The 70,753-nt window shown below is 53.6% G+C and overlaps 2 protein-coding genes and 1 pseudogene across 2 annotated transcripts in view; 2 read left to right on the forward strand and 1 right to left on the reverse strand.

The window, feature by feature from the left end:
- The first annotated feature begins 5,381 nt into the window (after positions 1-5,381).
- Positions 5,382-45,813, forward strand: LOC118679286 (annotated as a pseudogene).
- A 14,739-nt stretch (positions 45,814-60,552) lies between these two features.
- On the reverse strand, positions 60,553-68,775 carry MRPL46 (mitochondrial ribosomal protein L46). Its single transcript, XM_036355678.1, has 4 exons — positions 68,535-68,775; positions 66,398-66,584; positions 64,844-65,017; positions 60,553-60,937 (listed from the first exon to the last, which is right to left on the reverse strand). The coding sequence occupies exons 1-4, from the start codon at positions 68,754-68,756 to the stop codon at positions 60,687-60,689; spliced, it is 834 nt and encodes a 277-aa protein (XP_036211571.1). The 5' UTR covers positions 68,757-68,775; the 3' UTR covers positions 60,553-60,686.
- Positions 68,776-68,845: 70 nt separating this feature from the next.
- MRPS11 (mitochondrial ribosomal protein S11) overlaps positions 68,846-70,753 on the forward strand; it is an 8,770-nt gene continuing 6,862 nt past the window's right edge. The window contains exons 1-2 of the mRNA XM_036355679.1: positions 68,846-69,153; positions 69,276-69,395. Coding sequence (XP_036211572.1) covers positions 69,089-69,153; positions 69,276-69,395 — 185 coding nt within the window. The 5' untranslated portion in view covers positions 68,846-69,088. The remainder of the gene's footprint in view (positions 69,154-69,275; positions 69,396-70,753) is intronic.

Here is a 70,753-nt window from a genome sequence, read left to right on the forward strand (position 1 = left end):
GGGGGGGGGCGCTGGGCAGCCCATCAGCATCCGCACGGCTGCGGGGACCGGGCGGCACAGTGGCCTGGAGGGTCGGCGCTCTTGGATGGCAGGCCTGCCGGCTTGGCCTCCCTGGCCGGGCCCCAAACCCGAGCTCGGCCGCTTGTCCCCGCCCGGGGTTCACTCCGCCTCAGTGACTCAGGAGCCCCGGCCGGCCGAGCTGACTTCTGTTTTTCCAGGAGGGAAAACACTCGTCATTTTCCAGCTTGGAGAGCTGGGCGGTGCTGATGATTCAGGATCCCTGCCTCTTGTCCATCCGTGGTGCTGGAGGTCTGGGGAGCAGTCCCCCGGATCACTACTGCATTCATTCATTCATTCATTCATTCACACATTCGGAAAACGTTCAGTGAGCAGCTTCTATGTGCCAGGAGCCACGACGGAGCCACGTGGGCGCCTGGAGGAAGAGCCCTGTGGGCCGAGGAAGAGCAGGTGAAAGACCGAGGCAGGAGCGTGGCTGGCAGTGTCCGGAAATGGCAGAGACCAGTTGTCTGCAGCGAGGCCAAGGGGGGAGGAGGAGGAGGTGAACTAAGTGCAATAAACTGAATGTTTGTGCGCCCAACATTCGTATGTGGAAACCTACCCCCCAATGTGGGGGTATCAGGAGGTGCAGCCTTTGGGGGTGACTAGGCCATGAGCCCAGAGCGCTCGGGAAGGGGTTAGTGCCCTTATGATAGCGCCCCAGAGAGCTCCTCGTCCCTCCCACCGTGGGGGACACAGTGAGAAGATGGCAGTCTCAGGACGGGGACATGGGCGGCCACCAGGCCCGACTCTGCCGGCGCTGTGACCCTGGACTCCAGCCGCAGATGTGAGAAGTGAATTTCGGTTCACACGCCACACGGCCCGAGCGGACTGAGATGGGAGAGGCAGCGAGGGCCCCTGCAGGGCTGGGGGCTTTGGTAAGGCTCTTGGGTTTCACCTTGAGGGGGACGAGGAGCCACCGAAGGGATCAGAGCAAAGGACGGACATCTGACGCTGCACCTGGGTGTGGAATGGGCTTCAGGGGACAAGAGCGGGAGCGGCAGAGCAGTCGGGAAGCCACTGAAGCAAACCGGTGGTGGCTCGGAGCAGGTCCTCCCAGCAGACGCGGGAGACGTGCCTGGGTCTATGCTGAGGGAGGAGCGCACGGGAACGCCTCGTGGATGGCGAGTGAAGGGAAGGGTAGAGTGAAGATGCCACCAAGATGTCTGGCTGAGCGTGGAAGGAGGGGCTGCCTGTGGCTGGGACGGGAGGCGGCTGTGTGAGGAGCAGAGTCTGGGGGGCGAGCGTGACCCTGGACACAGTAGGTCTGAGGAGCCTATCACACGCCCGGGGGCGGCACCGAGACCCAGGTTCCAGGAGCGCCCTGTTGTGCATTCAGCCCTTCACGCTCACGGCTCTTTATTGAGCGCCGACTCCAGTTCAGCGAGTTGCAAAGACATCAAGATGTTTCTGGAGAAAAAATAAACTTGGGCTTGTATTTAGATCAATACCAAGTGGCACGTCCTACTGTCTTAGACTATTAACAGCCATGGCTTCTCCTCTGGCGGCGGCGGCACGCCCTCCACACACACACACACACACACACACACACAGGCCCTGGGAGCACAGACCACAGAAGGCGGGGCCTGTGAGGAGGAAATCTGGGAAGAAGAGAAAGGGAGAAGATGAGGCAGGTGCGCCTTGAGCAGAGGCGAGTGCTCCCAGAGCTCGCTGCTCCTGCCTCCTGTGCCTGAACCCTGGCCCCTGCCACACCCACTCAATCTGCCTCCTCTAAGAGGACTCGCCCAGCAGACACCGCTGTCCAAGGAGGGTGCGTGGCCTCCTTCAAGGACTGCAGGGAGGGGAGATCCATATCGTCTTCGACAACACCCCCCACCCCCTGCCTTTTTCCCCTTTTCCGGCTTAATGACGGCTCTGGCACGAGGGCTCAGCTGGGGCAGGAATCCGCACTCCGAACTCGCAGGCACTGAGGTTCCTGCCAGACAGACCTGGGGAGGCTCTGCTCTTGGACTTGGGCTGGGAGACGAAGCCTTTTTAATTAGAAGTGGTTATTAATGGGAAACGCTGCAAATTAAAACGAGGCCTCCTCCCCCTCCCTCCTTCCTTCCCCACTATATTTATCTCTGATCTCAATTAGAAAGTTCAGCGACTCGCTGCTGCCTCATAGAATTTGTGGAGATGGAAGCTGCCGGGACCCGGGGAGGAGGTGAAGGCAGAGCGGAGGGCGGGCGGAGGCTGCAGGGGAAGCAGGGGGCGCCCAGGGCCCAGGGACGGAGAGTCCACAGCCCCGGGCTCCAAAACAGGTCCCGGAAGTGGCCCAGAAAAGCCGTCCTCAGCCTTTTCCGTTTCCAACGCTGGTGACAAGTGTCTCCGCTCCTCTACAAGGGAACGCCTCGTCACCACACACGGAGGAGACACACTCGGAAAGCGACGGTGTCTGGGGGGAGTCAGCGACCCCTTCAGTCCGGTTTGGCGTATCCATTTTCACGTGAAAAATAACCTTATCTTTCCCAACTGCGAAGATAATGTGCTTGGTCCTTTAAAAACTCACATATTGCAGATGAGGTTACAGCAGAAAAGAATAAAGCACGGATGATCTGGACCCTCGCTGCCTGAAGAGATCGACAGTGTTCCCAGTTTGGGTGAACACCCTGCTTCCTATCCATCTCTGTCGCCCTTCCCCAGTTTTATATCTTGGGGATAATGCTATATATACTCCAATGTCCTGAGGCATGCTTTCCCTCAGCAAAATAGATGGCGCGCTATCTTTCTATAGCAATCCCCATAAATCCCTGTCATAATTCTAATGGCTACACGGCACTCCCTGCTGTGGGGGCGTTACAACCGGTTTCACCGGGCCCAGCGCGGGAGTCATCTCCTGTTTCCAGGGTCCGTTCTTAGAAGCAGCTCTGTGCCTTTTTTTGTTTTGTTTGTTTTGTTTTGTTTTGTTTTGTTTTTACAGAGCTGAGCTGGGGCTGGCCCCCATTGCTCCCTCCGTCCACCTGCGACGGGGGGCTTCCCAGAGTCCAACAGCGCCACCTATGCGCTGGAAGACCCAGAGCAGCAGCCTCCCCTCAGCCGGGCCTTCGGCCTGGTGGCCCGGAGCTGTGGACAGCTGCGTGAGCGGAGAATGTAGGACAACAAGCAGACCTCCCCCCTGGGTTCCCACAGAGGTGGGCCTTCGGGCGGACCATCCCCCGCGCTCAGCATCCTCAGTCTGGTTTGCTTTTCGTATGCTCTCCAGCCATGAGGGGCATTTGGAGGCGTGACCATGATCATTCCATTCCACACCAAAGAAAAAGAGGAAGAATCAGGAGGAGGAGGAGGAGGAGGAGGAGGAGGAGGAGGAGGAGGAGGAGGAGGAGGAGGAGGAGGAGGAGAAGGAGGAGGAGGAAGAAGAGGAGGAGGAGGAGGAGGAGGAGGAGGAGGAGGAGGAGGAGGAGAAGGAGGAGGAGGAGAAGAAGGAGGAGGAGTAGAGGGAGAAGGAGGAGAAGAAGAAGGAGGAGGAGGAGGGAGGAAGAGCAGGAAGAGGAGGAGGAGGAGTAGAGGGAGAAGGAGGAGAAGGAGGAGGAGGAGGAGAAGAAGAAGGAGGAGGAGGAGGGAGGAAGAGCAGGAGGAGGAGGAGGAGGAAGGGGTGGGGAGAAGAGAGAGCTTCCGGAACTGGCCGGCAGGAGTAACTCCTGGGAGGTCCCTCCTGACTGCAGGACAGAGGGCAGGTGCACAGCCTCCCTGAGCTTCCTGCTCCTCATTTGGAAATGACAGTGAGGGTCCCTCCCTGGAGGTTCACCTGAGAACTAGAGGTTCTCCCCACGTGGTCAGTGCAGCGGAAGTGCTCACCATCACTGGCGTGATTAAAGGGCTGATAACACGGTGCTCTCATTCAGGCCTCCTGGGGTCTTCCAGGGACAACGTACCAGACGAGGCCCTGCCCTCCAGCAGCACAGACCTGGCTGTAGCAGCTCTCCCGGGAAGCGGGTCCTGCGAGGCACCGGTGGCCGTGGAGCAGGAAGTCTCCGGGAGGAGGCGGCACAGAGGGCAGCACGGAAGGCTGTGCGCACAGCGGGAGGACTTAGGACGCAGGGGTCAGGACGGGACCCGCCCCGTTCCCACACTGGAATCTCAGCACAAGCTCTGTCTGCCCCACAAGCTCTGTCTGTCTGCCCGGCTCCGGGATGCGTGGGAGCCCCACCCAGGAGGCAGCGTAGATCAGAAACCCTCCGCTTTCTGAACTGTCAGGATGATGAAGTGCGGGCCCCGGAGGGGAAGAGAGATTGTGGGGCTGCAAACAGGGGCTTGACCACAGTGGTGGGTGGCTTTGCTTGTCATCTGTAAAGGCAAGGACTGCCCTGGCTGGTGTGGCTCAGTGGATGGAGCGTCAGCCTGCGGACTGGAGGGTCCCAGGTTCGATTCCGGTCAAGGGCACATGCCCGGGTTGCGGGCCTGACCCCCAGTAGGGGGAGTGCATGAAGCAGCCAATCAATGATTCTCTCTCATCATGGATGTTTCTCTCTCTCTCTCCCTCTCTCTTTCTCTCTGAAATCAATAAAAATAAATTAATTTAAAAAAAAGCAAGGGCTAGTCCAGATGGCCAGATGACCTCCTGGCCACGCCAGCCTCGTGCCCCACACTGTACAGACACGCCGTCCACAGCCTGTGTCTCTGACCCGGGTGAGGCTGACGTACCTCGAGAACCTCAGAGCACAGCCACGGCGGCCCGCGGGGGGCTGAGGACAGAGCAGGGGATGGGGACAGGGCGTCCCCTTCTCTCCATCCGTCCGTGCCACTGAGCCACTGAACCGATCAGACTCTTGCTGCCTCTTCTACAGGCTACCCTAGTGACAGTCTCTCTCTCTCTCTCTCTCTCTCTCTCTCTCCAACAGGCATGCCCTTTCTACCCCCAGCCCCTCCCCCTCCCCACTGCCAGGTTAACCTACTGCAGCTGCTCCCCAGCTCAAAAAACACCCATAGCTCCCCACTGCCGGCAGATGAGGTCTCAATGATAACCCAGAGTGCAAAACTCCCCATTACTGACCCCAACTGTCGCCCTAGCTCTCCCCCCACCCCCACAGACACAGAAATGCCTGAGGTCTCCACGCTAACCCAGCTTTCCCACTCCTGTCTTTGCTCAGATAACGCCCTCTGGCAGCAGCCTGTCTCCTCCAGATCGCCACATGTCCCAATCCCTCCCGTCCTCCAAGGTGACACCTTTGCTGGCCACCCATTCAGAGGGGACTCCTCTCTCCTCTAGCTTCACTGTATCTTTCATGTGGACGTTAGCATTTGAAACCTTTCATAACCATTACTGGTTCCAGAGGAGGAGCCTGTAGATGGCATTCACATTGGTCTGTGCCCCCACCGTAACCATGACTACTAGGTGAGCAATGTTCAGGACACACCCCTGGGTCTTAGGTCACCCTCTGACACTCATCAACTACGTGTCCTCAACTAAGTCAGGATGGGAAGCCTTGGTTTTCTCATCTGTAGAATGGGGCTATGAACACCTTCCCAGGGTTACTTGTCGATCCCCAAGCAAACGAGCAGGATCTTATACTATAGTGATGGCGAACCTCTGACACGCGAACTCATTTTTTTGGTTGATTTTTCTTTGTTAAATGGCATTTAAATATATAAAATAAATATCAAATATATAAATCTTTGTTTTACTATGGTTGCAAATATCAAAAATTTTCTATATGTGACACGGCACCAGAGTTAAGTTAGGGTTTTTCAAAATGCTGACACGCCAAGCTCAAAAGGTTCGCCATCACTGTTCTACTACAAGACAAAATGGGTGACTGAGGGTGCAGAGGCCTCTGGGTAAACTGGGTGGAGAAGGAACAGAAAGAACCAAAGCGGCTGTTCACTGGGCAAAGTTCACTGCCTTCCCCAAGCTGCCTTCCTCACCGGGAACCACGGGAGGCAGGAGGCTTCACTTGGTCTCCCTCTGGGGACCCGTGCCCCTGCCTGCACAGCTGGAAGCCCCGCCCTGGTCCCAGGCCTCTCCCGCTTCCCCTCTGCACCCAGGCCCCGGGCCTCGACTGCCCCCTGCTGGGGGCCGTGGGCTCCCAGACATCCCAGCCCAGGTGCCTGCTCTCCCCACCAAACAGCCCCGACTCTGCAATTACCCCTCGCCTGCTAATTGCTCGCTGCTGCCTCTCCCTCTGTAGGAATATCACTGCCAGCAATTAGCACAAAGATCCTTCCCCACTCTAGTTAAGATCCCAAGCTGCAGTTAAATGCTCCCAGATCCCATTTAAATGATTTCAAATGCAATTCATTCTGGCTCATTAAATAATTCCAGGGCTGGCTTTCGTTGCTTCTACCACCTTAGAAATCTCTCTTTCCAGAAAAGCGGGGGGGGGGGGGGGGGGGGGGATGAGGGAGAGTTGATAAAGGAGGACCCTGCTGGCCTAGGAGAGGGAGGAGGAGGGTGTCTGCTCCGGACTCCAGCGACCCGCCTGGTTTTGCATTTCCCTCCCTCCCTCTGGCTCCCACCCCAGCTCCCCTCAGCTCTCTCCCTCCATCCTTTCCTCTCGGAAATGACTTCACCTGACAGCTATGGATTTAGAGCTTTTTTGCCAATTACTTATGCCCAGTGAGAAAATAGGTTTTTAATGTCTGTCCTTGTTCCGCCCAGCCTGGCTACCTCCCCATGAAGTGAGGCCACAGCCTCTCCCCGGGCAGTCTGTGCGCACTGCCCCAGCTGCCCGGCTGGAGGGCACAGGGTGCGGACAGTTGGAAGGGGCGGGGATGTGGGAGGGAGAGGGAGGCTCAGTTCCCAGGGGCAGCACCTAGCGACAGGCCCCTGGGGGTGGACCAGCCTATGGACTCCACACCTCCCCACTGCCCAGTTCAACCCTCATTCATTCATTCTTCATTAATCACTAAGATTTACTGAGCACTTACTATATGCCAGGCACCAGGTAAGCATTTTACGAGTATTAATTTCCTAAATCCTTGAAACAACCCTGTAAGATAGATGCTGTTCTTAAGGCAGTTTTACAGAGAGGGAAATTAAACCTCCAGAGAAGAGTCATAAATCACCCAAAATCACACGATTAGAAAATGCCTAACTTGGGACTTGAACTCCCTGGACACCCATCCCCAGGCCAGTGCACAGCCTGTGCTTGGTGATCCCCGACCTGTGCAGGGCCTGGCTCCTGGGGAGCCCTGGGCAGACTGGGGCCCTGTCCGTGACAACTCCCATTCCACGTGGGGGACAATACTGACACTGTTTTCCTGTAACACAGTGCGTGGTCCGGTGAGGGCTGTGGAGAGGTTTGGGCAAAGTGCTGGGCGACCTTGGGAGGCAGAGCCATCCATTCTGCCTGGGGAAGAGGAGGCAGCTGCCAGCCAGGTTCTGGAGGCTGAGGAGGGAATCTGATGAAGGAATGAGGGGAAGGGCATTCCTGGGAGAGGAAACAGCACAAACCAAAGCTCAGAGGCTTGAAAGGGCCTGGCATGAATAGGGAGCATCATCCCTGGCAAGTCACAGCTGAGGGTGGCAGGGGACCTGTTGTGTAAATATTGCTCTAGAACCCGGGGCCACTTGCTCTACCCTGAGCACTGCCTGGAGACGTTTATGTCACAGCCGGGTAGGGAGGTGCTACTGGCAGCCAGGGGGAAAGCCAGGGATATTGCCCAACATTCTGTGTTGGGAGGGACACCCCACAACAAGGAATGATTCGGGCAGCAGACTCCTGGTCCAGGGGAGTGATGGTGTCACTCAGAGCAAAGCAAAATCCATCTGGCTGCTGAAATCCGAAAAGAAGTGGCCTTGAGGGGATGGGATCAGACATTCCCCACCGAGAAGGGAGAGTGGGCCGGGCGCAGAGGGTGGGGAGTGCGGGCGTTCTCAAGGAACTGGCCAGTGCGCTGTGGGTCCCTGAGGCGCAGGCAAGGGAAAGGGGCTGAAAAACTAGCTTCAGGTCAGGTCTCCACGAGCCTTAGGCAACCGGGGGTGGTTCAGTGAGGCCCTGGGGAATCCTCAAGGGGCTCTCAGGTCAGGAGACGGGACCGAGATCATTTCTTCTCATCGTGACTCAGGAAGTGCAGGCAGCGCTGGAGGAAGGGGCCCAGGGCGGGGTTCCTGGCAGGAGTTTCTGCAGAGCTGACCTTGACTGTGGCAGCCACAGGAGAGGAGAGGACGGTCCGTGAGACTGCGAGGGCGAGGAGGCCTGGGAATGACGAGGCTCTGGGTACTGACCACATGCATGAGAGGACGGGGTAGCGGAAGAGAGGAGGGTTTGGGAGGAGTCTCCATCTCCGGGGAGCAGGGAGTGATGCAGGCCATGAAAGGGCGGGAGTGGAGGGAGTGCGGAGGACCGCTCCCCACTGACCACGACCCCGGCCTCCGGGGGCAAGATGGCACGTGAGCAGCCCCAGGCCCCTCGCGCAGCTGCAGTCACAGGCGGTGCAAGGGGGGACCCAGGAGGATGCGGCAGGAAGACGCGCTGGAAAGGGCCCGCCCGCATCACCTGGCAGAGGAAAGCAAGGCCCGGGCATCCGGTTGTGCCCGGAGGATACTGACGAATCAGGGGCTGACCCTGTGCCAGGCCCGGTGCTGAGCACCTAACACGAGACGGAGCCACAGCTGAGCCTTGGGTTACCCCCGACAGTTGCCTGGGAGATGCAGAAACCAGGCTCTGTCAGCAGATTTACAATTTAAATGTAACCTGACATTTGAGTTTGTTAAAACAGGCCTGCATGACTTTTGCGAGTAAAGATATAGGAAATGTTTTAAACCGACACTAAGAGTTAGGCGGGATACGTTCGCTATGGTACAGCCACATGTTTGCCGTCGGCGGCTCACCAATGACACGCCAGCAGTGCACTGTGCTTCCCATGGAAGAAACAACTACTGTGTCTTTAAAAAGCAGGGTTTGCTTTTAACGAACCGGCATATAGTAGCAGCTTAGTAAAATGTCCTGAAAGACTCGTTTACTTGATCCCAGCTGGAAGGAAGGGCGCCGACTGGGCCTGGGCCTCGGGTGTGAGGAGGAAACAGCAGGCGTGAGTCTGATGCTGCAGCGTGTGCGCTCAGCTCCAAAATGAATGGATGCGCGGCAGGGAGCGGCCAGAGCCGCCTCAGCCCTGCTGCCCGGGCAGGTCCCCGGCTCTGACAGGGGCCGAGGCCATCCCGGAGTCAGGAAGAGGGACAGCGAGTGGGGACCAAGGAGGGCAGAGCAGGAGAAAGCTACTGTGGCCCCAGAGGGTTGCACTGAGGGACTGCAGGCCTCACTGACTGCCCCAAAGAGCCTGCAGTCTCCGTGCACAGGGACGGCACGTCCTGTCACTCCCGAGGCGGAGGCTGGCTGGGTGACGTATCCCCCCCTCCCCCCCGCCACTCCTGGGAGCATCGCGCCAGCAGGGGTGGGCAAACTTTTTGACTCGAGGGCCACAATGGGTTCTTAAACTGGACCGGAGGGCCGGAACAAAAGCATGGATGGCGTGTTTGTGTGAACTAATATAAATTCAAAGTAAACATCATTACATAAAAGGGTATGGTCTGTTTTTTTTTTTTTTAGTTTTATTCATTTCAAACGGACCGGATCTGGCCCGCAGGATGTAGTTTGCCCACAGCTGTTCTAGTCCATGCAGAAGCCCCAAAGGGCAAGAGGAACTGCACAGGCGCTCCACGCCCCTCCCACCTTCCCAGCCCACGCAAGGCCTGTGCTGAGGGCCAAGTCAAGAGGCAGGGACCTCACCCGCCCTTTCATGGAAGGAACTCAAGGCCTCGGGGCAAAGGGCCTGGAGACACGCAGGAGGGACTATTTGCAATTCCTGCCCTCACACACCAAGCGGGCCCCCCATAAACGAAGGGGGCTCCTTGTGATGGATGGACGCTCTCTCTGAGACTCCAAATGGGGCGCAGGGGGGACCCTGACCCATGAGCTGGAAGCCCTGGGTCTCTTTAATGTTCTTGGTGCTCAACCTGTTGAGCTTCAGCTTCACGGGCACTGACCTCACCCTAACCTTGACCTTAACCCTCTGACACTAGCAATCACCCTTTTCTTCATAAAACTCCTTTTCGAATTTCCAGAACATCATTCTCTGCTTTCTCCTGCCCCCACCCCACTGGGCATAGCTCCAATGAGGCTGTTCTGTTCATCGATTTATAAATGTCACATGAGCAGGGATACCGTTTTTACCTCCCAAAAGCCTTAGGGCAGGGGTCCTCAAACTATGGCCCGCGGGCCACATGCAAATACAAATATTGCATTTGTTCCCGTTTTGTTTTTTTACTTCAAAATAAGATATGTGCAGTGTGCATAGGAATGTGTTCATAGTTTTTTTTAAAAAACTATAGTCCGGCCCTCCAACGGTCTGAGCGACAGTGAACTGGCCCCCTGTTTAAAAAGTTTGAGGACCCCTGCCTTAGAGCATACGATACAATAGCAGGTGCTCAGTAAACGTTTGGTGAATGAATCAATGAATAACTGATGAATGGATGAACTGCTGGTTGTCTTTCTTACCTGTCTGGTGACACTGAGTAAGTCTTGCATCTCCTGTGGGCCTCAGCTTCCTCATCTGCAAAATAAAAATAAGAGCCTAATGTTAATACTGAACGGTGAATGGTGGCCCATTCACATAACTGAAAATAACACAATCAAAAAGTGTTATCGAGACTATGTAATAACACAGAAGACGCATATGATGTTAAAGTGAACGAAGCAGGACAGAAAAATGATACAGGGTGTGTGACTACAACTACATTCTTTTAAAAACACCAATAACTGCACACGCAAACACATTCACACACAGAAGATTGAAAAGACATGTTCCAACATCGGTCCTTGGGTCTTGTGCCCACCGGTGATTTCTCCTTCACTTTATCTCCTGTTTTCCACATTTTCTTTAGAGAATATACATGACTTGTTTTTGTTTTGTTAATCCTCTTCAAGGATATTTTTCCCATTGCTTTTCAGAGAGAGTAGAAGGGAGGGAAGGGGATGGAAAGAGAAACATAGATGTGAGAGAGACACATCGACTGGTTGCCTCCGCACATGCCCGGACTGAGGCGGAAACGAACCTACAGCCCAGGTACGGTGCCTTGACCAGAACTGAACCCTAGGCCCTTTGGTGTGGGGGCCAATGCTATACCACTGAGCTGCACCGGCGAGGGCATTACTTTTTTGATGGAAAATTAAACTTTCTTACAAAAAAGAAAAGAAAAGAGGTTTCTAAGAAAGAAAGGAACCTGCATCCTCCTCACCTGGCCGTGGGCCGAATCCCTGCCAGCCCTCTCAGAGGTGTCATCACGCCCTCCCAGGTGGTCTTATTCCTGCAGAAGCTCGCCCCCTCCCCTGCGTCCAGGCCCTGCTGAGCACGGGGCCTGCCGGGAGGACGCCTGTGCGCAGTGCCTAGTGAACACCCGTGGGAGGAAAGGCAACACCGGCTTGGTCACTCGCCCGGCCACTGAGCTCGGCCCGGGGGAGACGACCCCTTTCTGGAACCTTGTGTGAGAAGGTGCTTCTGGGGCCGGCTCTTCAGCCGCCCATTTCCAAGGCGTCAGCCTGCGCCCCTCCATCCCAGAAAGGGCGTCCCATCCCATCTGGCTTCGCGCTGAGGAGCTGCTAAACCCCAAACCGTTCTAACCCTGGCTGGAGGGGCTCCCAGGAAACCCACACGCTCACCCCCTGCTGGTGGCAACGGGAAGTGGCGCGATCTTCCTGCCCAGCCATTTGGCAAGTCGCAGGTCACCCCGACTTCCACTTGTAAGCATTCATTCGGGAACGTGGCGAGGAAGGAAACTCCAAGAATGTTCCTCAGACACTATTTGTTATATTTAAGGCGTGAAAACCATGTAAATTCTAAACTGGGGTTGATTCAATAAATCACGATAGAATCATCGAATGGGTTGCCATGCAACCATTGAAATAAGAAGGTAGGGGAACAGCTAATTACATGGGAAATGTTTGTGAAACATGGTTAGGTTAAAAAGCAGATTACAAGACAGTCTACACAGAGGGGCCTGTTTCGCAGGGTGTGTAAATGTATCCGAAATGTATCTATAAGCAGAGCAAAGGCACTGAAAGGATAAACAGAAAACTGTGAGTGGTTATTTCTGAGTCCTGAAGTTTCAAAAAGCCTTTCCTGCTTTTGGCTCGAATCTAGGGTGTTTTCTATATTTACCCGCAATTAGTTTGGACTGCTTGTGTAACGTGGGGGATAAATATTTTGAAGAGTTATATTTTGACGATCTTCCCCTTCTCTTGAGCCATCTTATTTCCTAATCTTGTGCCATGATTTACTCGGGCCCAGCTTCTTAAGAAGTTGGACTATGACTGTGCCCAGCTTCGCCCACTCTGAGAGAGCCGGGGAGATTCCCAAAGATCCAGGCATTTCTTCTTCACCGAACATTTTTTTAAAAAAATATTTATTGATTTCTGAGAGGAAGGAAGAGGGAGAGAGAGATAGAAACATCAATGATGAGAGTGAATCATGGACCGGCTACCTCCTGCACATCCCATTGGGAACAGAGCCCAAAACCCGGGCATGGGCCCTGACCCGGAATTGAACCATGACCTCCTGGTTCATAGGTTGACGCTCAACCGCTGAGCCACACTGGCCGGGCCACCTCTAGACTTGTGAGCTTCATGAGCCCGCGGAGTCTGGCTGTGCTACGCCAGCTGGGATTGCAGTGGGAACAATGGCCACTAAGAGTCTTGACGCATCTTTACAAATGTAAGGAGGGCAACGATGCTCATGCTGATGATTGTAACAGCAGCACAAACGCCTCTTGAGAAGTAACTGGATCACACCCTGGGAATCCACGTCTGGGATATTTATGACAGTGGGACAGCCAAGGACAGGAGGTCATCAAAAGGATTCTCCACGGAATTCCACACACACGAGGGTCCCTCCTCTGGATGCATCGCTGCATCCGTTCACCTGAAGGCAGAGATCGAACCTTAAAGAAGGTGTTTACAAAGTTGGAGATGTTGCCCGGATGGTGTGGCTCAGTGACTGAGCATCGACCTATGAACCAGAAGGTCACGTTTTGATTCCCAGGTCAGGGCACATGCCCAGGTTGTGGGCTCGATCCCCAGTAGGGGGCGTGCAGGAGGCAGCTGATCCATGATTCTCTCTCCTCACTGATGTTTCTCTCTCACTCTCACCCTCTCCCTTCCTCTCTGAAATCAATAAAAATAAGTAAACAAATAAATAATGGTAACCCAGATCGTGAATACCCAAGAGGGAGGTAGGCCAGCGTTCCCATGTGTATTCTATCACAGCAGTGTAACAGGTGGGAGCACCGCTGAGCACCCGCACAGCACGGGCTGGGGCCGCTGAACTGGAACAATACTCGGTAAAAGCCTCTATTCCCCAGACACTGGGGATCCAGCAGGAAGGAGGGATTGAGAACGCTGGAACTCACACGCTATGGAGAGCTATTAAGAGAGATTATACTCTGGATTTAACTTAAGTATAATTGAGTCCAACAAACGACAGATTAAAAAAAAATTCTCTAAGTATGAATATCCAAGTTACACACTTAAGTAGATGCAAACAAAGCTACAAAACAAAATCACATCAGCTCAGCCTCCCGCCGACAGAGGGCGACAGATATGGGACAAGGCCCTTCCACTCTCACCATAGAGTCCTTGGTTAAAAGTGGCCATCTTGCGGGGTCCTCCCTCTGGGAAACCGCCGCCTTCTCCCATCACTCAGCATCCCATCTGCCGACTGCTGTCCCTCTTCTTGACTTAAGCTGTGGGCTCCCTGAGGGCAGGCTGCACACGGCGGACACTGAGCACGTGTTTGGCAGGTGGGGCGGGAGTGACTTCCCCCTGAAAGTCCTGAACAAGGTAAACATTTCCCTCTGGACCAAAGTGGGCAGGAATGCGGGGGCCAAAGGCTGCCGCCCTGTAAACTCCCAGGACCCTGGCCTCCCAGCCTCCTCCCTCCCTTAGGGACACTGGGCTCCACGCCCCAATCCTGGAACTGAGTCCTGGCTGGCAAAGGGGGCAGGTGCCACCTGGAGGGAGTGAGAGAGGAGTCCCTCTCACTGGCAAGGAGGGGCTCTGGCCAGCACGGGGCTGGGAGGCTGGGAGGCGGGTGAGGCAGAGCTTGCGAGGGAGGCTGCCACTTCCCCCAGCCCTTCACCGCCTCCCCTCTGCCTCCCTGCGCCCTCCCCACCTCCCACTCAGAACCAGTGACTAACCGCTCGCGTTTCTCTGACTTGCGTCACCCAGCAGAGCGGGCGGTGGCTTTTACAGCTAATTCTTTCAGGGGCTGTAAGTGACATTCTTAAGTGACATTCCCTGTCTCGGAGCCGCACACCCTCTGACTCTCCCCCTCAATCTTTCCTCCTCTCGCCCTCGCTCAGGTCCCACTTCCGGGGCCTGCTGGGGAGACCAGGAGAGGCTTTCCTGCCCGCTGACCCCCGGGAGACCCAACAGGGGCAGCCCCTCGAAGGTGCCCCTCCCCCTGCAAGAGGATGCCCAGGCCGCACGGAAGTCTGGAAGCCACTCCTGGGCCCCTTCCCCCTTCCCACCCTCCCTCCCTCTCATCCTCCCTCCCTCCCCTCTGTGAACATTTTCTAAACATCAGCCAAGCGCCAGCCCCAAGTACAAAGTAGCAAGCAACACAAACATAGTTTCTGCCCTGGAAGTGACGGGTAGAGAGGGAGGTCCACTGTGATCCATTGTGAACTGGCTACTGTAACACCATCGCATCTGCTACAGCCTGAAAGCTACAGGACCTATTACAGGCCTTCAGTAGGCACCGCAGCTCACCTGGGGGAGGAGAGATGATCACCGGGGGCTTCTAGGAGCTGGTGTTGACCAAGTGAGGATGAGATGTGGTAAGAAGGGGGTAGGGAAGGGGCACCAATAAAACCAAAAAAACAATCATGATGGTTAGAATATAACAGAAAAAGGGAAGGAGTGAGACAGCTCAAGCTGAGCCACGGCAACCATCTGGGGGGGGGGACCCCAGTTCCCTCCTCCATAAATAAGGGAGTCGGGCCAGATCACCTCTAAAATCCCCTCTAGCTATCGACCCAAGATGGACATGAAAGTGAATAAGAAATAAATCTTTGCTGTGCTAAGCAACTGAGATTTGGGTGTTGTTTGTTACTGCAGCGTGGACTTACGCTGACTGATACATGTATGCCACAGATAAGGAAACCGGGGCTGCGATGAGTGAACTGACTTGCCTCACAAACAGCAAGAGAGTGGCCGACCGGAGTTGGTTTGGGGGGTGCTCTCTGACCCTAAGGTCAATGATGCAAAACTGTTCTGAATCTTGAGCTCTGCCTGTTTGGTCTTGTCCCCAGTCCCTAGGACCCCGGCTTCTGCCAGGAAAGAACGTATTGAACAGTCAGGACCTGACTCTCTCCACTGAGTTGAAACTTTCGGGAGGCTTGGGACATGCCATCACAGTCAAAGCTCATGCCATCGTACTCTGCCTCAGTTTCCCTACTAGTGGCAGAACAGAGAAGACTGCTGAGGTCACCATCCCTTGCGACTCTTCTATGTAGGGCTGTGAGCGGAGACAGCCCGGGAATCCCAGAAGAACCAAATGGCGTCTTGAGCAGGAGAGGCCCGAGGTCCAGCCCTCAGGGAATCACACCTCCCTTGGCCTCACTCCTGACGACCAGGTAGCTCTAGCGAAGCCCCGAAGGGCTGGGAAGGCTGGGAATGATGACCAAAGGAGCTCAGTGACAGGAAGTAGGCTGGGCCTTAGAGAGAGGGCCGTGTGCAGCGTAGATGTGCCCCTTAGGAGAGGAACAGATCCAGCTCCATCGCTTGGAGGGAGGTAAAAATAGCCCAGAATCACTGCTCTTGGCTTGGGCTGCTGGGCCGAGACCTAATGGAGGGCTTGGGTGCACCGCACAGCAGCCTCGCCCTGGCCCGAGCCTGCATAATGGTCTCCTGGGCAGCCTGTCAGACCTGTGGTCACTGAGAAATGTTCTCTGTAGGTGCCGCTGGGTTCACTCAGCCGTCCCCAGCAATCCCAGCGAGCCAGAGCGGCGAGATGGCTGTGAGCTCCGGCCTCGGGGTACCCCGGCTCCCCAAAGGAGCACGGGCAGGCCAGGCGGGAGCTGGTGTAAACCCAGCATCCACCAGGTGCCAGGCCCGCCCTGGACGCCTCATCCACTTCAATCACTGAGGTGTCACAGCCTCCCTGCTGGATGGATGCTGTTTTCATTCTGCAGATGAGGAAACTGAGGCTCAGGAGACAAGGAGCCTAGCACAGGGCCTGCCAAGCATGATGACTCACAAAAAGAGCAGATCTCACTATTGTCACTGCCATCCTCATCGTCATCATTTGGAAAACCCAGACCTCACAGGCTCCCCCGGTAATCGCCACATCCCTCCTCGGAGACATCAGCAGCCTCTAGATCAGGTGGGGACCTTGGTTCTGCCAAGGGCCATCTGGATATTGATAACATCATTCGTGGGCCGTACAAAATGATCACCTTGAACATGAGCCTGACATACTGGGTCCAACGTTTAATTAACTCCCCCTAATGCCGTGACAGGGCCAGACCCAAGGGTTCCATGGAACCTCCAGAAGGGATGCGACCTTGCCATCATCTTGGCTTTGACTCAGGCACCTATGTCTGACCTCTGGCCTCTGCGCTGTAAGACGATGATGTGTGTTTCCAGCCCCCGGGCTGTGGTCGTCTGTTACAGCAGCCACAGGAAACGCCTGATGCCAGCGTGAGGAGGCAGCACGGGGAGGACTTCTCCCTGCACCAACGCATTCATGCTGGCCTTCCTGCAGGGAGCGAGGCTGTGCGAGGACGGTTACTGGGATGAAGCTATGGGGCTCATGGGAATAAGGAGAAGCCAGATGGGGAAGCTCCGTTTCCTGGCCCGACAGCACTCGCCAGACATCCTTTAGCTGTCCCGCGGAAGCTCGCCACGGACCAACCCTCCCTGAGAGGGTGGGGCTGATTCGGGATCGTGTCCAGGCCACGTGAGGTCAGATTCAGGGACCAGCCAGGCAGACAGCTGCCCGCACCATTCTCTACGAGCTTTCCTAGGGGCATCACACACTCCCATCTCCTTCCCATCACTCGGCTTCCAGAAGATGAGGTGGGTCGAGAGGAATGGGCCGGGATCGGGGGCCTCCTAGACCTCAGGGCCACGGAGATGTCCACGGCCGGATCCGACTTGTCTCCACTGGAACACTCCCACCCCGCACCGCCCACAGGTCTCCCTCACGGGAATGCTATTCTATTAAGATTTCTCACTTTCCTTATCTGATCTAATTTTGTCCCCACCCAATCAATGAAACAAAGGCTCGGGAAGTTAACTGACTGCAAAGCCAAGGCTAGCATCCAGCTTTCCTCATCCCAGCCCCACAGGCTGCACACACACCACACTGCCGCCCACGTCCAGCAAAAGAACGCGAATCCAAACCTAATGGCGAGGCTCTGAGACAGACAGGAGCCCAAGCCCGGCTCGTGGCAGAACCGCGGTCACGTCCTCGTGCCTCGGTGTCCCCATCACAAAAGGAAACCTCACGAGGAAGCAGAGGACAGAGCCCCCGCTAGTGGCAGCGGCCAGAGTCAGGAGCCACCCCGCTGCGTTCCAGCCTGGAAACCGGCGGAGGAAAACAGACATTCCCAGAGTTGTTTCGCACCGAACGCCTCAGAGCGGGATGTGGTGTGAGCACCGCTCTCAGGCTCGTGAGCGGCTCTGGATCGCCTGTCAGGGAGCTGGGAGCCGAGCCGGTTTTAATTGCCCTGCCTCTCACTTTCCTGTGCAGAAGCATGATCCATTAGCGTTTCGAAAGGCGGGACGGCGGTGTGTGTAACACGGAGCCCTTCCCTGTACTGCATTAGGTCCTACTAATTATAGGGGAACGTTTGGAGCGAGAGTGTCAGCTTGTCATCGGGCGGCTTGTAATTCAGGATTTGAATTCACAGACGGGAAGGGGACTCTGACAGAAACTGCGCGGAGCTGGGCTCGGCGGGCCTCCGCCTCCCTGGCTCCAGCAGCATGCAGAGCGCTGATCATTGCTCCGCCCGCTCCTGTGGGCATCCCTCCTCTCCCTTCCCCACAAGGGCAAGACTGGAGGAAGGGCCATGGGGCAGGGGAGGGGAGGGGACAGCAAACCACAGCGGCTGCAAAACTGGAAGCGCAAAACCCCCCTTGCGGACCCATCCGCCCTCCTGTTTCATTCCCTCCCCAGTTACTGAGATTCTGGACGTGGTGTTTAAAGAGAGTCGGGTTCCAAAGGATTGATGTTCTTGGGACTTCTTGGAAATTGCAATCTGCTTTGATTCAAGACGATGGATATTTCAGGGGCGCCCTACTGTGTGCTCTGCTTTGATTCAAGGCGACAGATATTTCAGGGGCGCCTACTGTGTGCAGCGGGACGGGGATCTGGCGTGGAGACTGGCTAATAGTGTGGGCTCTGGAACTTACCAGACGTGGGCTCTAGTCAACAAGCCTGGGCCTCTGACTCCTCATCTGTAAAATGGGAGCAGAGGGGGCATCACAAGGTGGAGAGAGAGAGTATTTGTGAAGGAGCTGAGAAGGAGCCTAGCACTGGTAACGCAGCCAACGACGCTTAGCGGTCATGACGGCCACGAAGCAGACAGCCTGGCGGGCAAACAGGCATTGGAGGGAGGGCCCCTCGCCTGGCAGGGCAATCACCCGGCTACTCCAATTTCTCATAACTATTTGCTTCAGAGCAATGCACTTCACCTCTCACTTTATCCCCCAAAACTCATGACCATTCCCCGCTTTCAAGATAACCCCTCTCTCTGCCAAGGGGAAGCAGGAAACAGCCCATCTGGACAGAAGAGGATCCACATTCAACGTCTCCTTCCCTTGGCCGAGTCCTCCCCTCGCCAGCCCAGCTGCCCAAAGCAAAGGATTTCCTGAGGGTCTGGCCACCGGCAGTGGGCTGGCCGGGAAGGCACGCCGGTTGCTTCAGCCACATTCCACTTTAGCCCCCGGAGAAACCTGGGGTGGCCACAGTCCTGCGTCCCTAACCTGACTGTCTTCAGTCACTGTTAGGTCTGAATGTTTGTGTCAGCCCCAAATTCATGTTTTGAAATCCTGACCCAACATGATGGTGTTAGGAGGGGGGTCCTCAGGAGGCGATTGGGCTGTGAGGGTGGTGCCCTCATGAATGGGGTTAGCGCCCTTACACGAGGGACGCCAGCGGCTCCCTCGCCCTCCCACTGTGTTGGGGCCACAGCAAGAAGACAGCGGTTTATGAACCAGGAAGCAGACCTCACCAGACACAGAGCCCGCCGCGCTGGCCCCTGACCGCCAGCCGCCAGCCTGCCGAGCACTGAGAGAGAGACGTCTGGTGCTTCTAAGCTGCCCGTCTGTGGTGTTTCATTACAGCAGCCTGAACAGACGAAGGCAGCCCCCCAGGTGTCAATGGTCCCTGCATCCCAGTGAGTGCCACTCGCCCCTCCAGCCCAGCCTTCCTCCTGAGTCCAACCTCAGAGCCAACTGCGTCCCGATGGCTCCTTCTCCCACCCAACTGTGCGAAGCATGTTCCCCTCGGACGGCTCCCCGCCCACCCACCCCCTCCCAGCACTGTTTACTCCCTCTCCCGGATGGCGCCCCCATGGCACCCCTGACTCACACTCTCGCTCACACTGTCATTCATCAAGGCCTCTGTGTGGGGTTGGAAATGTCTTCCACGTCATTTCTCTCCTCGCATCCTAGCCCACCACTGTCGCATCTGCGCCCTGCGGCACTCAACGCCTTCCGAGCCAGCCCCACTGCAGACTCGCTGTGTCCCAGGCCCGGTCCCGGCCCCTGTCACCGATGCCCCTCCCAATGGCAAGGTGCCCACCGTTGGTCCTGTGCTCCACCTGACAACCCAGGGCTCACAGAAGCCACGCATTTCCCGTTTCTACGAATAAGTAACAGAGCACCCGAACACGCAGCGCCTTGGAACAATGATGACTGTGACCCCTTACGGTCCGGGTTGGGACCCAGGGGGTCCTTCTGTGGGTCGTACCTGGGGCCACTCGTGGGCCGCAGCCAGCTGACAGGTCACCTGCAGCTGGAAGGTCACCTCGCTCGCCCGTCTGGCGGTTGGCGCTGGCCATGAGGGGGCACCTTGGCCCCTCACAGGGGTGCTCGCCCTCCAGCAGGCTACACTAGCTTCCGTTCACGGTGGTCTCAGGGCAGCATTCCAAGAGAGTGAAAAGCAAGAGCTACAAGGTCCCTGAGGCACAGACTCCAGACGCCCCGAGTGACACTGCCACCATGTTCTGTTGGTCGAACAGGCCCACAGTATAAAAGGGATGGAGAGGCGCAGTCCGTCCCTTAACGGGAGGAGCGGCAACATCCGGTTGCAAAAGGGGCCCAGGGAGGCCTGGCTCACGAGGGCCTCTGTGACATGAGCTCCCACGCCATGGGCCGGCCCATGGTCACGCCTTTGGAACCCCAGGCAGGATGTGAGCGAGGTCTTCTGATGCCAGTTTCCTCTCCTTCCACACCTGCTCCAGTCTTGCTTCCCGCCAAGAGGAAGCCACCGTGGGTGGGTCACCAGGAGCAGTCAGGGTGACACTTCCGCCTGAGCTGTGCCGCCCTCGGTGACAGGGGCTGGTGACTGGCCAGCACCCCTCCTCCCAGCTCTGGCTGGGACAGCAGCCGCCAGCCCCCCTTCCCACCGGCAGCGTCCAGCTTGGCTTCGGCAGCAGCGTAATGCAGGGCCCAGCGCTCCCCCAGGCCCCCGGCTCCATTAAGGAGCTGATTAAAGTTTGATGCTCCCATTTAACACCTATTAGCAAACGCAGGGCCCTCCTGCCAGGAGCGAGGACTTGGAAGAGGGGCCTCCCCAGCTCCCAGCAGCGGCCTTCCTGCCAAGGTGGCAAACCATTAGACGGAAGGAATGTGGAGCAGAGGTGAGCAGGGGAGGGAGGGCCAGCCAGCTTCCCGGAGCCCCAAAGTGGGCCTGAGAGCTCGAGTCCTCAAGTTCCAGTGCCCCTCCCTGGGCCGCGGGTCTGGGCCGGGGATGAGAGAGCACAGCCAGGAACCCGCAGCCCTGAGAAAGGTGAGGGGCCCCGCCTCCCCCCTGCCTGCCACCAGGCAGAGATCTCCATTGTCCAAGACCAGGAGAAGATGGGAGAGACTGTAACCAGGATATGACACTCCAGTGGAAAGACCTGGCTCCCTGTGCCCGAGGTCAGCCATGGAACGCCCCTCCCAGACCCCCAAGGGGAAGGGGACCGGGAGAAAGGGAAAGCCCTCAGTTCAGCGAACACAGCAGAATGAAACCTGCACCGGAGCCCCGGCCCTCAGGACGTGCCCAACTCCCTTTCATGGCTCATACGGGCTTCCCGTCCACCGCACCCTCTCTCCGCCTCACTTCCCACCTGCCCCCACAAGCCAGTCCCTCCACACGTCCCACCTCCCACCTCCCACCATCCTGCTGTCACCTGGGCTCCACCTCCCTCCGCCTAGACGGCCCGCCTCCCCTACCCCAGCTTGTGGTCCCAGTGAAAATACCATAGATACAGCCACCGGGTCCAGCGAAGCCTTCCCTGGTACCCCTTCCTCTGTGCCGGGGTCTGCGAACTACGGCCCAAATGCAGCCGGCCACCGGCTTTTCTAGGGACACCCAGCTGAGAATGGTTGTTACATTTTTTAAAAAATATATATTTTTATTGATTTCAGAGCGGAAGGGAGAGGGAGAGAGAGAAACATCAATGATGAGAGAGAATCATTGATAGGCTGCCTCCTGCATGTCCCCTACTGGGGATTGAGCCCACAACCTGGGCATGTGCCCTTGACCGGAATCGAACCCGTGACCCCTCACTCCACAGGCCGGCGCTCTATCCACTGAGCCAAATTGGCTAGGGCGGTTGTTACATTTTAAAGGGTTTGTAAAGAATCAAAAGAAGAAGAATACATTAGGGAACGTGAAAATGAGGAGGAATTTTATTCAGCTCTGTCCCTTGGGCCTGGCCTGTTCCAGTGCCGAGCAATAGTACACACTCAATGTTCCGTTCCCACCAGAAACACCTCCTCGCCTATCAGCAGTGGAAGTATCTGCTGGAGACATTTCCCAAAGCAGAGAGCAAACTCCCACCTACAGACAGATAAACCGCACGCTAAGGGGGTGAGCTGACTGCCTCAGCTCATTGGGGTAGAGGGGGCAGAGCAGAGACTCAAATCCAGACCCTCCCCTGCACACGTGGCACTACCTTCACCTCGTGCAAAGACACCCCACCCCGCAGAGGGGCCGGGAGCCCGCTGGCGAGGGGAGCTGGGACTCCTTCGCATCAGAGTCCCGGGACCAGGAGCAGCTCCGCGAGCATGTTTGTTGCGTGGGGTTTATAAGCAGCATTTGTCTAATAAAGTAATTTCTGAACATCTCACAGCCCCTAATTACTTGTCACAATAATGTGAGGCATCTCCGTGCGCGTGTTTTTCCCATCACTGGCACGCAGCGGGAGCTCCTGGGCCTGGGAGGCGGAGACAAATATAGCCACTCGCTTACTCACCCGTTGGGTTGCCTGAACGCACAACAGTACACGTCGCCACGCCAACACACGCCAAGCCCACACACATGCGCACGGGGAGCGACGCTGTTGGCACCACATGGCGTCACTGATGCTTCCTGGACCAGCCCTAACTTGGAAAGAAGCTTGGGTTGGTCCCGCACGGAGCCAACTGGCCACAACTGGGACCCTCCATGGAAAGGCAGATTTGGGGGTGACAAGGACAGGCATCGAATGACCCCACTCCAGGACACTTCCCCAGGTGAGGACGCATTCGCTCCTGAGGTCGCCATAGGTTCCACGTGCAAGGCGTTCTGTACCTAGGAATGCCCCACCCATCCCTTGGGGGCCTCCAGGGGCATGGCGGGAGGCACAGCTCTCACGCGGCATTTCCAGGGCTGCCCTCACACTCAACCCCTGCCTTTCCTGAGGGGCTGATGCCGGGTTCCGTCACCATCTCCGCCTCCTGGGAGAACCAGTAGCAGGACCACGAGGGGGGTGACATATGTGGTCTCAATTCTTTCCTTTCCGGTGTGCCCCATGTCCCCCGGTCTCCCTAACTCCCAGCACCAGAGCCCTGACCAGAACCTTCCCACATCACAGTCTGGAGGCCCCGATATAAAGTGCTCTAGAGAGAACATGTGTGTGTGTGTGTGTGTGTGTGTGTGTGTGTGTGTGTGTGTGGCCCCAAATTTTCTAGAAACCAGCCCCACCCTAGACCAGCAGGAAAATGCTTGCTCCAGGCAAACGCCCTTACCTCTCCTGGTCTTGCTCAAAGGGCCCCTTTCGCCTGCAAGGTTCCAGGCGGACACAGAACTAGAATATCTGGCTGGGTGCTATCTGTCCAGCTCATCCCAGTAGGGGTGCATTCATTCGTTCACTCACTCACTCACAGGACCCGTGCCTTCTGAGGTCATTCTGTGAAACGCGGGGCTCGTGTGTGGTCACAGCGACGCCCGGAGCCCAGCTGTGTTGCTCACATACAACGGCGCTTGCCGAGCATGGAGACGGATGGGACGAGGCTTTGGAGACTAGGGCAGTGAGGCCAGGTCTCTCCAGCACAGATGTCTCCCTTACGGACCCTGATTCCCAGCCCTCTGCCCGGCCACCGAGGTCCCCTGGCCAGTGGCTTTCTTCCCTGGTTATTCCAGAAGACCACCTTTTTCTTTTCTTCATTCCCTCCCGCTCCCTCTACCCCCTGACCAAGCTCGTTTCCCTCGGGCCCTTGGCAAGCCTGGGAATCAAAGCAGACTATGGAGTGAGCCCAACCTGGGCTGAACTCGCATCTCTCTGAGTCCGAGCTGTGGAACCTCTCTCTCCTCAGTGTCTCCGTCTGTACGATGGGACTATGGGGTCTGTAAATCTCTCTCAAAGGGACACCTGTCATTTCGGCCAGCCCATAATCCATCCTCCTATCTTCTGCTGTCAACACCATGATTTTCCTTTGAGGAAACCCCATCACTCTCACTCCTAGTCCATGCGGTTTACATGGGCAGCGGCTGCCTCGCCACAAGTGTACAAGGAGCCCCGGGCCTGGCCACGGTGCTTGGTTCAGGAAGGGCCATGTGACCCAGGCCAAGCCGACGACAGTCAGCCCCGGGCTTCTGCTGAAGGGCGCTTCCCTGGGAACTGCTGCAAAGGTAGGATACACGTCGAGAGCTGCTGGTGGCCACCTTTGCCTGAGCGTGAACCAAAGCAGCAGAAACCAGAACCAAGAACTGGAGAGAAACTGCCGTCGGACATTATGCAAGAACGTGCATGTGGCCCTGCCTGAATTCACCCTTGAACTTCCCAATGACACGAGCCAATCCATGGCCTCCCAGCTCGTCTGAGTTGGGTTCTTTCCCCGGCAACGGAAAGTCCTGACTAATCCCATTACCTCGGGGCCTTCGTCAGAATCCAATGAAACAGCATACACAATCACCTCGCTGGCTGCTGGCACGGAAGAGGAACTCATTAAATATTAGTCACCTTCCCAACAAGAGGAGGGAGGGAAAGTGCCAGTGGACACAGACTGAGAGCAAGAGAGCTGGATCATCAGCAGGGCCCGAGCCGGGGGGCGCCTAGAAGGGATGAGATCAAAGCCGGGGCGCAAGGCGTAGCTGTAGCCTCGCTGTGGAGGAGCCGGCTTCCTGGGAAGCTCAGAAAGGTTGAGGGGGAGGAGGAAGGGCGAGGGACTTGCAGCAGGCAGCTCAGTCTCCTCGAGCTTGAGGCTGGGGTCCTCTCTGAGGGGGCACATGGGTGGCTCGGGGTCTGGAGGACAGCAGAGAAGGGTCGGGTCATGCTGTCACGGCCGGGAGAAAGGGGGAGGTGCTGCCTAGCAGAGGGCCTGTTCCACGCGGACTCAGGCCTTTTTCCTGGAACATTTCTTTCGCTCTCATTCTGTCTCTCCAAGGGTCTTGGAAAGAAGGCACTGCAGCTCGCTTCCCTGGAGAAGGGCTCAGGGACCCGAGCCCGGGAACCACCGCCTCCAAACACGCAGCCCTGTCTGCAGAGAATTCCTGTTGCCCCTTCCCCACCCCCACCTCCGTCCTGCCTCTGCAGGAAGAAGAGAAATCGCTCCTCAATAAAGCCACTCTTCCCTTAAGCTCTGTCTCTGCTCATGGGGTTCACCCGTCTGCAGTAGCACCCCCCAATCCAACGGCCTCCTTCCCCCCAACTGCTCACCTGAAGTCACCCGGGAAATCCTACTTGGCACTCAAGGCCAGACCCAAGGCAAGTCTTTCCGGAGGCCCGGCTCAGCCTCCCCCTCCGTCCTCTGAGCCGGAAACAGGCACGGTTTTTGTAGAGGTCCACGCAGTACGCAGTTTACGCTGGTTGCCCTCACCAGCCACCGCTCAGCTCTGCAGGTGAGGAGCGAAGCAGCCACAGACAACACGTGAACAAGCAAGCGTGGCCGTGGCTAATAAACCTTTGTTTATGGACAACGAAATGTGCACTTTATTTAATGTTCACGTGTCATGAAATCTTCTTTTGATTTTCTCCAACAATTTGGAAACGTGACATCATTCTTAGCTGCCGGGCTGTACAGAGACCGCGGCAGGCCCGTGGGCGGTGATCTGCCAACCGCGGCTCATCGGAGTGACCAGCAAGGACGGCCGCTCACCAATCCCTGCTCCACCTGAGAGCGGCTGCTTCCTCCTCCAGTCACTGTTCCCGCCTTATCCGCGCGCAGGGTTGTCCTTGTTTTATAATTCACAAAACAGGAGTTTCAGAGAGGTTTTGTGACTTGCCTTAGCGCATCCAGCTCACTGGATTCCAACCCAGCTCAGTCTTCCCCGCTCCTTCTACTTCAGCCAGCTCTCCCCGAGCCCCTCAGCCTCCTGAGCCTCCTGCCTGCACGCCTCACACCCTCTGATTGCTTGTCTGTAACCTGGACTTATTCCCTGCAGAGTGTAAGCTGCCTGCGGGCAGCACTGTGTCTGGTTTATACCCTTATGCCTGCGGAGCCCTAAGCCAGCCCATGTTAGCCGGGGCCAGCCCATGTTAGCCACTCAACAAGGCAGGTACTCCTTTAAATGCAAGACCACAAACCACAAACCACCCGCAGCACGGCCCAGGAATCCTAGCATGCCTTTCTAGAAATTTCTCTCTCTCTCCAAGATGATTATTGAATACCTCCTCTTCTCTCCATATCCTTCTCCATCCCCTGCTCCCCAAGGCCCCCCCCGAGGCTGTGAAACATATGCATTTGCACAAGCACTTCTTGTGTGCCTTCCGGCAGAGTGAGCTCTTTGGGGGCGAGAAAGGACGGGTCTGTTTTGCTCAGGGCTGGATCCCCACCATCTGGCAGGGGGCACAGAGCAGGTGCTCACTACCTATGTTTTGAGGCACTAAGAACACCCAGAGTCCCCCAGAACTTCTGCCAAATCTCTTTCCTTACACTTCCATCCCTGCAACTCTCTCCCCTGCATCCCAGAGGGCGCCCTCCTGGTCCAGGTCCCCAGGGACCCTGGGAATCCTGCGGGAAACACCCTCCCCCCTCTGCTGCCCCAGCACAAGCGCCAGGGACTGCCGACATCAGAGCCTCTTCCGGGCCTCGGGCCTCGGGAGTGTTCTTTAACTTGGGAGTCGAGTGGCCCTGGAAACCAGCAGTGCAATTACAGGGCTTTTACACACTCCACGGTGCTCATGTCCCCGGGGCCTGCAGCGGCCGGGATGGTGTTAGGCCGCCAGGGAGGGTGTGGGAGCCTTTCCAGCTAACGCAGGGCCCGCCAGGGGGGGCAGCTCAGGCCCAGAGTGGATCCCAGGTTCCAAGTCAGAACCTGGAACTGGCTGGGGGTGGAGGGTCTCCACCAGGGTCAGCTGGGGGTCGGGTGGGGGCACTGGCCTCAACATGAAGCCCAGGTTTGGTGGAGAATCCAGAGCTGGCCCTGCTGGCGGCATACGCGGGGAGGCATCGCAGCCCGGCACGCTGTCCATCACACAGTCTGAGACCCTGCAAAGCCCTCTCCGTCCCTGGGCCTGTCCCCTTCCTGTCACGACTGTGCCTGTCACATCCCGGAGTGGGTGCCCCGCCCTGGTTTGCTGAGTGAAGACACGGCCCAGGAGAGGCAGGCGGGTCTGCAATGCAAGGGGTAGGAAAGGGGTCCCCAAAGTCTACCTCCCGTCTGGCCTGGATGTCACAGGCTGGTGACTAGGATGGCCATATGGTGCCACCAGGAGCTCGGCTGCCCGAGGGCAGAGCTGAGGGGCCATTCCTCCATCGCTGAGCTCCTCCCCCAAAAGCACGGGGTGTCGGGGCTGGAAGGGACTTCAGGGGTCTCCCAGGCCCACTTCCTAAACTGAAACTGCAGGAAGCGGATGCTCAGAGCTCCCGTGTGGCCTCTGCCACCCCAGCAGGACGGCACGTGCAAGGGGCTCTCCACCCCCGCTCCACCCTCCTCACTGCAGGAGCAGCTCTGACCCCGGGCGTGGGGCAGGCAGGGCATCTGCATTTTTAACCAGCCCTCTGAGCTGCTGAGACAGCCTTTCCGCCGCTGGTGGGAAGAGGCGGCTGGATGTGCTCCGTTCTCCATAAATGATTAACAGCCTACAAACCCCGAGCCACGCAGCGCTGAGAACCCGTCCTTCCTCAGCCCTTCCCTGGTGTCAGGTGTGGATGGCTCTGGAAGTACGAGCAGGGGCAGAGGCCCCCCTCAAGCTCTCCCTGGCTGGGAAGGCGATGTCCCTCCGATGGGGCAGGAGCCTCAGAAGCCACCACCCACCAGGGTGAATGTGTCCCAGCTTCAATGCTTGGGGACAATGCCCCCCACAGCTCACAGCCCCACACGGGGAGGAGGGTGGAACCCAAGGCGAGGCCCTGCGCTGGGCAGGGGGAGGAGGGGAAGCCCTTAGCAGGCCGGGTCTCAGTGAATTCCCATGACCCTCCCATGGGGTGGCTCCTACCGCCCCATTTCACAGATGAGGAAACTGGGGTTCTGAGAGATGCAGTGGCTCCCCCGGGTCATCCATCTGGCACACAGCAATGTCCAGGGTTGTTCCAGGGCCGGTATTCTCAGCTCACCACCCCCCGCCCCCCCGCCAACCCCGAGGCCCGAGGCAGTGGTCCCCATTCTGAATGATGAGGCTACAAAGTGCACGTTCCCCTCCCAGGGCGTCAGCGCAGAGGCTGAGGCAGCCGAGACGGGGGAAGGAAAACTATGGATGCTGATCCCAGTGGAGCCTGGAGGGTTGCATCTAGATCCCCCTCTGCCATGCCCCCCCATATCCGGCTGTGAACCAGGACAGGCAGAGCCTGCAACCCTAAAGTGCTCGATGAAAGCCCATTAATTACCCTCCTGGCAAGGCCCGACCTGGGCAGCGCGGGGTGAGCGGTCATAAATCTCTGTTCGGCGCTCAGCTCTGCTCCGCCGCCCTCTGAGGGTGCCGGGGCTCCAGCAGCCACAGGAGAGGCCTGGGGCGGAGCGGGGGTGTCCTGACCCCTCGGCACCCCAGCTCTTCTCTCCAGACTCGGCAGCAGGAAGCAGGAAGGACACCTGGGCTGTTCGTATCCAGGGCGCCTGGGGAAGCCCACACCTCAGTTAAGGACCGTCCCAGGCCCCCGGCAGGGACTCAGGCAGGTGCTGGGCTGGTCTCATCCAGAAATGGGCTGGTGACAGCTCAGACCCCTCCCAGGCCGCCATTCTAGGAGACCTATGGTGGGGGAGCACGCGTGGCAGAGGGGGTGATCTAGATGGTTCTCATTCATGAGACTCAGTGTCCCTTTTGGGAGGAACTAACATTTCTAGAGTCACCGCCGAGATCCAGGTACCCTGCGTGCTCTACTCCAATGAATCCCCTTAAAGGCCCCACAAGGCCAGTCCCGTCATGATCCCCATTTTGCAGAGGTGAAAACTGAGGCTCACCAAAGTAAAATGACTTCCCTAGAATTGCAGCTCTGTAACTCACAGACTTAGCTATCAAGATCCCTTTTGGACTAGGACAGAATGTAAGGAAGTAGCAGTAACACAGACAGAGGTGGAGCCAAACCCAGGGCTGTCCCCTACTTTCTTCCTCCACTCACTGGCTCTCAGAGGGGACGGGGCAGCATCTAGGGGAGTGTCATAGCTGGGGGAGTGGGATGTCGCTGGCTTCTCGTGGGGAGAAGCCAGGGATGCTGCTAACATTCCACACAGTAAGCAGGACAGCCTCCCACGAGGCAAGATCAGCCGGCCCACAGTGCAAACGGCACCGCAGCTGAGAAGTGCCGGCGGCCAGCCCCTGGAAGCAAACGCACTGTTCCCGGCCCTCACTGCGTCCCGGCCCTCACTGCACAGCCTCTGCGGCAGGGCCAGCGTGGGCCAGCGCGTCCCACCCAAAGTGTCCTGTGGGTGCACGGGGTGTGAATGGCTACTGTGGAGGAGTAGGAAGTGGGGTGGTTCTCATTCATGGGAGTTTGGGAAACCATGGGCTTCACCAACCAAGGTGGCTTCAGTGCGGGACTTCTCAGTGCGTCTGTGTGGTCAGGGTTTATAAGTCAGCCTGCCTAGACTGAGTCCCGGTTATCCAATCCAGCGCTAGTCTGGTGTGAACGTGTGGGTACCACAGAGATGAGAATCCAGTCAGTTCCATTAAGTGCGAGAGATGAGCCAACGCGATCCTGGTGGGCGTGCCCGGCCAGTCCTGAGGCCTGCAGAGCAGAGCGGGGCCTCCGGGAAGAAGGAAGCGGGCGTGGACAGAGCCTCCCCCGCCTAGAGCGCCAGCCTGCCCTCCCTGCCGCCTGCCCTCCAGACCTGACCTGCTGGCCAGCCCCCAGATGTGGACGCTCCTGGCGATCCATCTCTATCTGTCCTCCCGGCTCTGCTTCTCTGGTTGAGCTCTGCCTGGTGCAATTTGTGTCACGGTCACAATCTCCACAGGATTCGAGCTTCAGGCAATTCCCACAGACCTGGCCAGTGGGGCCTTGCAGTCAAGGAGCACCTCTTGGGGTTCCTGTTGGGCTGCACTCCCTCACTCCCTTTCTCTCTCTCTCTCTCTCTCTCTCTCAGACTTTGAGCCAAGCAAACTGGGCAAGCTGAGCATAAGGAACCCTGAGCTCCTTAGGACGGTGAGCGTGACCGTGCGCTCCCAGGAGGGTGGAGTGCCTCCCTCCCCCTTACGGTCTTGGCTGCTCGCATCAGGTCAGGTTGGGCCTGGATGTTTGGTCTCGGTCAACACCTAGTCCGCAAGGCAGAGCTCACAGCCTGGCCCTGGGGAGGAGAGGGTTCCTGCAGATGCCTGCCCACAGAGGGTGGTGGGTGTCCAATCGGCACCAGCCCTCCCCCGGCCCCCATGACGAGCCGCGCTAGAAGAGGCCTCCTACTATATAAGGTATGAGCAATGTTGCAAACCACTCAAAATGTTCCGCTGTTGCCAAAAGTGCCAGGCGCTCTCCTAGGCCCGCGGCCACCCTACAGGGAACAGCCCGCGTTTACAAACCCCGGTCCTTGCCTCGCCCAGGCTCCCGCCCGTGGCCCAGCTGTCCTTCCCAAGAGCGGCGTTTGGAGAGTGGCTGGCACAGTCACCGCCAGCTGGTGCCTCTCAGGGTGTTCCTGACACGCAGCCTGGGCCCAGGCAGCCACTCCTGGGTGGGAGGGGGACAGGAGACGCTGTGCTACCTAAGGACCACGGGGGGGGGGGGGGGGGTGCAGGGGGCGGCTCACGGAGCACTGAAACCAGGACCTGTGGGGAACTCCGCAGCTAAGGAGCGTAGACAGGTGTGTCTCTCTCCGGGCCGTGGCTTTTCTGTCTTTCTATCCGTCACTCTCTTTCTGCACACACACGTGCACACACACACCTTCCTAGGCTCAGCTCCCCGTAGCAATCCCCTCACACTGGACAACAGCCGAGGACCAGGGAGAAACACAAGCCCCTTCACGGGACAGAACATAGACCGTGGCTGACCCCGTAAAGCGCAGGCAGTTTGCACGTGAAAGAGCCACTCGGCCCCACTCGATCCTACTTGTCCTGCCTCACAGCGCTGGTTCTCCAACACTGGGGACACCGGAACACCAGGACAGCGGGTTAACACAGCGCTGCCGGCCCCCCGAGCTTCAGGTCAGCAAGCATGTGCATTTTCAGCAAGTGCCCGCCCGGGGAGGGTGCCGCTGCTGCTGCTCCAGGGGCCTCGCATCGCTGCTGAGGTGAGTGAACTGGCCCCGCAGCCGGCCTGATCAGAACCCAGCGAAGGCGTGTGCTGGGCGAGGCAGATGCCGACGGAGAGCCTGCCAGCGCCAGGCTCTCTGACAGCTGCAGGAAGTGACAGTTGACAGCCGGAGAGCAAAGAGACAGCAAACTATAAAAAGCCAACCGAGCACTCAACAAGCAGAGCCGTCTGAAGCCACCTCAGTGGGACCGGTTAGGAGCCCCTAAATAACCCCGAGGACGACTCTCCGGACGTCTCGGAGAGGCCTGAGAGCCCCAGCGGAGGCCCTGGGATCCGAAGGCGGCCACACTGAGCCTGCTGAGGAGGGCAGGGAAACAGAAAATTAATTTCGTAAAAACAATCGACACCTAATTGGTTGGCAATAAAGTCATCTGGTGCTCAATGGATTATAAACTTGACAATCTGGAAAATTTTGCTCTGTGTACTAATTCATTTCCCTCATTACTCAGGGTTTCACTGTGCAACCACACGCAGGCACACGTATAAATCTCATAAAAATCCTATCCCTCACGCCAACTGCTCCCATGCTCGGCTCTCACCCTAAACATCATTTCCTTCTCAACCCTCAAGGTTCAGTCCCCAGTGAAAGCCCCCTTAGATGTGCCTCTGACACCTTTAATTGTTCGAACTCTGACTCCTCGCCAGAATGGGAGCTCTGAGAGGGAAGTGGGCTGTGACTGCCTTTTTTCTGGGTGCTTCCATTGCCTAACGGAGTCAAGCACAGTAGGTGCTCAGTTAATGGGTGCTGGCTGCACGGATACCCCATACACGGCGCTTTTCCTTCCCGCTCTCGCGCAGCCACCCCCACTACCTGCTTTACAAGAAGAAAATGTAGGTCGAGGAGCACAGAGCACATGCCTCCAGGCAGCCCCACATTGTGAGGCTTGTGTAACGTGTGCTTATTCCCGCCAGCGAGGGAGCCGACGTCCTCCGGAGGGAGAGAGCGTGGTCCCTCCAGCTTGGGGTTTCATCAGTTGCATATTCTGGGTGGAGGGCGATGCAAACTCAATTAGCTCCTTCCCCTCCAGTCCGCGCCCCTGACTGCTCCTAATGAAGCCGCCCTCTACCCTCCGCCCCTCCCAGACCAACACACAAGCCCCTGGTCCTCTGCTCCGAACCCACCACCCTGTGGAGGCCAGGCCGGCACTGCTGGCCCAGAACACCGGCGCAGAGAAAATGGAGCACAGAGAAAACCTCTTTCCACCACTGATCCATTTGCCTGTAAATGAGGAGAATTATGCGGGTCAGCCTGGGCTAGTCATTAGCTTAGCAGCAACCCCGAATGCTGGTAGGGGAGTAGAGAACTGCTCCCTCCCATCGGCCAAGCAGGGCTCCAGGCCGCCCTGCCACACTCCCGGCCTGACCTCCCAGCCTCCTCTCCCCTCCAACTCCACCGCAGCCCTGAGCACAGGACTCCACTTCTTGCCAGCTCTGCAGGACTCCACGGCTCGGGGAGAACCCCACCAGTACAGACCTGCACGCGGGGAAAGACTGGCAGCTGCCTCAGCCCATGACGATGGTCTTTCTCATTTCTTTCTGGGCCGGATTCAAGCGGGTTATGATTCTCCCCAAACTTCCACCCCGAAGGTCTTTCCCAGGGGCATCGCTCTCTGCAAAGTGGTCGTTTTTCCTACTTACCACCCGGATCCCAGAGGCACCCTTCCTTCCCCCCGTGTAAGTCAGGGTGTCCTAGATTATGCCACGGCAACACACCCCTAGAACCTTGTTGGCTCTCGGCCACGAAAGAGTACTTCCCGCCGGCTAGTGTTGGATGTGGCCACAGGGCAGTAGCAGCCCGGATCCGAGAAGCCGCAGGCGGGAGGAGTGGCCCCTGCGGGGGACCCCGGTCCTCGCGGCCGAAGGGCAGTGAACTGGCAGGAGCACACACTGGCTTTTACAGCTTCTTTATGGGCGGAAGCAAGTCACGTGGCCACGCTCAGGCTCAAACGTGCAGGGATCTGTCCTCCTTCCCCGGGAAGAGGGCTACTGAGAAGAACACCAAGACTGGGGAGGGCTCCCGGGGAAAACACAGGTCAATGTGACCTCACCTACGGGGTTTCCTCATTTCATGGGGGTAGCCCTCCAGCTTCTGCCTGCTGATGATCACTCTCAGTGCCTTTTTGCATTTTGCCAAGAACTTGAAAGTATTGTCATGGAGAACGTTAGTCTGATGTAAGGTCCTCTGCCATTCTCTGAAACCAGAAACCCCTTGAAATATCTGTTATACAAACTGAGCTGCATCCCCGTCAGTTTCCCATGTATCTCAGCCCTGGAAACCCAGCCTTCCAGATTTCTAGTCTGTATCTGGTGAGCAATTCGATGCCCTTCCAGGTAAATCCATTGGGTGTGGATTAGCCGTAGCGAGGACTGCTGCTTATAACCAAGGGCTGGGACTAACACCTCGGGTTTCTATTGACCGTCTGCTGCTCACAGCGCGACACATGGCAGCTTCAAAGGCCTCTCACTGGCCATCCGTCGCTCCCCCTGGATGGAAACATCACCCAGATCACTGCCGCCTTTCATTTCTCACTTTTTAAATGAAGAACTTGACTTCCAATATCCTAGTTTCACAATGATCATATGGCTGCACATGGCTGAGTGTCTTCCTTCCTGATACCACTAAGGGATTTTACCCCCTGGCCTGGGCACTGCTTCCCTAACCTCTTCACTCTCGTCCTATCTACTGGTCAGAACCCCTCTCCTCTGCGTCAGCTCTGAGAATCTGCAACATCCTCACCAGACCACCGGCCTTATTCCCCACCCGTGCACACACACCCCCGGTGCCCACTCACAGACACACTCCTTCCATAGCCAGCAAAGGCAGATGTTCCAAACTTTCCACCCGTCCCTCCCAGCGACAGGCAGAGGAGAATTCCAGACAACGAGTAAAGGCGCTGTACTTGGCACAGGGTGTACGGGGTGTCTGACACCAGACGTCAGAAGAGAGAACACTGTGAAAGCAGGAAGCTGATCCGGGGAATTTCAGGAAGTCCCTGTGAGCTCATTTGGCTGTACACTGTCCAATCATTTTCAAATTCCAAACCAAGTGCTGTACTTGTTAATGAGAACCTTAATGACCCTTTCGTTTACTCGGTGCAGACCAATTCATAAAACATTCATACTCCATTATCCGGGATTTCCTCTGTGTCTCGGATGCGAATCTCTCTCTCCTGGGAGAGACTAAGAATGGGAATGGGCAAAGGTTTTTTAAACTGGGTTCCTGGATCTCTCCTCCTGCTAGTCAAGGAGAGATGAAGATGAGAATGGATTTTGATAGTAGACAGACCTAAAGTTAAGTCTCCATTCGGCTTCTTACTAATTTTGTGGCTTTGGGCAAGTCACTCATGAATAACAATAGCTAACACAGATAGAGCATTAAGATCTGTGTGTTGCCCTAACCGGTGTGGTTCAGTGGATAGAGCGTCGGCCTGCGGACTGAAGGGTCCAGGTTCGATTCCGGTCAAGGGCATGTACCTTGGTTGTGGGCACATCCCCAGTAGAGGGTGTGCAGGAGGCAGCTCATCGATGTTTCTAACTCTCTATCCTTCTCCCTTCCTCTCTGTAAAAAATCAATAAAATATATTTTAAAAATAATTTTGAAAAGAGCTGTGTGTTACTCAAATGCTTTAAATGTTTCCTTTCACTTCATCCTTATCTCCACCCATTGGGGCAGTACTATTATTGCTATTTCACAGATGAGAAAACAACATCATCACGTCAGCCAAGCCCTGCCACGGAGAACAGCCTTTCTTCATGGTGTCTGGTCCTTGGTTTATGCACGCGGCGCATCAGATGAAAGCAGCAGCGGTTTGCAGCTGTACGTCTCACTGGATGGTTGCACGGATCTGGCGGCATCAATTCTGGCTTCTAAGCTTGGGTCCTGGGCCTTTGGGAAATTCTGCGAGCTTGTGAGTTTGTTGGTGTGCTGTCTTCGTTTTCTGTTGCTGAGCATGCATTGCCACAAGTTTGGTGGCTTAAAATAGCTCACGTTTATTATCTCACCATTCCCGGGCCGAGCCCACCACACTTCAGGAGGTCCTCCGCTCAGGGCCTCGGGGAAATCAAGGTGTCAGCCAGGTGTCCTCTGCAGGAGGCTTGACTCGGGGCAGATCCACTTCCGGTCTCTCTCGGGTTGTTGGCAGAGTTAATTTCCCTGTGGCCATGTGAGGAAGGTCCCTGTTCTATTGGCTGTGAGCTGGGGCCACTACTATCTCCTAGAGACGGCTTCTGGGTCCTTGCCACATGGCCTTCTCTCCAAGATGGCAGTGTGCTCCTTTGAGTCCAGCAGGAGGGCATCTGCAATTTATTCTTATATTTTTAAGCGATAATCTGATTAGGTCAGGCCCACCCATAATAGTCTCAGTTTTGATTAACTCAAAGTCAACTGATTAGGGATCTTAATTACAGCAGCAAAATCCATTCTGCCATATAATGTAACATAATCGCATGAGTAATATCCTGTCATAGTTAAAGTGTCCTCCCACATGCAGACAGGGGGTTACACAAGGCACGCACCCCAAGCAAACAGAATCTTGGGGACCATCTTAGAATTCTGCCTACCACGTTGCCAAAGGTTGAATGTCTGTATCCCCCAAAAACTCATGTATTGAAAACCTAAGAAACCTAATCCCTAATGTGAGGGTATGGGGAGGTGGGGCTTTGGGGAGGTGATTAGGTCATGAGGGTGGAGCCCTCACAAATGGGATTAGTGCCTTTATAAAAGAGAGCTCAGCGGGTTCCCTTGCTCGTTATACCATGTGAGAGGACACAGTGACAAGGTATCAGTCTATGAACCAGAAAGCAGGTCCCCAGTAGGTGCTGAATCTGCAAGCGTCTTCATTCTTGGACTTTCCAGCTGCAGAACTAGAAGAAATACATTTCTGTTGCTGATAAGCTGCTAGTCTATGGTATTTGTGTTGTAGCAGCCCGAACAGACCAAGACACACAGACTTGATCCAGTTATCAAGAAAGGATGTGGCATTGCTAGTTTATAACACTTAGTGACAAAATGATTTCTTGGGGGTTCCTGTTCCCAGCGCTGCCTTCTCTTCTCAGATACCCACGCCATGTGCACCCCAGCTCCCTGGACGCATTCTCTGTGCACCCACTGGCTGGTAGGGAGCCCGGAGCCTGGGCTCCGCGTGGGGCAAGGTGCTGCTCATGAGAGTGTGGCCTCGCTCTGAGGGACAAAGGTCTGGGACTACACCCAGGCCAACGAGCGGCAGCAGCGCCTTGGGCCCCGGGGCCTGGTCGTGCTGGGCTTCCCGTGTAACCAGTTCAGGATCAGAAGAAGAACCAGCGTGAAGGGATCCTGAATTCCTTCATGTACATCAGGCCTGATGGCGGGCTCAAGCCCAACTTCATGCTCTTCGAGAAGTGCAAGGTGAGCGGCGCGAGGTGCACCCCCTCTGTCTTCCTGCGGGGGCTCTGCCCGCACCCAGCGAGGGTGCCAGAGCGCTCACGACACACCCCAAGTTCACCGCCTGGTGCTGGTATGCCGCGATGACGTCACCTGGTGGGCATGGGGGCATGGACAGTGTGCCTGTGTGTGGGTACAGCCCCACATCAAAGCCCAGCAGTGCCTAGGGTCCCCGCCCCCCACCCCCGCCCTCCTGCTTGGCAGTCACAGCCCTCCCTCTGGGGGTTTTACCCCTGAGAGTGTTTCCCCTAAACCTGATGGAGGAATGCCTGATGTCCAGCTGAATCCCCCCAGATGGGCCCTGGTCCTGTTCCCCCCAGCCTCCCCCTCCCACACCACGGCTTTTCACAATAAACTATCCGGTGTCAGCAGGAAAAAAAATGATTCTTCAATATAACCTGTGTCTATCTGAACTGAGAGAATGAATGAAAACCTTGGTGGTCAGACTGGCAGCTACGATGAAGCATTATCAGTGGCGTGAGCAATACAAAAGCTGTGGAGGAGACGAGGTTTATAACTGTACTGGTAAACTTAGAGAATAAAAATTAAAAAGCTGGGCTTTCAGCTTTCCACTCCAAGCATGTCAGAGAACCAGGGAGTTTCTATGACTACCCAGAAAGAATGAATCTCTTATCTCTGGCAGGGCCGGCGTAACTGAAATGAAACTCCGAGTCTGCCATGGTTTGTTTAATTACCTTGGAGCTTGAACTCAAAAGCCCTATCACGTCTGTTGAAAGGGCAGTTGTTAGAATGGAGTAAGATCTCAAGAACTAGAAAAGCAAGAGGTGCCCACCTGGAGAAACAAGAAAGCTGATACACACCAACAATGGGAATGGATCTCAAATGCACTATGATGGATGGAAAAAAGCAGGTCTCAAAAGCTCCATGCTGTATGCTTCCACGTACATGACATTCTCAAACACACACCTACAGTGACGGAGAACAGACCACGGTTTCCGGGACTTAGGAGTGGGGGAGGGGTGTGCCTACAAAGGGTATTACAAGGAAGATTTGGGGGTGATGCAATTTACTGCAACTTGATTGTGGTGGTAATTACATGAATCTGTGTGGGTTAAAACTCATGGAACTGTAAGCCAAAAAAAGTCAATTTCGCTTTATGTTCATTTAAATATTTTTATGAGGAATCTGTGTGGGAAGGGACTCTCGTGGACCTGGGGCAGGGAGAGAGGAGCGTCACTTTAGATCAGGTCAAATTTTCAATGTGGCCCTGACCAGTTTGGCTCAGTGGCTAGAGTGTCAGCCTGTGGACTGAAGAGTCCCGGGTTCGAGTCTGGTCAAGGGCATGTACCTTGGTTGCAGGCACATCCCCAGTAGGGGGTGTGCAGGAGGCAGCTGATCGATGTTTCACTCTCATCGATGTTTCTAACCCTCTATCCCTCTCCCTTCCTCTCTGTAAAAATCAATAAAATATATTTTTTTTTAAAAATTTTTCAATGTGTCAACACCGAGCAGAGATTCTGGGTACAGAACATTGACTCAAGCCACTGGGAAGAATTTCAGTTATTTGCTTGGTTGAGAACTAAAACTAGAGTCAACAGCAACCTATATGAACCTGAAATGCCAGGAAGAACTTGAGACAATACAGAGGAAAGAACCCAAAACGCTGGGGAGATCAGAATGTAAGAGCACAGTTATCACACATTCACAACTTCCACCCCAAAAGTAACCCACGCGAGAGTTCAGGGGACTGTCGTCACGACGGCACGGAGAAGCACGCTGGCGCTGTGGGAGCACCAGCATCCTGGGGAAGCGCGTCCGCAGCAGGAGGAAACGCTGCCCCGATAACGAGCTCCTTGACTGACGTGACAGTGATTGAAACTTAGGCGGACAAAGGTCTAGAAGATGTACTCAGCCACCGGGGAGAGAGCAGATGCTCCCCAAACAGGCAGCGGAGCCAGGACAACAAACAGAACGCTCCAGGGATCTCAGGAGATCATTAGGCTTCCAGGACTGAGCTGAGAGGGCTACTCCCTAAGGCTTCACCTGATGTGCGTGACCAAAGGGAAAACGCTAGGTTTAGGAAGCAGCGGAGATTGATTTGAGCCACAATTACAGGGACTCGCTGCCTCTCGCCCAATTCCCAGGCCTGTGTTAGTTCGAGGAGCCACAGCCTCGTGATTGAAAGGAGCCTGGGTCCCTCAAAAAGAATCATGTAGCAACATCACAAGCACGTACTTCCACCTGGCGGTTACCAAAGGAACCCAAAATACAGGGTAAGTGTACCCAAGGGGAAAGGGGATCCTAGAACGCTGGGATTGGCTGACACAGGCCACAGCTCACCGTGCGCACTGCGGAGGCTGCGGAAGCAGGCTTACGGGAGGAGATGGGAGTCCGTCCCCAGTTACATCACAGCTCATGACTGTACAGTTGAACTAGATAACATTCACCCACCAGGCTGCCAGCGCTGTGTGGGTGCAAAGCTCAGCCGCCAGGACCCCAGGACTGGGTGGAGCTGTGGCGAGGAGCCACGTGGAGCCCGTGGCCCGCCCCAGTGTGAGAGCCACAGCTGAGGCGTGTGGGCTCTGAATCGGTGAAGCCCTCCATGGATCATCTTTATTGCTCCAAGGGAACCAGGGACGGCCTGAGCCGCAAACTACGGCCCGCGGGCCGGATCCGGCCCGTTTGAAATGAATAAAACTATTGAAAAAAAAGACCGTACCCTTTTATGTAATGGTGTTTACTTTGAATTGATATTAGTTCACACAAACACTCCATCCATGCTTTTGTTCCGGCCCTCCGGTCCAGTTTAAGAACCCATTGTGGCCCTCGAGTCAAAAAGTTTGCCCACCCCTGGAGCTCCTCCCATTTGCAAATGACAGGGAGACGGAGGTAGGTGACAGCTAAGACAAACAGAAAAGTTTAGACCATCATCTCGTGCCCTTCACCACACAGCGAGGCCCACCCTGCCTCTTTGCAGGCCACTGGTCAGTGCTCTGAGCTCTGCGCCTGCCCGGGGTAAGAATGAACATAGCAGGTGGCCTGTGACCGAAGCGTAAACTCCAAGCAGGTCTGACACAGGAGTCCTCATTGGGAACATTTCCTCGAGGGAAAGGAATTGGACAGAAAAGCAAAGATTCCTCCTGAAGGAAATTATCGGAGCAATTCTTAGAATAACAACAGTTTGAAAGCAAATGCCGTGCGATGAAGGATTGATTATATAATTACACAAATTACGGCATTTATCTCCTCAGTGGCATACCAGGAGGTCATGTAAAATGATGATATGGATATTATAGAGAATGATATCCAGGGTGTAATCGCTGGGAAGACCATATACAGTATGATCCTGTTTTTATCAAACAATCAATCATATGGATGTGTTCACATGCACAGCAAAGACGGAACAGGTACACAAGGCGGTTGCATCAGGCATGCACTTCCCTCCTCTGAATTCAACTCCACGTGTCCCACATGGTGGGGTGGGGGGGGGGGGGGTTGGGGGGTTGGGGGTGGGGAGGAGGGGGGGTGGGGGGGATGGGGACAACTGCAACGGTGCAGATCTGACACGATGCTGCTGCTGTCTGTCCCTCCCAGTCCCCATTTGCCTTCCAGAACTCGAGCATCCTCCCATGCTGAGTGTGACTCTAATGTTCCAAAATGTGTGCTTGTCATGCCACCTGTCCCCCACACGCGAGCCAACTCCTCTTCCTGGGGCTCAACCAACAAAACGGCGACCTGGTCCACCCCAGTGGGGAAGGGGCGTGTGGACAGCCGTGGTGTGTCTGCTCCCCATGGGCCACATTCCTGAGGAGCTGTCCATGGTAGTGTTTCTCCTTATGGATGACTTTACGCCCTGGCCCCACCCGATAAGATATGTGCAGTGGGGATCCATCTCCACGTGAAAAGCTGTTTCTTTTTTTCTTGATGATAATCTATATCTCCAAGTTTCCTAAAATGAACAAGTGTTTATGTAATATGTTTTGAAAGGACTGGGAGGGCCCTGTCCCAGCAAGCACCCCACCCCCACCCACACACCCTCCCGGAAGCTGCTCCCTCTCATCCTTATCAGCGAGCATCTCCGTGGGCGACAGCATCAGGCCGGGCTGGGCCGCACTGATGGCTGCGGGGCCCGGGGTGCCAGGCAGCTCGGGGCCATCTCAGCCCATTGCCCCCGGGCTCCATCAAGCCTTGTTAGTCCTCATTACCAGCCCGAGCCCAGACAGGCTGCCTCCACGCTGGGTCCTTGATTTTTCTATTTTGAGAGGGTTACTCGGGCCAAATCATCAAATCAAGTTAAGCCCCTGATGTCTTAGATTCGCAGCGCTCTGAGAGCGCCCTTCCCGGTCCCCAGAGGCTGGGGATGCTCCCGCCGCACAGACACGCTCTCTCCCCAACACACCCACCCGCAGGCTCACCAACACACCCCTTCGCCCACACTCGCATGGACAAGCGGCCTCCATCACAGGGACATAAACACCCGCACTCAGGGCTCCTCAGAGGTCACGAGAGACCCGGCCCTCCCGCCGCCTCGAAGCTTCCAGAATATTAAAGAATGAGAAATTGCTACAGCCAAGTCCCCATATTTGTTGCTGTTCTCAATGTTTACATTTAACAAATTATCATCGTGGGTTTCAAATGCAATTATAATTGTGTTATCCACAAAATAATGAGAGGATTTATGAACTGTTAATTCTGAGGGCACTGGAGGCAGCATGCGTCGGTAATGCGATGTGCTTAGAGCCCTGTGATGAATGTCTTTTCTTCTCCCTCTTGTCAGTGCATCTCGGACTGCGTGTGTAACTGCATTTGGAGATAACATGGAGAGCCCATTGTGAGCGCCACGCCCAGCCTAATGGCTCCGGTCAGTTCCTGGAGGCAAACCCAGCGCCCGCAGCACTGCCCACGCCTGCAGGGGGAAGTCCAAACGCGGTGGCTTGCTGGTCACCTTGGTTACCTGCTGTGTTACCTGCTGACCATCCCGGGAATGCCTCTGAGCTGAGAGGGGTCCTCTGGGCCATGGATCCAGCCCCTCTCAGGGCAGCGGCTCCGCCAGCCACCCCTGGAGGGTTGGCCACCCGACCTCACTCAGGCTCTGTGAGCTCATTGCTGACGGCTGCCTGGACCAGCTCTACTAGGAAGGACTGTGATGGCGGCCACCCTGAGCTTCCTGGCACCAGCATCCTCACCCTCATCCTCATCTTCTCCCATCAGGAAGCCCCGGGACAGGAATCACTCCAGCCAGGGCTTCAGCTCTGGCCCCGTGTCTGGGAAAGTGTTGCACGCCACACACACACACACACACACACACACACACACTCACATGCTCACACCCATACATGCAGACACACACTTTGAAAGACAGTGTGGCTCAGCAGGCACTGACCTATGAACCAGGAGGTCAGGGTTCCATTCCCCGCCCGGGTTGTGGGCTCGATCCCCAGTGTGGGGCGTGCAGGAGGCAGCCGATCAATGATTCTCTCTCATCACTGATGTTTCTCTCTCTCCCTCTCTCTTCTTCTCTGGTATCAATAAAAATATATATATATAAAAACAACACCAACAAAACACAACTCTATTCAAGATGGGGCTCCGGTGGCTGCTGCAATAACCGAGCATTGCAAACGGCTTTGCTCAATGGGGCTCTTGTGAAAGGACTGAAATTCTCAGAACTATCTGAAAAGATTTCTTCAATTAAACTGATTCCATTTTTTAAGGTATTTGGCCCTTCGTGAAGGCAAAGCCGTACATTTCCAGTGAAAAGCCAGTCAATTGCCAATGTGCCTGTCTTGCTGCTTTCAGCACGAGGCAGAGGGAGGGGAGGCCTGGTGGCTGCGCTGGGAATCCCAAGAGTACCTTCTCCCCCTGCTCCCTTGAGGGCCTGCCTAGTGAAGCTGGCACCTGGGGTCTTCATTCTTCAGCAGGAGAGATTTTAAATCCCTGTGGACTGGCCCATCACACTGCCCTCTTACGACCCTTCACAGGCTCCCAATAGCCTGGGGTGCGCACGGGAGTGTTAGCAAGACCCAGGAGGACTAATAGGCCCCTCCCCATCTCTCCAGCCTCCTTTCCTAGGACCAGCATCCTGACTTGGGGGCCAGCCACATTGGGTTCTCGCTGTGAGTTCCTCCAGCACTGGGTCTTTTCCTGCCTCAGGGCCCTTGCACATGCTGTTCCCTCCTCATGAAAGACCCTTCCAGCCTCAGCTGAAATACCTCCTCACGTTGACCTTCCCTGATCACTCCTCCCTTGGTCTGTTTTTCCTTTTGAGCAGCCATCAATAAAACAGATGTCAGATTCCAGAAATACATCCAAATTTCAGTGAAAATATAGCACATGGTCCGCATGACATTTCAAATCAGTACAACAAAGGATGCAGTATTTGATAAACGATAATTGGGATAAACTATGTTTCTCCCTGGGAAAAAAGTTGATCTTAACCTTATTCCTTACACCGGAATAAATTTCTGATGGAAGAAAGGTTCAAATGTATAAAATAAAACCACAGAAATACTAGTGTTGGAGTGGGAAAAGGCCTTTTTCAAAATATGACACAGATGCAGAAACTATGATAGAAAAAATTGATTGTTCTAACTTCACAAAGAATAAAAAGATTCTTTATGAAAAACAAAGATAGAGTCTAAGAAGAGCAACAAATGGAGGGGAAAATTTGCAACATATATCATAGAAGGCCAACTCCCCTAATATATAAAGAGCTTCAACAACTCAAGATCAACAGTCCAATAGGGAAATATTGACAAGATAAAACAGTCAATAGCAACTAAAACAAAATGGATTTTAAACATTAAAAATAAGATGCAGTACTATTTTTACTTATCAGGTTAGCCAAGTTGACAAAGCTTAGTAACAGACTGTTGGCGAGAGTGTGAAGAAACTGACACTCATTCTATGCACTTTCAATGCACGCGACCTTTATAGAGGCAACAAACCATAATATTTAAAATGTGCAGTTTGCCGAGACCGGTTTGGCTCAGTGGATAGAGCATCGGCCTGCAGACTGAAAGGTCCCAGGTTCGATTCCGGTCAAGGGCATGTACCTGGGTTGCGGCCACATCCCCAGTAGAAGATGTGCAGGAGGCAGCTGATCGATGTTTCTCTCTCATCGATGTTTTGAACTCTCTATCTCTCTCCCTTCCTCTCTGTAAAAAATCAATAAAATATATATTTAAAAAAAATAAAATAAAATGTGCAGTTTTCCATCCAGCAATTCCAATTCCAGAAAAGTACCTCCGGATACACTGGTCCTTGTACGAAATGACACACGTGTAGGAATATTCGCTGCTGCATTGTTAAAAATTCAAAATGCTGGAAACAAACGAAATACCCTTCAACATCAGACTGGTTAAAGAAATTACGGTAAGATGAATGAGGCTCAGCTCCCACAAACCAACGTGGAGCATTCCCCACGACACATGACTCTGTGGAAAAGCAAGTTGCTGGAGAGGGTGCCTGCTACGCGAGAATCCGTGGATAAAAATAAAAGGATATGCATGCATATACTTATATGTGCATTGACTCACTTTGGAAACAAGCTCGAGGGGCTGGTAACCAAGGCTGCCTTCCAGGAAGGGAACTGGGGGTGGGGTGGGGGGGACTTATTTTCATTGCATAACCCTCTGTAATGTTTGAATTTTGTATGTACTATGTAGCAAAATGAAATTCTGATGAAGAATCAATGAATTCAAAGCCATTTCAGAGTGGGAAAATACCAAAATAAATCAATAAAGGCAGAAACACAGTGTTACCGGTGATCGTGTGATGGGACTAGGAGTGCCTTTCTCTTGTTCCCTGTATTTTTCTATATTTAACCCCATTTCCTTAATGAGCATGGACTGATTTACAGGAGGGAAAAGATGCCTTTCTAAAAAGCCTTGGCAGAGCACGAGCCGCCATCCGCCCGCGGAGCCGCGTGTGCTCCCAGCGGGATCTGGCGTGGGCTCCGCGGCCACACCTGCTCCTCCTGCGCATCCTTGTACAGACCCCCGGCGCCTCTGCGTGAGGCCCTGGGAAACAGGTCACCCAGCTGCTTCCCTGGTCCCACGCCAGGCAGCCTGGAGGTGGGACCTGAGCTTAAATGACAGCAGAGCTCCACCTGCAGGAGCCACCGCGGGGCCGGCCAGCCTGGAAAGACCACAGACACCAGCTCACGTTGGAACGGCGCTCTGGAGTGTGCCAGAAACATCTCCGACATCTTAGCTGATTCTCACGCGGCCCTGCGATGTAGGTCTGGTGGCTTTCCCCTTTGGAACGCTAGCAAAACTGATGCTCTGAGAGAGAAAGCGAGCCGTCCAGGCTCACACGGTTCCAGGTCACCGGGCCAGCAGTTCCCGCCTCCTTCGCCAGCGTGTAAGCTCTTCCCACGGAGTTAAGATGCTGTGGCCAACACTGCATGCGCTCAGCAAAACTGACCTCTTCTTCCTGGGCGCTCAGCCCCCTCACGTTTCCCTGCCTCTCTGACATTTCCGTGTCGGCGCTGAAGGAACATGCCTTTTTATTCTGGCGTCTGGACAGCTGGGCTTTATGACCCTGGGAAGACCGCCTTCCCCAGTCAGATTTCTAGAGACAGTAACTGTCCGAAGAGCAGCCTTCCCTATGCCAACTGACCAGCCCAAACCCCACCCCCAGCCACTTTCTTGCTCTTACACTGCGGGGCACTGTTCTTCTGTCCTGGTCATCGCAGGGCCAGGCGTCAGACCACTAGGGCAGCCCCTGCACCCTGCGCCCCCTGCAATTATTCAAACCCGCCAATTCTACACCAGCTCACCCTGCCTCACTCCCCTTCCCACAGAGAGCACAGAAACCCCACCCAAATTGTTTATATCTAAAAAAAATAGCTGAAAAGTCTGGCAGTAGGGCTGACTTCAGGCACAGCTGGCCCGGGCACTCCAGCATCACCAAAATTTAGCTCTGCATCTATCAGGTCTGCTTTCTCTCAGGACGGAACCACACGATGACTACACTGGCTCCAACACCGCACCCTTCCGGCTCAAGCTGTGTGACAATGGGTGAGTCGGCCTCCCCGGTGCCCAACAAAGATCCAGGAGTCAGGCTTGGGGGCTCTGACCGGCCCGACCGAGCTGTGTGTGGTTCCTGAAGCGATCACTGTCAGCAGAGGAAGCCAAGGCGCTGACTGAGCCGTGCACGCCACCCCTGGGACCAGGGATGAGGCCCACTTAAACCCCATGGCTGAGGGGGGGCGGGGCTGGACCCTCAGATGGAAATGGGGAATGGATGCTGGGGAGGCAAATCACGCATGCCCACTACAAGGAGTTATTCTAAACGGGCATCCCGCTAAAAGTGTGTTTCCACTGCAGATGTAAATCCACATGAAGAGAATTCCATCACAGCCACTTTTTAAAAAATATTTTTTTTATTGATCTCAGAGAGGGAGAGGGAGAGACAGAAACATCACTGCTGAGAGAGGCCCTAGCCGGCTTGGCTCAGTGGATAGGATCATTGATTGGCTGCCTCCTGCACACCCGCTACTGGGGGATCGAGCCACAACCTGGGACTTCTCAGCCTAGAGTATGCGCTCTTTCCTCTCCCAGGTGGTTACCCATGGGAGCAAGGAGAGGACATCTGCACCACGGTTGGGGTCCCTGCTGCCCCAGCCCAAAGAGACTTGGCCATAATGAACCACCTCCCACCCACCCAGTGGCCAGCGGTCTCCTTCCCTACACATCTGGCTAATCCTGCTGCCACGTCAGGGCCTGGAGGCAGGAGAGAGTCCTGACCACCTCCTGCCACCCTTCAGGCTCATTTACTGACATACAAAATCCTGGGGTTTGGCCCAGCCGGTGTGGCTCAGTGGTTGAGTGTCAATCTATGAATCAGGAGGTCACGGTTCCATTCCTGGTCAGGGCACATGACCAGGTTGTGGGCTCGATCCCCAGCAGGAGGTGTGCAGGAAGCAGCCGATCAATGATTCTCATCACTGTTTCTATCTATCATCTATCATTCTCATAGATGTTTCTATCTCTCTCTCTCTTTCTCTTTCTCTCTGAAATCAACAAAAATACATTTTTTAAAACCTAGAGTTTGTTTCCCCAATGTCCTGGTGTTTTTTAAATAACGGTGATGCCTCTGAATGAACTCACATGCTCTGAGCACTTGTTTACTTGATGCTCCCAAATTAAATGTAGACTCTTTACAGCACTGATATGAAATATATGTCACCTATTTTGCCCTGTATGTAAAAGTGTTTATAAGAACTGTCTGCATTTCTGGGTATTTACTTACTCTCCTAAATTAACCTTTGGATTTCTGCAAAGTGCCTCATTAAGCATGTCACTTCTTTTTCTCTTAACGCAGTACAATAAAAATATTTACAAGAATTGCATTGTTTCTGAGCATTTATCTGTTTAATCACAAATTCGCATACATTGGTGCATTTACTTCATTGATTGAAGGTTTCGAGTTTTCAAGAAGCCAAAGATAGCTCACCAAATGTGAGGGCTCAGAAACCACAAAGGCACCACTTACACGGCCTTCGAATGATGTGCTCTGCGGAGAGCTTCATCATAGGGCTCATTAAGTGTTATATTTGAGAAGAATGAGATTAACTTCTCACAATGAGAGAGATGAAAATGTATGCTTTTGTTAACAGCAAGTGAGATCTGCTGGAATGAAGTGCGACACTTACACTGGGTGTGGCTCATTTCCCAGCAGCCCCTGGGCTCTTCTTTACTTTGGGGTCCTTCTGACAGACTTCCTGGTCCATGTGTCACTGGACTTGGAGAAAGGGCAGGCTTGCATTCTGTCCAAAACCTTGGGATTAGACTTGGCGATCTGGAATACTAGTTCTACCTACCCAGTGAATTAGTTTCCCAAAGTGAGACACACACACACACACACACACACACACACAACCATAGCACCCTCGGTTCCTATCTTCTCCCCACCAGAGATCCCAGCCTGTAGGCACTCAAGGTAGGGCTTGCTACAATCCAAGGACTTAAGTGGTTGGAGGACTACCGACTATGAGCACCAATGGCCTTACCAAGCAAATTTTTAATGTTTTCTCCCGTCATAGCACTCACGAAAGAGGTGAAAACATAAACATGATAGGTATCCTAAGTACAAGCAGATTTTAACAGAAGCCTCCAACTATTTTCAGGGAAGTAAGATAGTACAATGTCACAGTTACCCATCAATAATTATTTGTTAAACAATTTTAGGTCCATCAGGGGCTACAAGCTTACAGCCCACAGGCTACGAGAAGTCTAGCCCACAGAAGCATTTCTTTTTGCCCACGTAACACTTTTTAAATATTGGAATTTTTTGCTACCTTGAAAATGAGACGATTTCACACTAAAACAGCAAACATCTGGGCTTCCAGTCACTCTTACCATAACAATGAGAAAACATCAATAAACCACAAAATCATATTTTGTAAACTCAACACAGAGCTAAGGATGTAGAGAACTCTAAATGCACTAAGTTCTAGAGAAGGACAAGGCTTTCATAAATGAATAGAGAGCTGTGGCTGCCTCTGTTCCTGGGTCAGGGCAGGCGGAGAAGCAAGTCTGCAATGGATGGGGCGCTTTGCTGAAGTAGGAGGAAACCAGATTAACTCATAATGGCCACAGGGCTGGCACGCTGGACTGGATTCTGACTGAGCCCTCGGGCAGAGAAGGCCAATTCTCCCCGACGGGGTGTTTATCGAGCCAGCCGCACGTGGGCCTGGGCTGGAAAGCAGAGCATGGGAACGCCCACAGAATGGAGATCTGAAAGCAGGAGAGAAATCAGAGAAAGTCCTTATAACCATTTACTATTTAGATCCCAGGGAGAGGCCTGAACCCATCCTCAAGGCATTTGAAGCCAGCGATGATGAATCCACTATTTTACTGTGAGAAAAGAAAGGGCACCATCTTTCTGGGAATAAATAGTACCTGCTTCAGTTTCTGCCATTCTTTTTTACACACATCATCTAGTTTTCATCCAAAATTACAATAAATGTAATTACAACAAATGCAAGATCACAGTAACTGCAATGAAGAATGACAGCTCTAATCAAGAGAAAAATGGTCAGTAGAAGAAGACCTACAGGTGATCCAGATAATGAGATTAACAGACAAGAAGTTTGAAAGGACAATTATAAATTTTTTTAATTGGTGGAAAGTATAAGTATAATGGCTAAAAATTGGAGAATTTCATTAAAGAAACAAACTCTAAAGAAAAATCAAATGGAAATTTCAGACCTAAAACAATGAGTAACTGAAATGAAAAATTAACTTAATGATGGATTGCACAAAGCAGAAGAGTTGGTAAAATAAAAAAAACAGGTGTGGCTCAGTAGTTGGCGTTGACCTGTGAACCAGGAGGTCATGGTTCAATTCCCAGTTCAGGCATATGCACGGTTGCAGGTTTGATCCTCGGGGTGGGGCATGTAGGAGGCGGCCGATCAATTATTCTCTCTTATTATTGATGTTTCTCTCTCTCTCTCTTTCTCCCTTCCTCTCTGATATCAATAAAAATGTATATTAAAAAACAGGTCAATAAGAAAAATAACAAAACTGAAACACAAAGAGAATAAAAGAACTAAAATAAAGAGAATGTAGCATCAGGGTGATGGGGGGATCAAGGAATATATATATAAATGCAATTGGAGTCCAAAAAGAAAGGAAAGAGAATTGGGGCAAGAGAAGTATTTGAATGGATAGTGACCAGAATTTTCAAAACTTTGGGAAACATATCAAACCAAAGATCCAAAAAGCTAAATGAATCCCAAGTTGGGAAAATACAAAGAATAGCTTATCTAAGCACATTATAGAAAAACCACTGGGAAAAAAGATGGAGTGAAGAGTTTAAAGCAGCCAGAGAAAAGAGGGATATTAAATTTAAAGGAATAACCTTAAGATTTTGATCAAACATCTCAACAATGAAAATACTGTTAGTTAAAAAGAATCTAAAATATTAAAAAAAAAACAATAGCCAAAGATTCTACCTCAAGAAGCTAATAAAAGAACAAATTTAACCCAAAGTAGAAAAAATAAAATATGAGAAAAAAATCAATGAAATAGAAAAGAGAAAAATAACAGAGAGATACAACAAAGAAAAATATTGTCTTATTTAAAGTGTTAATAAAATTGGCTAATGTCTAATAAGAATAATCACGGCAAAGGAGATAAAACATAATACTAATATTAGAAATAAAAATAAGAATATTTATTATTATAAATCCTAAAGACATGGATAACAGGGAGGTAACATGAAGAACAATAAGTTAATACACTTGACAACTTAGAGGAAATAAAAAATACCCCACAAAAAATTCCCATTTCTGAACTGATCCAAGAAGAAAGCGGAAATTCTATTTTTGTTCATTGAACTTGTAGTTAAAACCTTATACAAATTAGACTTCAGACCCAGATGGCTTAGCTGACGGATTCTACCAAACATTTAAGGAAAAAATAATAGTACCAGCAAGAGAAAAGGCAAGCCACACACTGGGAGAAAATAACCACAGCACACACATCTGACAGGACTTGTGTTCAGAATATACAAATAATAGAGAATATACATATACTACATATGAAAAAGTAGTAAGGCACCCCAATTTAAAAAGAGGGCAAGAAATTGAAAGTAATACTGAACGTAAATACTGAATTGCCAACAGATATATGTAAAGGTGCTCCATATCTCTATTCATCAGCAAAATGCAAATTCAAGCCAGAATGAGGTACGACTACAGACCCAATAGAATGGCCAAAAGTGCTGGTGAGGATGTGGAGCCGCTAGAACTCTCATGCATTGCTCGTGGGAATATAAACGAACATAATCTTTATGAAAAACTGTTTCTAGTAAAGTTTCCTAGACCTATTTTAAGGTCCAGTAATACACTCCCATGTCTATACAGGATGAGGCAAAAGTAGGCTTACAGTTGGTCATATGGAAAATACAATAATTAATAAATAATAATACAAGAATAAACTCTGTATTTCACATACTCACAATTGTAAACCTACTTTTGCCCCACCCTCTATGTACCCAAGAGATATGAATGTCTATGTCAGAAAAAAAGACATACATGAAGGCTCACAGCAATTATATTCACAATAGCCAAGAGGTAAAAACTATCCAAAAATCCCTCGACAAGGGCAGAGGTAAACAAACTGATATTTATCAGCAATAAAAACGAATGAACTACTGGCAAGTGCAAGATGGATCATCTTCGAGCATTACTGGTATATCAACCCACACATGAAGAATACATATTGTAAGGTTTTATTCGTAGGAAGCTCAAGGTCAGACAAACTAACTTATGGATATAGACGTCAGTGGTGACCTTTGGCGAGGGAGGGGTAGCTATTGCCTTGGAAGGGAGCACACGGGAGATGTCTGAGAGATGGGAATGTTCATAGCATTTTATAGACGGTGGCTGCAGACATGAAAGCTATACATATGTGAAAATTCATGAGGATTTGTACATCTTATTACATGCAATTTTTTTTCCTCAAAAATACAACCCTACCTACTAGTATATCTGTTTCTTCTGAAAGTATGAGCAGATCCGGAAACAGAGGGCCCACACTGGGCCACAGCTGGCTGGGGGGATGCACATGCCAACTCACCACAGACCCCACCACTCCCTAATGTCGCCCCCGACCCATCACACTCATTTCTGCTACCCGCCTGTCTCCCTACTGCACCGGGTCCAACCACATGGGTCAGGCTGGGAGTCCTGAGTGAGGTCACCCCCGCAGCCACCAGCCCAGACCACCAGCTGGCAGACTGATCAGACTCTGGCTGTTTTTCTGCCTGGCATTTGGGAGCCAGTCTACTTCCTTCACGCCGAGCCAACAATCCAGTGTGGCAGGAAGCCTCCACAGAGAGATACTGAACTTCTGAATAATAAAGGCCGCTCAAGCAATTAATTGAAGAAAGTTTTTTAAAGAGTGACCGTATTTGCATTCCAACCTGATGAAACAGGTCATACCGATGACATTGTTTAATCAATGAAGCAAATCTTGTGCAAACTCTATTTTAACAGAGACGTCCACTCTCCGTTGCCCCAGTTCGACCTCCAAATACAGGGTTACCCCCGCTCCGTCCACAGCTGTGCTGGGGAGCACTATGAGGATGGGGCCTCACAGGCAGCTGACAGAGGGGGGCCGGGCTTCCCATCCACAAGCCAGTCACTCAGCCTATTGTCCTGGCACCTCTAGGCGACAGGCCTGTGATACCCAAACAATGTGTTCAGTGGTTTGGCCCAGCCTTGACCAGTCACAACCGATTCTGGCCAAACCACGGGATCAGGGTCTCCACAAGTCTCCTAGTTAAAGGGCCAGTGGGAGGTCTGGGAGGGTCCCAAGAGGAACGGCCCAGGCTAGCTGTGTAGTAGGAGAACTCTTGAGACCGTGGCTATTTAGCAACAGAAATAAAAATATTCCAGGATTTGTTAAGCAGCCTTCCCATCCCAGTGCAGCTGGGCCAGAGCGGAGCGGAATCAGCTCACACCGACTCTCGAGAGCCAACTGTGAGCACCTTTTCCCAGTTCAGTTAGTAGCACCACAGGGATGGCTCACCGCCGGCCACAGTGGGAGTATTTACACCATGGCAATTGGCAAGCGCCACAAAACAGCACTCCCTCCCCACCGCCCACCTCCAAGAGCCACTCACCAGCACACCACTGAGCCTGATGAAATACCAGCAGCAGCCCCACACTCAGGACAGTCTCTGGACTCCAGAGACACTGGTGCCAGGCCATCTTCACACTCATTTAAACCTCACAACCACCCACTGGTATGTCCTATTTGCACCCCCATTATGCAGATGAGGAGCTGGGGCACCCCGAGGTCAGGTGACTTGCCCAAGGCCACAGCTATTACGAGCTGAGTTCCAACCTGGCTGCCAGGAGCCAGAGACCAATGCAATGCTTCACCCCTATATGGCACTGCCTTCTCCCCTTCCCCTCCAGTGGGCTCTGGGCTTTCTGTCAGTCACGAAAGCAGAGCCCAAACTCCTCGCTACAGAAAGCCTGCCTCCCTCTCTCTCCCGGGGAGATGGGGAGGCCCAGGGCTTCAGCAGCCCGCTCCCTTGCTCAGGCAACTTCTCCAGGGGACGGAAGACCTTTGCATCTGATCTTGAGACAAACCTCCCTCCCACCTCCCCACCCCAGCACTGTGCCTAATGATGCCTTCTAAAATGCAAGGCTGCATTTTCATTCCAAAGCCAGGCAGACTATCCTATCGGTAATGAATGGGTTTCCACCTCCCTGCTCAGGCTGCAGCTGCCCAGCCTTCCCCTCTGGGGCCCTGGGGACAGAAACCCCTCGAGGCCCCTTGGAGAATCCTGGCCTGGCACGAGGCACAAAGAGCACGGCCAGCCCTGGCCCCCGCCCTGCTCGGGGGCACAAGGCCTCTGGGAGGTCCTGGCTACAGCGCCAAGAGCAGATGGCCAGGGAGAGGACCGCAATGCGATTTCCACATAATCCATAAACTTGGATGAGCTGACGTTCCTTCACATGCCTTACCTTGTAATCCCGGGAAAGCCGTGCTGAGCAGAGCTGGCTCTCCCGGCCCCACAAGCCCCCGTGAGCTGGGTAAGCCCTGCTCTGCTGAGCTGGGTTGGGAGGGCCGAGGAGCCCTGCCAGGGGGCCGAGCAGGGCCATGCCGGCTCTGATATTAGTGAGCAGGAAGGAAGGCCCGTAAGAGCCCAGAGACTTCCAGAAAGCACCAGCTCTCACGCTGGGACCAGGCGAACTGCATGCGGCAAAAGCCAGCGGCTGGGAGTCAGGACTCCCAGGGTCTCCCGCCTTTGCCTCTGCTTCCATGTGAGGCCTGAGAATAGAGACCTCCTCTCTGGGCCTCTTTGCCCCAGATGTAGAGGATGTGCAAGCACCGGTGACTGGAGGAGCTCACCTGCTTGCCTGGCACATGTCAGGTGCTGCTCGCCAGATAAAATCACCCAAGGCCACCCTGAGGCAGGTGCCCGCCCTACTGACAGTTTCCGGTACCCAAGGGTGTCCTTCCTGGCTCGTTAGGCCTGGACTGAAGTCCCAGCTCTGCCGCTTACGAGGTGTGTGACCAGGACGAGGCCACTTCACTCCCCCAGCTCTTGGCTCCCCTTGTCTGTCCATTAGGGGCACTGCCGCCACCCTGCTTTCCTCGGGCACGTGAGAAAGATCACATCAATTCAGGACCCTGGACTACGGGAGACTCTAGCATCACCGGTCTGCTCAAAGTAAAGAGATTAAATTGGATCAAATATGTGTGAAATCCTTGGATGTTGGTGTTATCACTTCTTTCCTGGCCCGGTCTTCCCTGCCAAACTGCACGTCTCCTGAGCTCCCACACCCCCTTCATGGCGCTGCGTGACCCTGGGAGCTCAGCTCAAGTGCTAATGACTCGGTTAGTGACCGGGGCCGCCACGCACCGCACACGGGGAGGCTCTGGGGACGGGGAACCTGGGCCTTCTGACTCCTGGGGCAGCACAGCCTCTGGCCGGCAGTTCCCGGGCGGGAATGCATGTGTGTGGTGCCTCCCTGTGGACACCACGGGTACGGCCTGGGACCCACCCTGATCACAGACCCACCGCAGCCCTCACCGGCACTGCTGAGGAAACCGAGGCCCACGGGGGACACACTACTCGTCCAGAACAAACAGAAATAAATGGCGGGTAACAGTCCCCCGTGATTCTATAAGCACGAACACGGAGGCACAGAACAGCATGTCCAAGTCCATTTCAGAGCTACATGTGGGGGCTGGTGTTCAGACCACAGGTGCCCCCCGAATCTTTAGGGAAAGAGAGACCCCCATTCTTTCCTGTTTATCTCGGGCTCTGAGAGTCTCCTTGCTTCTGAAACCACATCTGGCTACTAAGGCTCCGGGACAGTCTCCCCGACTCAGATGAGGCCGCTCACTCTCCACTGCCCAGTGGCTCTGGCTGGGGTGACCCAGCCCTCCCCGAGGCTGGGCTCACTGTTGTCATTGTGACCCACCTAGAGGGGGCGGGAGATGCCCCCCGAGCCACCCAGCTCAGGTTTACAACAAGCTCTGCCCCAGGAAAATCCCGGGACAGCGAGGGGGGCACTGTCATCATTCCTCCCACCAACACTGAACGAACAGCTACGCTGCGCCAGGACTGGAGCCAGTGGAGAGGCCAGCAGCTGGAGGGCAGCACCGGTCTGGGATGAGAAGATTCTGAGCAGAAGCCAGGGTCCGGTCAGGGAAAGTCCCCATGCCAGGTAGTTCAGAAGAGGGAGCTTAAATACAGGGAGCTGGCTGCAAAAAGTATTGAAAAGACCGAAACACAAAAACGGGGGGATGGGGAAGCCACCCTGAGATCAGCAGGAGTAGGAGCTACCACCACCCCTGGAGCTGAAGGGGCAGAGGGAGGAGGCGGTGCTGCCAGGAGCCTGACCACCAGGAGGAACTGGCATCATGAAGAAGCCTGGCAGCGGGTGGGCAACGGGACCACAGAGGGGGTGCTGGGAATGCCACCAAAGCCAAGAAGGAGAAGAAATACCCCGCTTCTCCCTTCGTCCTCCCCTCTCTCACCAGTACCTCCTACAGGCCAAAGCCAGCTGGAATCCAGTGGCAAGAAAGCTTGGAAAAGGTCATTTTCAGGGCTCAGCAGCCCCCTCAACACACGTGCACACGCAGGCACACACACACTGCAGAGCTCAGCGGGGAGGGGAGGGAGCGGATCTGAGAGCAACAGGCAAATGACCTGAACCGTGCGTGAGGGGAATGTTCAAGCATCTGTGACGTGAATGCTCAAGGATGGTCGGTGTGGTAGGGCATCAGTGTCAAAGGGGCGTGTGTGCGCGTGCGCGCGTGTGTGTGTGTGTGTGTGTGTGTTAGTGTACGTATGTATCAGATGCATTTCCAGGGACTGTATAAATGTGTGGAAGGAGCAGGCACTCAAGGGTGTGTGTGTATGTGATGAGAATATCTGCAGTTCTTGGTGTGTGATGTGAATATTCAAAGCCGTGTGACAAGATGTTCAAGGATGCGGGGGGAGGCTGTGCCTGTGGCTGTGCGTTGGAGATCAGGGAGAAACGGGGGTGGGGGAAAGGGAGCGTCCAGGGGTGCTCTCCACGGACGTGGTGGAAAACGTAGCCGTGGATCTTTGCTGGAGGACAGGGCCGTATAAAACACTTCTCATTCTCACACACGCACCGCAATGGCTGGGAGGCTGCTGTTCAGAAAGGGCTGTGCACCCGGTCTGACTACATTATACTTTGAACACACATACTTTTCCATCCCAATGAGTGCCATGTGCTTCAAAGGAGTCATCTGAAAAAGTCAAGCTCTTATTTTACTGAGGGTGAACGGAGTTTGTGGACCTGCTTTCAGTCGATTTGCATGCCACCCACGACAGCCACCGCCCTTACTACAAGCATCATATATTCTTAGTGGCTACGGCCAGCATTACCCAACTTACTCACTTCACCGCTGGCTTAAGAATTTTCCAACACCCAGCTCTCTCCCTTTAAAAAAAAATGCTAATTTGTCACCTGTGAGGCCCAGCCTCCTTTGGGTGTATGGGTTAAAAGCACCAGCTTTACTGCTTTGAGGATTAGCTGCTGCGGGTGGGAGGGTGCAGGGAGCTACGGAAACAACAGGGAACCACACAGATACCACAGAGTCACATCACATGCTCACTGGACTTTGAGGAATTCAAAGTGTTATCCTGGGATTTCTACAGGTGAGACTAAGAAACTATAGGCAGGCGGGCTTTCCCTTCCACTGGGGACGGAGCTCGCTGCCCCCAGGCTCAGGCTCTGGAGTGAGCCTCCGGTGGGTGGGGCACTCCACCCTGCATCCCAAATGCCTATCTGTGTGAGCAGCTCATGGTGCTGAGGTCACGTGATTTGGCATCCCCTTCATCTTCTCCCAAACTGCCCTCATTTGGGCCTTTCCTTGTGGGGGGGAAGTGCGGGGGGGCACATAGTCCTGCAGTCAACGGCCCCTCAGAGGTCTGGGAACCCTAATATTTTATACTGCATAGCCCCTCAGCGGGGTAATCTTGTGCTCAACCAAATACCCCAGGTTGGTCCCATCCCTGGAGGAAATTGGCCTGCGCCAGTCACCAAGGAGGCTTTCTATGAGACAGCGCAAAAGTAACTGTGAACGTGATCTGTGACTTATGCATGAGCTTTTGTTTTATTTTATAATTTTTATTGATTTTTAGAGAGGAAAGGAGAGAAAAAAACATGGACTTGTTCTACTTATTTATTTATTTTTATTTATTTATTTATTTTTTTGTCGAGTCAAGGCCACCAAAAATTTTGGTTGCCTCCCCCACAAAAAAAAAAAAAAAAAAATTGGGAGAGAAAGAGATTGTTCTACTTATTTATGCATCCATGTATGTGCCCTAACTGGGGATGGAACCCACAATCTTGGTGTATGGGGGCGATGCTCTAACCCACTGAACTACCCGGCCGGGGGCTGCACGGGCTTTAGAATCCAGCCCCCTGTAACAAGAGACCATAGAACTCACTGTCTTGCCTTCAAAGAAAACAAGTCTTAGGCTGTCTCGGACCATGAAGAACTTCAAACTGCCCCAGCCAGTGTGGCTCAGTTGGATGAGCATCATCCAATGCACCAAAGGTTGCTGGTTTGATTCCCGGTCAGGGCACATGTCGGGGCTGTGGGCTCCATCCCTGCAGGAGACAGCCAACAGATGTTTCTCTTTTACATCAATACTTCTCTCTCCCTTTCTCTCTAAATTCACTAATTATGTGTGTGTGTGTGTGTGTGTGTGTGTGTGTATGTTTTTTAAAAACCTTAAAACACTTAAACTCCCCCCAGGCAGTACACTCCAGCCCCACAGAACTTCTCTCAGGCCTCTGGGGCACATGGTCCTCCCCGGCTCACTCCCCTACTCCTCAGGCCTCAGCTCAGCCCTGACCAGCCCTCCCTGACCCCCCGCCCGGGTTGGGTGCACAGCACACGTCCCTATGACATAGTTCGCCTTTGCTGATTGGTGGGTCTGTTTCTTGCCCCACCATCATGAGGACTTTGGCAGGAGTATTTATTATCATTTATTTTTTTAAATTCTCTCCCAAGGTTATTGTTTCCATTGCTCTTTAGAGAGAGTGGAAGGGAAGAAGGGAGGGGGAGAGAGAGAAACATCGATGTGAGAGAGACACATCGATGGGTTGCCTCCTGAATGCGCCCCCAACTGAAGCCGGGGATTGAACCTGCAACCCAGGTACATGTCCTTGACCAGGAAAACCCAACCCTTCTGTCTGAGGGGCGACACTCTAACCACTGAGCAAACTGGACAGGCCTGGCCAGGAATGTTTTGATCACCATTTTTCCACAAATTCTTGTTGCATGGCAAATGCAACATTTTAGAACTTCACTTTGATGCTGAATAGTCCTAAATGTCAAAGAATTCTTCCCATGTGGCAATTTCCCAGGGTTCCTCCTACTGCATTTCAAGCTACTGCCCGTCACTGACAGGAGACTGGCCGGCATGCCCTGTGTAAGTAAGACACACACTTGAAGACTCCGTCTCTCATCATTCCCATCTCTAAATGGAGTAACTTAGGTCTCTTCGGTCTCATTGCTCTCTCCTCCAAATCCTCTTCATATTCTCCCAAAATGCTCCAGCTCGGGCCTTCCCAGGGGTCCGTGACCTGCAGATTACCTTGAGGGCAGGTGTGCAAACGCTATGATGCAAAGGTGATCGTCCAGACAGCAGGGGGCAGTGGGTGGCTTTAGCATCACATAGCTGAGTCCAAGCCCAGGAGTCTAAATCCAGAGTCCCTTCACCTCCCTGATCAGCACATGGCAAGAGGAAGTCTCCGCACTCGGCTGACTTGAGCTTCTCGGGAGGCAGAGGAAGTGGGCGCGCCCCACATCTGTCCTGGCTGGTTACACATCAGCCTCGGGCTGCCCCTCCGGCCCAGAGCGGGGCACTGGGGGCTCTTCTCCAAGGCAGTGACCTCAGGCCAGGGGCAGCAAGGCTGCAAGGGACCCGGTTGTCAGGCAAATCCTGCCACCTTGTGGCGCTCATGCATATGGGCCCAGCCCAGCCACCCTGAAGCCGTGCCTAACCCCGTCCACCTCCACCGGGCTTCTTAGTCCCAGGTGACCTCTCAGAGCCCTGAAAACCCCAAGGCTCCCTAGCCGGGAGGTGTCCTCCCGAACCCCGTTCTCAAGATGTCCCCAATTTTGTCTTCCCTAATAGCACTGGGACTATTTTTCCAATGGAGAACCTGGAAGTCTCTCCCTCCCCTGTCCCTTCTCAGCCGCTCAGCAGCGACTTGGGGCCTGGGTAGCCAGGTTTTCAGGAATCAGTGGTGTTCCCGCACTGCCAAACCTCCAACAAGCCTGCTGCCGGCTTCTCCGGCCCATTTGAGGATGGCTTGGGGCAGAGCGGCTGCTGTGCACATATGCCGCGCACACACATGCACCTATTTCTGGCTGTCCCCACCCAGGACTCACAGGGGACCGCCCAGGGCCAGCCCCTCAGCTGCAGCGTGCTGGCTGTCTGGGCCTATCCCTGCACCTTTATAGCCACAGCTGCTCTGGACCCCTCTCCTGGGAGCAGGGCCCAGAGCAGATTCCTCCTTCGCTTCCTGTGGTGTTGGACTTTCAAGGCAAGTGGAAGGTGATTGACAGCTGAAATGACTGGCTCCAATCCAGGCTTCCAGGGAATAAAGCTGAAAAGGGGGGAGGGGGGTGAGAAGGAGGGAGGGGGAAGGGGCGGGGGCTGCCCTACGGTTTCCAGCACACGGGCTTCATCTTGCTGTACGTGCCTGCAGCTTAGCGCTCTTAGTAACTGAATTGGCAACCTTTCTGCTGTCTTATTCCCCTGCTTGTGTAATAGAATGGGTCGGCGGGTCTATTCTGACTTCAGTGCCCCATAAGCCTGTGCTAACAGTGGCTCCGGATTTCCTGGCCGGGGTGGGGCGGGGCTAACATGCCCAGCCCCTTGGCTGTGATGATGGGATTGCCACCCACGCATTTTGAGATTGGCCATGGAATGAACACACTAATGTCCAAATTACCCATGTCCCTTATCAGACAAGTCGGACAGAAACTCTTGGTTAACATAAAACCTGGAAAAGGAAAGAATGGGAGATGTAAAAGCTGAAGACGATACAGCGGAATTCAGAACGTAGGAGCCTAAAGCCTCTGGAAGGAGGACCCACTCAGTGTGTATAACAAGCCCTGCACCACAAAGTACTTTCACATACATTCCCACGTGCGCTGAGAATGTCTCATCGTGTCTTCCAGATGAGAGGGAAAGCTAAGAATGGCTAAGAACTAGCTGTGCACACAGATCGGAGTTCATTCTGTCCCCGCTACTTGCTAGCGAGTTACCCTAAGCAAGTTAATGAATCTCTCCGAGTCTATGTTCTCATCGCTTACACAGGGATGACGACGTGATGATGCCGGCCCCACTGGTTTGAATGGAAATGCGTGTTGCAGGTATGGGCCTAGCACTCAGGGTCAGGCCACTGTTGCTAACAATGAGAGTAGCTGTAACCTACTGAAGGTCATAATTCAAACCCAGGCCTTCTGACTCCCAAGTTCAGTACTCATGGGGAAAGAAGCCAATTCAGACCCGGCTGGCGTAGCTCAGTGGTTGAGTGTCGACCTATGAATCAGGAGGTCACGAGGTCATGGTTTCCCACTCAGGGCACATGCCCGGGCTGCCGGCTCCATCCCCACTGGGGGGCGTGCAGGAGGCAGCCGATCAATGATTCTCTCTCATCACTGATGTTTCTATCTTTCTCTCCCTTTCGTTTCCTCTCTGAAATCAATAAAAAAAAATAAAGAGAATGAATAAAACAAGAGAAACAGAAAGTGAGAAGGAATTATTCCTTAGGCTAGATTGATACTTCCATCTATCAAGTAGAAAGGGAGGGAATAACAAAAGGGAAAATGGTTACAAGAAAAAAAACTATACAGATTACACACACACACACACACACACGTGTGCCTAGAAGCTGTCACAGAACACAAGGCTTTCACATTCATTTCCTTGTTTTCTCCCTGGCCCAGGAAGCCAGCTGATTACTACAGCAATGTGACACCCTCGGAGCTGGCCCTCCATTCGCAGGGGGAGAAGCCAGTCCTCCTCAAAGGACACACCAGCCAAGACTACACAATGACAAACTCATTTATTTCTCAGAACTGTTCGCTTCTTGAGATTCCCTGCAGATGGGGCGACCACAACACGTCCTTGGGGCCCAGTCGCAGACTTGTCCAAGCATCGTCCTCAGGCAGCCGAGTGCGTCAGAGGTCCAACAGGAATCTCCTCACCTGGGCCAGGTATTTGGGTTGCAAATAGTCGCCCAGCTCCTCCTTGCTGACCCACACGTGCCGGCCCTTCTCCTCGGCCTGGGAAAAGTCTCCAGTGAGGAGTAGTGCTTTGAAGAAGAAGACTTTGGCCCCGAGGCTACTTTCTGTCCGCACTGCCTGGGGGAACTTGAACTTGTAGTGGCCACAGGGTGCATTTCCCAGGAACTTGGCTTCCATGTTGTGTTCTGAGGGAGGGGGAGAAACAGAATTGCAAGATGAGGACACACCCACCTGTGGAGTTCGGCCAAGGTCAGAGAAATCCCGGGGAGTGAGGAGTCCTCGCAGTCATTCCTGAAGAGCCGATGCACGGGGTCCACTCCGTGTGCCAAGCGTCTGCTTTCAGATGGAAGCCGGCAACGCAGCTCCAACACCACTGCTGCGAGTCGCGACACTGAGCTTCGAGACTCAGTCCTGTCACCGTCTGCTGGTGAAGGACCAAGTCACTCGGTATCTGGAAAGCAAAACTCGTCAGCCTTTTAAAGGAGTGTCTCACGGAAAGCATGAAAAGAACCTGATTTGACTTCTGTAGGGTGAATGCACCATAACCAGAGTTAAAAGACAAAGGTAGGTAGGTAAGTCCTGCAATGTATAACAAAGGGCTTAATAACCCCAGCCCAGTATTTCAAAGGATGGGGAAATGATGGATTACTGAAAGGCATGTGGAAAACTGGCGAGCTAAACAAGAAAAATAAGGCTGGAACTCAGCCCTCATGTCAAAAATGATACCGCACAGATGAAAGATTTAACAACAGAGACTTAAATTTTTCATTAGAATTTTATTCATTTTTGATGGTTTCATGGATATTTAATAATATTTTCTAAATGTTAACATATTTTTTAGTTTTTCATTTTAAAAAAAGAGACCATAGAGTACTTTACTTTCTGCATCATTTTTAAGAGAGGAAGGTCTAAACAAAACACAAAATTAAAAAAGACATTTACATAAAAATTAAACCTTTCTTCAAGGAAAAATAAAACCATAAAAAAAGTCAAAGCCAAAATGACAAACTAGAAAAGCTATTTCAACACATTCAACAGAGAAATGCCTGAAGGTATAAGACGTACTTAGCAATCAACAAGGAAAACAAAACAAATCTAAAAGAAAAATGAACCAAGCATATGCACAGGAAGTTCACACGGAAGTCAATTATCAAACTCATTAAAGTAGGCTCCATCCGCCCTAACGGGTTTGGCTCAGTGGATAGAGCGTCAGCCTGCGGACTCAAGGGTCCCAGGTTCGATTCCAGTCAAGGGCATGCACCTTGGTTGCGAACACAACCCTGGTGGGGAGTGTGCAGGAGGCAGCTGATCGATGTTTCTAACTCTCTATCCCTCTCCCTTCCTCTCGGTAAAAAATCAATAAAATATATTTTTTTTAAAAAAGTAGGCTCAATCCTATTATTAAAGAAATAGAAATTAAAACAACAACCTACTACTGCTAAAGTTCAAACACTGAGCGGCACACTGCTTGTCGAGGTTAAGAAAACATGGGACTCGGCAATGGATGTGCATGAGAATCACTGCTGTGATTGGCAAGGTATCAGCTTTACTTATACAGACCCTGTGACCCAGCCACTCTGCCTGCCTGCATGAGCGAAGATGAGTGTACAGGACGGTCACTGCCCCTTTATTTGTAAAAGCGACAGGCTGGTTAAGCAAACAGCAGAACACGCACATGTAAATAGCACGCTGGTGCTAAAATGCAAGCGATGTCTTCGTGTACTGATATAGATGACTAACGGCTCTATATAAGAGGAGAAAAAAGGTACGTAACTGTATAAATATGCTCTGTGTGGGTAAAAGAAGCAGATACCATATGTGCCAATTCTAAAAACATACCCAAACTGCCGATGCCACGTGACTGCCTCTGAGAAGGGAAAACTACTTCTTACCCCGTGATACGTTTACTAGACACAGTTTGATCCATTTTTCACCATCTACAATGAATTGACATTCTCCATATTAAAAAACAACAACGCTATATACAAAATGTCAATAGTGGGTCTCTGTGAGTGGTGAGATTATAACTGTGTTTCTTTGTACCTTTCTGAAATTTCCACTTAATTTCTATAACCTGGGGAAAATGGATTAAAAAATAATAAAATCAAGAAACTAAAAAAGAAACTGTTCACTACAAACATGAGCAAAGAATCTGAATAGGTAGTTCATGGGAGAAGAAATGCAAACAAGCCAATATAGACAGGACAGGATGGTCAATCTCACCAGCAATTAGGAAAATGCCCATCCAAAAGCAATCCTTTTTACTGACTGGATAGGCAAAAATTAACAAGGGAATATTTCATGTTGGGGAGGCCTGGCAAACAGGCACTGTTCACACCACCCCTGAAAATGTCAAATCTAGCTTCATTCTGCAGGACCCCCGGGCACAGCAAGGCCCCACCCATCCTATCTGCCGTGCTCCCTCCCTCAGGCCACACAGGCCCCGCGAGGGAAAGGGTACTTAAGATGGGGGCAGGGCCAGTAAAGTGGTTGTGCACATATCCTGCCAAGTCCACTTTCTCAAAAACACTCCTCAGGCCAGATACTCTCTAAAAGCTGGGGTGATGGAGAGGAATAGATACTGCACGTACCTTCAAGGGAGTCAGAACTCTGGCTGCGGAGGGAAACGTGTTACTAAACCATCACAGGGCAACGGGAAGTGAAAGAGCTTCCTCCCCCAGAACACAGGCTCCCAGGGAGCAGGACTGTCCTGTGACGTCATCACGGTGACCCCCTGCCTGCACAGGGCCGGCAAATGGAAGGCGGAGTGTTTGCTATGTACACTGAGTAAGGCACACGCAGAGCTACGGAGCCACAGGGAGGAGCTCTCTACCCGCAGCCTGGGGACACTTCCACCACAGCACGTTTAACCAACGAGCTGAGACTTAAACACTGAGCAGTCAGACCAGGGAGGAGTAAAAGCATCCAATCGGGGACCAGCATGCGTCAAAGCAGAGGTGCATGAAAGACCACATTATTCAAGGAATGCAGAAGGTTGGCTGGGTTAGAACGCAGACTGCACATTAATGAGGCGAGACGGAAGACTGATGAGCTCGCGATCAGAGCAGAAAGGATTTGCAGGCCATGCTTGAATGTCCGAACTTTTATGGGAAACCTTGTAAGGATTCCAGGGAGAGAAGCCACAGGGATGTGTTTGAGCAAGCTCATTCCGGCAGCACTGAGGGCCGTGACATAAAAGGGGGAACACATTCGGAACGTACTTCACCCGTCAGTGTCGTGGTTCTCACGCACCGTGATTTCGCTCCCCAGCTATTACCTGGCAACGTCTAGATAATTTTGGCTGTCATTTTGGTTGCCACACTACAGGGGGTGGTGATGGGTCAGTGCCGCTGGCATCTGATGGGTACAGGCCACAGACGCTGCTAAACATGCCACAGGGCACATAATGCGCCCACAAAGAATACTCTGGCCCCAACACCAATAGCGCAAGGCTGAGAAATCAAGGTGTCAAAGCCAGAGCTGTGGAATGAGGAGGTACTTAGAGCAGACCGGGTAGGACTCAAGAATTGATGGACATCGGGATGCGCTCAAGGACAGCTCTGAGGCTTCTAGCGGGTGAACAGGTAAGTGGCGGTGCCAAAGAGCAAGGCTACGAAGAGACGCGGGCTGAGAGAATGGTAGGAACAACAGTGCTGAATGTACAGTTGATCCTTGAACAAAGTGATACCCACCCCAGGCAGCCACAGTCCACATATAACTTTGACTCCTCAAAAACTGAATTATAAAAGCCTACTGTTGCCAAGAAGCCTTACCAATAACAGTTAATTAACATATATTCCGTGTGTGTATTACATACTGTATTTTTACAATAAAGTAGACTAGAGAAAACATTATTAAGAAAATAATACACTTATAGTACTGTACGCACTTATTCCAGAAAATCAGCATATACGTGAACCTGCAGAGTTCAAACCCATGTTGTTCAAGAATCAATGTACTAAGTTTAAAAATCTCAGTGGGAGAAAGGAACTCTCACTTGATCTAAGGAAAATCCTTACCTTTAAACCGTGCTCAGTCAGCCTTCACACCCTCTGGCACCTCATGGGGTTTAGAGGGGGACGGGCACTTACCCGGCAGCGTGGCCAGGGTTCGCTCAGCTGTTGCTCGGAGGGTCTCCCCCGGCTGCCACTCTGCCTGGGGCAGCACCCAAACATCCTGGTCTCCAAGCTTCTCTTTGACCAAGAGAACAAGGTTCCTGTCTAGCTTCCGGTGCAGTGAGGTCCGGTCGTTCTTCTCATCGGCTTCTGCGAAGAAATGGGGGTCAGAGGGGACGAGATCATGTGATCTGCCAGAACCAAGGCCATGAGAGCTTTACAGCCTTCCTTTAAGGCAGAGCCACATGCTTGCTCTCAACAAAACTCACAGAGTCCCTCTCCATCTGTGGTTGTGCTTTTTGCCGTTTCAGTTACCCGCAATCAAATCATAAATGGAAAATTCCAGAAATAAACTAGTCAAAAGCTTTACATTGCACCGCATTCTGAACAGCATGATGAAATGGGGTGCCATCTTGCTCCATCCCTTTATCCAGCGTCTCCAGGCTGTATACACGCCTGGCCTGTCAGTCACTCAGCCATTCCAGTTGTCAGATCAACTGTCACAGTGCTTGTGTTTAAATAACCTTTATTTCACTTCATCATGGCCCCACAGTGCAAGAGTAGTAATGCTGGCCATTCAGATATGCCCGAGAGAAGCCATAAAGTGCTTCCTATACGTGAAATGGTGAGTACAACACAATAAGGTATTTTGAGAAAGACACACCACATTCACAACTTCTATTACAGTACATTGCTATAATTATTCTATTGTATTACTAGCTGTTGTTAATCTCCTACTGTGCCTAATTTATAAATTAAATTTTACCATAGGTGTATATGTGTAGGGAAAAACACAGTATATACAGGATTTGGTACTATGCAGTTTCAGGCACCCACTGGGGAGTGGGCAGGGTCCTGAAATGTATTCCCTGAGGATGAGGGGGGGAATACTCTAATTAAATTACAACCCTGACCCATCTCTCTAACTCTGGCCTCGTCCAAGGTAAAACCTCACAATCTTGAGGAAACTAAAATATAAGAAGAGGAACCCAAAAGCTGAACTTCTCCTTTGACGAGCAAACCATGAAGGACTTTCAGCCTCTGAAAGAGAGGCAATGCCCACAGTAACTAAGACCCCACACCTTCCCTGGTGTTGGCACTGTTTCTGACTTGACCAGCCCCCCCTTTCTCCCTGGCATTCCTCTGTGAAACAGGGCAGGACTCACCCTGGGCTTTCGGAGGATTTTCAGATGAAGCGCCAGGAGCTAGTGGAAAAGGCTTAATTTCCCCCTCTCAGTCCAAACTAGGAGGTAAATTCAGAAAACACTTCTAAAGTTTAACTGAGAAAGAAGGCTATCCCAACCTCCTTATCTCCTATTCAAAAATATTATAGGCCTTAAATTATATTAGGGGCAGATGTGAGGAACGGGGGGAAATTATTTTCCTCCCACCTGAAAGACAGATGATTTGTCATTGGCAATTATGTGTTACTTAAACACTGAGCAGGGTTAGGCGATTGTCTTTCGTTTGGGAACCAGAATACTCTTCTCCTCCTCCTCTTTCCCTGTTCTCCTGAAAAAGACCACAAACCTGTTATGCGAGCTCCCGGTTTGAACTGTAGGAACTTCTGCTCCCAAATTTCTTCCAAATCCTGAACCAGCAATATATTCTGTCCATCTTCATCGTCATCGAGGTCAGCTTTCCTCTTTGCCAGGCGCCGGGCTTCGTCCAAAGCGCGGAGCTCGTGGTCTGAATACCGGCTTCTCTCGATCTCGATCTGGGGAAATTAGGAGGCAGAATAAAACATAGTTACAGCCCACTTGACAGACTCAGAAGTTTACCACCCAACACAACCAGACATACAATCAGACCACCAAAGGAGGAAAAACAACAGAGAAAGAAAAAGGTCACCTGCACCTGCACTGTGGGCTTGAGTTACATTTACTAAAATGTGAGAATGTGATTGGAGGTCAAGATGGGGAACAGCCCGGCGGCCGTGGCTCAGTGGCTGAGTGTTGACCTATGAACCAGGAGGTCACGGTTCGATTCCCGGTCAGGGCACATGCCCAGGTTGTGGGCTGGATCCCCAGTGTGGGGCGTGCAGGAGGTAGTCGATCCATGATTCTCTCTCATCATTGATGCTCTCTCTCTCCCTCTCCCTTCCTCTCTGAATCAGTAATATAGTTTTTAAAAAAACTATATTTTTTTTTAGCGTGGCGAGTAACAGAGGCCACGCTACAGTCATGTCAGTCTTGATGGGAACCTCACTCACCAAGGACTTTTGATGTTTCTCTTGAAATTATCGTGTTTTCTTTGATTACAAAATCCGCATTGTTAACCAGTTGAGAGTCAATCCGCACTATTAACGTGTTAACACTTAACCCGCACTATTAGCCGGTACACCGAGCACACAGCCTGTGACTGACTACCTGGCTCCTGCCCGCTCCCCACCCCCCCATCAGCATGAGCGCAGGGCATTTCAGCAGCACAGTGTCTGTGCAGTGTCTGTGTGCAGTGTCTGTGCACAGTGAGTGTCTGTGCACAGTGAGTGTCTGTGCATGGTGTCTGTGCACAGTGTCAGTGCACAGTGTCTGTCTGTGCACAGTGAGTGTCTGTGCACGGTATCTGTCTGTGCACAGTGGGTGTCTGTGCACAGTGTCTGTGCACAGTGGGTGTCTGTGCACAGTGTCTGTCTGTGCACAGTGTCTGTCTGTGCACGGTGTCTGTCTGTGCACAGTGAGTGTCTGTGCACGGTATCTGTCTGTGCACAGTGGGTGTCTGTGCACGGTATCTGTCTGTGCACAGTTGGTGTCTGTGCACGGTATCTGTCTGTGCACAGTGAGTGCCTGTGCACGGTGTCTGTGCACAGTGAGTGTCTGTGCACGGTGTCTGTGCACAGTGTCAGTGCACGGTGTCTGTCTGTGCACAGTGAGTGTCTGTGCACGGTGTCTGTGCACAGTGGGTGTCTGTGCACGGTATCTGTCTGTGCACAGTGAGTGTCTGTGCACGGTGTCTGTGCACAGTGTCTGTCTGTGCACGGTGTCTGTGCACAGTGAGTGTCTGTGCATAGTGAGTGTCTGTGCACAGTGAGGGCTCAGGGCTCGTCTGTGACTCACGAACACCTGGAGGGCAGGCGCACACCGAGTACACGCACTGACCGGAGCCTTAGCTCCCAGCAGCGAACACAGGGAACGTCTCCGGTTCCGGAGACACAGGCCGCCCCTCGGTCGCCATCTGCGGACACTGAGACCCTCGCCGCCACCACCCCGTTCCTGTCCCGTCCCCTCCCCTCCCCAACCTCTCACACACGCAGCCCCGGGAGGACCACGGCGACGCTCACGGGCACCTCACGGGCGGGCGGCCGCCTCCCCCTCCCCCTCCTCACAGAGACCCTCTCCGCTCCGAGCCGCCCACCAGGAGAGCGACCGAGGCCGCCTCGTTTACCGCCGCTCCCGTCGGGCGCGGACCGCAAACAAAAAGGAGCGTCTCCGAAGAGCTGCCGAAGGAGACGATAAGAGGGCCGAGGGGGACACACTACCTCCTACCGAACGCCTACTGTGCACCAAGCCAACCACAGAGGCGGGGGCCATTTTGCGGGGTAAGTTCCCTGAAGTTCCGAGTGGGGAGGTAGCCGGTCCAAGGTCACACGGACTCACTGGTGCCGGAGTCGGGACCGAACCCGAGCCCGCGCGCCTCTCTGGGTTCCCTGAAGGCGCCTCAAGTCTACCTGCTGGAGCAGAGCCGCCATCTCCTCCTGCAGAGGGCTCAGCGCCTTGGAGACCACCGGCGGCCGCTGCAGGCACAGCGCGCCCCACAGGCGCCACGGGGACCCGCCGCTCGAGGGCGCGGCCGCCAGGGCCAGGCCGCGAGAACCCGGGCCGCCGGCCCAGAGCGGGCGCCGCCAGCCCCTCGCCAGCCCCAGCAGCGCGCGCGCTCCCGGCGCCGCCATCCCCGCTTTCCCGCGATGCACCGCGGCCGCGGCCCGGCCAATCCCGTGCTCCCACAAGGCAGCGCGGGGACGGCGCGTCCGGAAGGCCCAGGATGAACCATTCCCATGCGGAGCGGGGGAGGGCGGGGGGCTCCTGTTAGAATTGAGGGGAGAGGAGAGAAATCCCCAGCTGAAAAGCACAGCGACGGCTGCTATGGAGCACATACACGGGGGTGAGAGGCTTTAACGGACCCGGCGAGGAGGAGTCAGGTGACTTTCCCTCGGGGCTCCCCCCGCCGGGCGCTCATGGTGCTGGCGCCGCGGACGGGAACGCGTTGGGGTCAATTCGAGTCATGCAGGCGGTGAGGAACGCGGGGTCTCGGCTCCTGTGGTCGTGGGCTTGGCCGCCCACAAACAGGTAAGAGTGATCGCCCCTCCGAACCCACGGCCACCTCCAGGGTACGCTCCTGCCCTGGTCCCGTGGGTCATGGGGACTCCGGTGGGCGGCAGGGGACCTCAGCGACCTGTCCGTCCCCGCAGGATAGTGGCCCGGGTGCCGGCCGCCACCATCCACACGGGCGCCCAGCAGCTGCAGGACGCGGCGGCCAAGCAGAAGGTGGAGGAGAAGGCGGCCCCGGCTCCGAGCAGCAGCAGTTCCAGGTGAGAGCCGCTGCGGTCCAGCCCTCCCGAGCCCGGCACCACCCTCCAGAGCCTGGGAACCAGTGAATTCCCACCTCTGTCGCTTGCCATCTGTGCCACTTTGTGAAAATTAGCCTCGAAGCCTCCGTTCTCTCGACTAAAAATGGATAAAGTGCCGAGAGAGATTGTGGGAATGAAAGCAGATGAGACTTAGCACAACGTGGGTGCTTGGTGAGCCTTTGATGAGTGAGTGAGTGGATGTCAGAGGCGCCCGGGAAGATCAGCTCTCCCCCTGAGAGGGAGCGCAGGTCGCACCGACTACACAGAAGCACAATGGGAGAAGAGGGGGCGCTACACTACGGTGTTGATTATCCTACACTCTTCAGAGTTGGTCTGAGATCTGGGGAGATTCTGTGCTCTGCCCTGGGGACTGGCATCTTGCTTCCCACCTCTGCGTGCTAGGTGTAGTTCACATCCATTTAACAAACATTTACTGAGAACCTACTGGGTGCCATGCACCCATACAAATACAAAACATCGCTCCTCCCCACAGTAGGGAGGACAAGCCTGCAAGCATCTTCACCAGAGTCTGATGAGTAATAGCCTGGAGGTCAGAGCTGGCTGCTGGGAAGTGTGAGAGGATGCGGTCTAACTCCTGAGTTAATCAGGTGAGACTGTAGAGAAGGAAGCGTGGGGCTGACAACTGCACGGAATGGGAGTTCAGCTGGACAAGATGAAAGGGGTTGTTTAGGCAAAGCTAACAGTGCATGCGTGTAAAGGCATGTGGTGTGAAACATGGGATATTCAGGTGTGTGTGATGGCAGATGAGGTCAGCGAGACAAGAAGGAATCAGAAGGCCAAGGGTGTTGTCTGTAATGGGGGCTTTTACACTGCCCCCCACTGCAGACGGTGGGAGGCCTCTAAAGACGTTTTAAGTCAGGATTCTGTTCTGGTCGTTCAACATTGCCAGACACTGTTCAAGGTGTTAAGGACACATTGGGGACCAAACACAGAAATCCCTGTCCCCACAGAACTTAAATTACAGTGGATAGGGGACAGCAAATATAAGACAAGTAAAACATGGGAGTATGACAGATGGCAGGAGTGTCTCTAGTGTTCATAAGCAGTTAAGGCCAACATGGAGTGAGGAGTAAAAATAGGAGGTGGAAGCAGAGAGGCCAGCAGTATAGCAGGCACACAGGGCTACATGACGTCATCGTCCGGACTTCAGCTTTGACTCTGATGAGATGGGAAGCCACTGGAGAGTCGTGGAGAGAGTTGACACAATCATGCTTACAGTTTTTAAAGAGTCCTTTCGGCTGCACATAGTAGGATCTCTGCATTTTGATAATGCACATAGTAGGATCAAAATGCACATA

This window comes from Myotis myotis, unplaced genomic scaffold (genome assembly GCF_014108235.1).
Source record: "Myotis myotis isolate mMyoMyo1 unplaced genomic scaffold, mMyoMyo1.p scaffold_m19_p_23, whole genome shotgun sequence".
In the NCBI taxonomy this organism is placed as follows: domain Eukaryota; kingdom Metazoa; phylum Chordata; class Mammalia; order Chiroptera; family Vespertilionidae; genus Myotis; species Myotis myotis.

Coding starts and splice junctions, on each gene's coding strand:
- MRPL46 (XM_036355678.1), bottom strand. CDS start 68,756: ATGGCGGCGCCGGGAGCGCGCGCGCTGCTGGGGCTGGCGAGGGGCTGG. Junction 66,585..68,534: donor TGGCGGCTCTGCTCCAGCAG/GTAGACTTGAGG, acceptor TAATTTCCCCAG/ATCGAGATCGAGAGAAGCCG. Junction 60,938..64,843: donor AACCCTGGCCACGCTGCCGG/GTAAGTGCCCGT, acceptor CCCCTCCCTCAG/AACACAACATGGAAGCCAAG.